General features: G+C 38.9%; 1 protein-coding gene and 1 long non-coding RNA gene across 2 annotated transcripts; one reads left to right on the top strand and one right to left on the bottom strand.

Moving 5' to 3' along the window:
* Window positions 1-13262: 13262 nt before the first annotated feature.
* On the bottom strand, window positions 13263-28134 carry LOC107819072 (protein RRP6-like 2). Its single transcript, XM_016645147.2, has 14 exons — window positions 27279-28134; window positions 26267-26419; window positions 24419-24577; window positions 24265-24348; window positions 19245-19324; window positions 18995-19045; window positions 16746-16854; window positions 16059-16141; window positions 15822-15867; window positions 15623-15710; window positions 15373-15542; window positions 14777-14983; window positions 14588-14683; window positions 13263-14399 (listed from the first exon to the last, which is right to left on the bottom strand). The coding sequence occupies exons 1-14, from the start codon at window positions 27924-27926 to the stop codon at window positions 13638-13640; spliced, it is 2736 nt and encodes a 911-aa protein (XP_016500633.2). The 5' UTR covers window positions 27927-28134; the 3' UTR covers window positions 13263-13637.
* Window positions 28135-54963: 26829 nt separating this feature from the next.
* Window positions 54964-63357, top strand: LOC142176422 (uncharacterized). The gene is made up of 2 exons (XR_012705014.1): window positions 54964-55469; window positions 62905-63357. It is a non-coding gene; the product is annotated as an uncharacterized LOC142176422 (long non-coding RNA).
* Window positions 63358-72089: the final 8732 nt, after the last annotated feature.

Here is a 72089-nt window from a genome sequence, read left to right as displayed (position 1 = left end):
CACTAAAAGGTCTCAATGACCAAACAGCGTAAGAGCCATTATCGCCAGCTTGAAAATTGAAAACTCTAGGATTAAAATGAAATCGAGTCGTGACCCGATTCGGAGACCGGATCCAAAATAGTTAACTACACATGCCTAAGGGCACGGTGTAAGTGCCATTGTCGCCAGCCAAACAAGCCTCTGGGCCACACACTTAAAAGGTCACTTCGACCGAAAGCATAAGAGCCATCATCATCCATCCATGTAGGCACAAAAAAACTTGAGGGTCAATTGAAGCTCAAGTCACAACACGACTCGAAGACTGAACCCAAAATAGTTGAAACACAAATGCCCACGGGCAAGGAATAAGAACAATCATCATCTGCCCATGCAGGCACGGGAGATTGGAGGTCAGGTAAGCTCGAATCAGGGCCTGACTCGGAGACTAGGCCTAAATAGCTGGACAAAGCACAAAGGCCCTGACACCTACTCACGTCAAAAATCACACTAAAGAGCATCCGGGCCTATCTAGTAAGCTCCGGATCCATAGGGCTCCTGCTAGACACCGAAACCAGCTTTCCTGGTCGAAAGCAATGCAGAAAGAGATACAAAATAGATAAAGCTTCAAGTTTTCTCTTATTTACATACGCAAAAGGCACGCTCTCCATCTACAAACATGCTCTACAAATATCAAATACAAAATGGAAAAAATGGCAAAATCTAAGCTCCACTCTAGAAGGCTACAGTCTACCAGCCCCGGATTCGCTCTCCGTGATGTCAGCAAGAAGTGGCTGAGCATCGCGCTCGTCCGCCCTTGCTCGATCCAACTCCTCCAAGAGAATGAAGCCCCTAGCGTTGATCTCTTCGAGTACCTCCCTTCGGGGTCTGCAACGAACATATTCCTCGATCCTATTCTCACGATCGAGGGCCCTCTTCAACTCGACTTGAGCATTAACAGTGTCCTTCATATGAATCGTCATCTCCTTATCAGCCTTTGTCCGACTTAATGCTGCTTCAACCCGGGCATCGATTATCTTAGCCCTAACCTTCGAGAGATCGGACTCGAGCTTCGCGATCATATTCATTTAAACTGTAGCATTGTCACAAGCCAAGCAGAGTTGGGCCTCGAAGGAGGGAACCTTGGCCAAGGCACCCCTCTCCTCTAAAGCTTGAGCCTGCACCTGAGCCCTCAGTTTACCGTAAGCATTCCTGACTTGGTTGGCTTCGCCCTTAAGGTACTCCAAAGCCTCCGTCTTTTTCTGCACCTAATATAGGCAAAGGGATTAACCTTAAGGTTCAAAAAGAGCGAAACGCATACTACAAAAGGTTACCTGATCCATCAAATAGCTCCCATAATTCGAGGTTTGATACGCCTCATATTGCTAGTGCATAAACTCAACTCCTCGCTAAGGAGCCTAAGGGACTCACCCTCATCCAGAGCTTTCTGAAGCCTAGCCCCATGACGAAGCAGCTCAGACCTGAGCCTATCAAAGGCCTGTAAAAGAAAAACTCGATAAAGAAAGGAAGACGTGAAATACAGAAGAACCGCACCGAAACTCACCATAAAGTGAAGCCAGCGGACTTCCTCGAAGGCGGAGCACACTCCTGTTGGTCCTGCCCCTTCGGCCCCGGAAGAACCAACCTCGGGCAAAGCATATTCACTCGGAGGAACCACCGTTCTAGAATCGAACACTACGGGAATAGTAGGCTCAGGCGATGTCCTTTCTTCGAAGACATGGGGTCGCTGAGCCCCATTAAAAGCTCCACCACACTACGGTTGCAAATCTTATTTATCGCTATCGTCCCTCAGCTTGGAGGCCGACGACTCATTCCCCTTTCCGGAAGAGCACAGCCTCACCCCAAGGAATCGCCTATACCTATAACGGCAAAGCCGGTACAAAAGAAAGAGGAAAATGTCATCTCAAATATATGAAGACCAAGGTAGGAGTAGCGTACATTCATACCCTAGTATTTCGCTTCCCATCTGTCTCGGGACACAGCTCACCACCTACGTTCATCGCAAGTCGAATGGGTCGCCAACTTTCGGACCCAACCGGGCAGATCGAGAACTTCGCCCAGCATCCATGAAGTTGCTGAAAAAAGGAAGGAGACACAATTACTCAACTGGTTTTCACTATAAGTAAAGGAAGCACGAGACACTCCACTCACGCGCGTAATTCCATCCCTCAGGAAATGGCATGAGCTCCATGGGGATAATGTCAGTCATCCGTACCCGGACAAATCGATTGACCCACTCTTGATCCCCATCTTCCTCATCATCAACAACAAAGGGCGTGGACGAATGGCACCGCAAGTTTAACAGGCCTCGGTGATGAAAGGGTCGGTACAGCCTAACAAGGTGGCTTAGCGTGAATTCAAGCCTAGCCTTCTCCGCAAAAAACCTTATCATCAGCACCACTCACTAGAACGATGGATGTATCTATGCCGAAGTAACCTGATACTTCAAGCAAAAATCGAGCACGACCCTATCAAGGGGGCCAAATGTGAAAGGATATAGGTATACGTTCAAGAATCCATCAGCAAAGTTCGTAATACTCTCATCCGGGGAAAGCACCTACAGCGTTATCCCCTCGATCCATTCGCAGTATCTCCTCACCATCTGTTCCTCTCTTATAAAAGACACGGTCTTTAGAGTGAACTCCCGTGGATCCTGAACACTGGGAGAGGAACTCCCCCCTATTGGGTCGGCCCCAAGTAGCTGTCATGGCTATAGTAGAATTGACAGACTAAAGCAAGGACGTGCGCCAATGCTTTTTGCACCTGAAGAAATGAAGGACCCGACGCCAAGGCGGAGGGATATCTATCCAAAATAATGAGGTCTCCCAAAGAGGCGAAATCCACCCCACATATATGTGGGAAACAGCAGCAATTCGCCTATCCAAAGTACGCCCCAGGAGGCCAACAGCCTTGGTATAGATCTGGGGGTGGCGCCTGACCCCAAAGGTATCCATCGACAAGAAGTTAGGCCTTAAGGAGTCAGTTGTATCTTCTCCAGTCTCGAGGTAGTGCCTGACCTCGAGGATCTCCACCAAAAAAGAAGTCAGGCTTCGGAAAGCCTTCAACGCCATCACAGAACTCGAGGTGGTACCCGATCTCATGGTTTTCCTTTCTAAAAAGAAAGGTAAGCACGTGAAGCTCCGATCATGAAGGCTCTTGGAGGGCTCGAGGCATCGCCTGAGTATAGGCAACCCCTTAACGGAAGTCTATCCACTACGCTTTAAAAGTCTATCTACGTCAAGTTCAAAGCAGACCCCCGGGTACCCGAAGCTAACCTTCGCTCAGGATACCACTCTCAAAAGCTCCAAAACTCAGCATACAGTCTCCATACGCCTCTAAGGGCACGACAACCCGAGTCTATCATATCAATTCAGGTTTGGTCCGAAGTACGACGATGGGCTTAGGAAAGAGCCATATCAATCAGCGGAGGATCGGAAAGAAGGCTCACATCCGAGTTAGATATCAGCGGTCAGCAACAAAGGAAATCATTCAAAGGCCTCAAAGCGCACGAGAACATACAATAATAGGGCAAGAATAGAAAACAGAAATCAAGGAAGTATCTTTGTATTCATAAATATCCATGTACAACAGCCCTCGATGGGTCCTTACATACAATTACAAAAGCCTACAGAGGATCTCTAAACAAAAATGGAGGAACGGAAGGATGTACATGTGATGAAACCCGAGAACCCAGTTCATCCTTGAAGGTCCATCTCCGGTATCAGCATCCTCGAGCGCCTCCCCCTCGAGCTCTCATCCTCGAGGGAGATTCCTTCAACTGCCATCTCCTCTAGGTTCCCAGATCAATCCCGCAGAAGGTCCTCGCCGAGGGAAAAGATAAAGAAGAGGAAAAAGAGGGGATGCAGAGGAGGCAGAGAAAAGAGACATGGCCCTCCAAAGCCAAAAGTTGAAGATTCGGCGGGTCCCAGCCTCAACGGCCGGTAGTTCCATTTTATCCCTTGGGAAAGGAAAAACCCAAGGGATGAAGTGCCACACCAGGCCTAGGTAGGAGAGTGAGCAGCGATGAATAGTCCGAATGACTGTCTACAAAAGGGGAGAACTGATTCCCCATCTATCACCATCTTGGGCCAACGACAATAGCAACAGCAGACATGACAACAACCACAGTAGCGACGGGATAGCACGGTCGTGCTCGACAAAGGGAAGCTCCGGCAAAAGGCCACAACACACCCTACGGGAGCTCTACCGAACAGCCTTGAGGCCATGAGCCCCAAACATAATGTTCAAGGATAGAGGAAGATGATAAGAAGAAATGGGCAAATGAGTCAACGAAGGTACTTGGATAGAAAAAACAACATCAAAGCACCCCCATTTATAGGGGGTAATGACACGGTCATCGAGGCTTTGGAAGATTGACCAACGGATGCAATTACTGCATTCTTGAAGAACCAAATCGATGGCGGAGCATTCATTTTGAAGAACGGGAATCGACAGTGCATTGAATAATGTCAAATATACAAGTCCATGGGACACCCTGGTTGCCGCAAAAGCTCGCGCCATAGGTTGCTTCATTGGTATGATGTCACCATGGGAAGCTCGCGGAGTTGGGTGTCAGAATCATTTCCCATTGCTTCATTCTGGGAAACGCGGAGACTATCTGTATGTGGAAAAATCAAAGGACTTAATTTCTCGCTATCAAGCCATTTCGGAAGAATACCTCGAGGCCCCAAGGACATGGAGTTGCGACCGAGTCCCTTCCCTCTGGGCTTGTCGAGGCCCGACTCAAAGAAGACGAAGGCCGAGGATAGAGCATAAGGGGAAGTTCCCAAGGCACACAACTATGTCTGACAAAGTCGGCCTATCCAGAGCCTATGTCGAAGTGTCACGTCTAGCCATCCCATCCCCATACTTTACAATTAATGTACGGTGTACTATAACCGGGTTCCCCTCCTATATAAAGGGAACCCACAGTACTTTGTAAAGGGTTGATGTTGCTCCAACTATTCTCCACCAGATCAATAATCTCTCTTTCTCTCTCTTTTCTCTCTAGCTTGCTCGTCCTTACTAGCTCGAGGCTACTCTTAGTGTTTATTGCTTTCATACTTGTTCTTCATTCATTGCTTGGTATTGGCCATAAAGAGCATTGTTTGATCATATCTCAACTTCTACACCATCCCCGACTACCCCCGATAGCTCGAGATCGAGCAGGATATCGACCCCGAGGCTCCTTCATCGACCAGTCCAAGGCTCAGGCGGCAAGCCCCTGGGTTTGATTACTGCCCCATTTTAGCTTGTATCTCTTTATTAAACTTCATACTCTTAGCATCAACTGCTCTAACAACTAGCATAAAAATAGATCACGTATTTTTAGAATCCCATTTACAAATTTAATTGTTGTTACCATTTTCACAGTAAATAAAAAAATCACAAAAAGACCTTAAAATTCACAATGCCCACTTGGTGTTCTATAATGTGATCAAGTGAGCTAGAATCTCGATTATCTCTCTAATTGCTGGTTCAACTTGTAATTCTCATAAAATAGATCGAAGTGGCTAAGAGTTCCGGAAATTTATGTAAGAATTTAAGAAAAAAGCTCTATTGAGGTATGTATGGCTAACCCTCTTCTCCTTAGTGTTGAATTCTTAGTGTCCAATTAGTTGGCGTGAGTTCAAATAGATCATACTAGATGGATTGCATTAATGTGTTGGGTTGACAGATTTTTTTTGCAAAATTGTTCTATGTGTGTTACTCTAAAATCATGCTAGTTGAAAAATGAGATTATGTTCTTCAAGTGTTATTTTCTTTTCTCATGTGTGCATGTCTTATATGATAGCCCTTATCGACTTGGATGATGAAGCTATGTGAACGAATAAATAAGGGGAAGACTTGAATTATAAAAATGTATCCAAGTGCCAAGAACTAATTAATAAAATAGGTGTGTTGTGCCATGTATTGGAAAAATGGAAAGAAATGTGAATTAAGGAAGAATTGAAAGAGGTCATGTCCCAAGTGAGATGGCTTAGCCGATCGGGCCGAGATCGGACGCTATGCTGTAAACATGGTGGCATTTGCATTGGATTTCTGACTATCATTGTGGATTTGGATATGTCTCACTTGGGATGGCTTAGCCGGTCGGGCCGAGACCGGACTCCGTGTAAAATTAAGGTGGCATTATGGGTTATGGCGCTTGGCCCTAAATAATACTCCCTCCGTTTCAATTTATGTGAACCTATTTCCTTGTTAGTCCGTTCCAAAAAGAATGACCCCTTTCCTTATTTAGAAATAATTTACCTTTACACAATGATTTATAGCCACACAAAATATATGTGCCTCATTTTATACCACAAGATCAAAAGTCTTCTCTCTTTTCTTAAACTTCGTGCCCAGTCAAATGGTTCACATAAATTGAAACGGAGGGAGTATTAACTTAAAGAAATGGAAAGACTTAACCGGAACTATGTGAAGCTTATTTGGTGTTTTCCTTGAAATCCTTTGAAATACTTGTTGATGTTATAACTGCCTTCTATTTGTTCACTGTTCATCCTACTAAGAATTGTGTTTGCCTTACATACTAGTACTATTCGACAGTACTAACGTCCTTTTTTGTCGGGGGTGCTACATATTTGAATGGATGTAGGTGGTTCCGTTGCTGATAGTGCCGATCGCAGATAGAGGTACTCTCTTTCTCTCTTCACAACAGTCTTGGTGAGCCCCCATTTCTCCCAAGGGTTTTGTAGTTCTTATTTTGTATAAATTTCCATACTTTGAGGTATAGTCGGGGCCTTATTGTCAGCATTGTCATTTTAGGTCTTTTGTATCCTTAGAGGCTCCGTAGACGTTTATGTGGGTCATGTATGGGTGCCGGGGTGGTCATAGGATCACAGTGTATTTGAAACTTTTCTCCAATAGATTATCAATCGAGGACGAATGTTTGTTAAGAGGGGGAGAATGAAATGACCCGGCTGGTTATTTTATGTATTTGAGCCTCTTTCCTCTATTTGATATTTTCTGTATGTATGTTTGTTGTTTCGTGACTTGCTAGGTTGGTTGGTTTGGCTTCGGGAAGGTTCCTGAGTAATTTTGGAACACTTAGTATCATTCATGGAAGCTTAAGATGTAAGAGTTGACCGAGGTTTGACTTTTAGGTAAAAGACCTCAGAATGGTGTTTTTATGGTCCAATAGGTTCGTATGATAGTTTTAGACTTAGATGTATGCCCAGATTTGGATTTGGATTTAGAGGTATGTATGTTGATTTGACTCTATTTGGAGAAAGTTAAAAATTCGAACGTTTGGAAGGTTCATAGATTTGACCTGGAGTCGACTTTGGTGTTATCAGGTTTGGTTTATTGTTCTGGGAGTTGGAATAGGTTCATTATATCATTCAAAACTTGTGTGCAAATTTGGATTTAATTCGCATTGATTAGGCTTGAATCGGACGCTTGATTTGAAGTTTGGAAGTTAATGAACTTAAGAGAAGCTTAGTATGTGTTTTGATCATCGATTCTTGATTTTAATATAATCACTTGTGTTTTAATAATTTGGATAAGTTTGGTGATGGTATTAGGACTTGCTGGTGTGATTGGATTGGATTTTGGGGGGCTCAGGTGTGTTTCGGGGTGGTTTCGGACCATTTCCATGAGTTTTGGATATCATGTTTTTGTTGTTGTCTGATGTCTTTCACGTTCGCGTAGGAGCATCACGTTCACAATGAAGGGATTTGGAGCTGGAAGTTTTGCTCTTCGCGTTCACGTAAGGCAGTTGAGTTCGCGAAGAAGGGAGTGGTACTGGTCAGTAGGCCTCCGCGTTCGCGAGGCTGCTGGGCGCATTGGCGAAAGGGGAGGGAGTCTTCGGCCTTCACATTGCGATGCTCCTGTCGCATTTGAGAAGGAGATTTTTATTCTGGCAGTGATTTTGTGCTCCGCAAATACAAGGCATGTGTCGTGTTCTCGAAGGGTTTAACTGGGCAATGTTTTAAGATGTCTTTTTCGGGACTTTTACTCATTTTATCATATTTTGATATTGGGAGCAATTGTTTAGGCAATTTTTACCTTCTTGGATTAGGTATGTATTTTTGACTTATGATTCTACCTTTGATTTTTGCATTTGGTGAATCTAAGAGAGAAAAATTGGAGTTTTTGGCAAAAAAATTCTTAAGTGAAAGATGGAGATCTGAATCTCGATTTGAAGTCGGATTTAGATGAAACTTATATATTTGGACTCGTATTGAAATGGGTATTCGAGAGTCGTATTGGAACTCGGGTTGACTTTGTACAATTGATTAAAGATTTAATCTTTATTATTTGGGTTCGATTTATACGGCCTTGTTTGACATTGTTGAGTTGTATTTGGATAGATTTGGCTCGTTCGGATGTTGATTTGAGAGAAAATGCTATTTTTGTGAATTAGAGGCTACCAGGTGGAGGTAAGTCTCTTGGCTAACCTTGTTAAGAGGGAGAGACCTAGGATTGACTTGTTTGCTATGTGTTTAAGTTATTGATGGTAGTGTATATACATGGTGGCAAGCGTATATGCATTTACCGTGTTTATATCATAACTAGGGGTAGAAATTGGAATATTTCATGCTTTGTTTGATTATGTGCTCATTTGATTCATGATTTATTTGGCTTATGTGACTATATTTGCTCTCTTATTCATGTTAGAAATTATGCATAGGCTTATGATTAATTGTGAAGGCATGGGAACGTATTCTTGATATGTTGAAAATGCATAATTATCCGTAGTCACATGGAGATTTTATTGGCACACATTCGTATGATATCTATTAGGTCCTTGGTCACCTTCTATCTATAATTCTTGAGCATATACATATATATTTTAAATAATGAATACGTGATTTGGACATGAGAATTTTGGCACGAAGGGTAAGTGCGGGGGTCAGAAACAGTTATGGCACATTGGACATGATGATTGGATATTAATTTATGAGAGATGCTATTATACCCCTCTTACGCTTGAATTTGGATTTGTCCCTCCGGAGTCAGGTAATAACTCATGTTACTTTGGGCCCTGTGAGCATGGTTGGTACATGAATTTTTTACCGGATCGATACATGAATTCTGTATCGGGTTATGTGATACATGAATTTTGTATCTGGGTACATGAATCTTGTACCGATTGAGCATGCATTCTTATTATTGATTCATTTTAAAGTATTTATTTTATTTTAAAGTGCTACTTGACATCATTATATGCTAATTGGAAGTCTCGGCTCCTTTACTTGAGCGTGTAATCCTTCATTGTTATATCTGAAAAGCGATAAGGTTATTCTATGCTAGAAAAGCATGCTTATCCGTTAATATTTGTGACTCTTGTCTTTCATGATAGTACTTATTGTTCAGTTATTAAATTATGTTATTATACTTGTGTGGTAAGTATCCAGAAGCATCTAGCCTCGCTACTACTTCTTCGAGGTTAGACATGATATTTAGTGGGTGCTGAGTGTAGTATACTCATACTACGTTTCTCACATCTTTTTGTGCAAATCCTCAGATGGGTCCTAGCAGAGCTTTACGATTAGGCTAGGAGATCTTACGGAGACTTAGGGTGAGCTACACTTGATTGATCTACTTTGCAGTTCCTGACTCCCGGTTCTTTATTATATTTTTGTCTTATTCTACTTCAAACAGCTTCACATGTATACAGACTTGATCTCATTTCCGTAGTTTACTCGTATACTTATGCCACATAGTCTTGGAGGCATATTGTATTGGTCGTGTTTAGGCGTTGCTTGTGGTGTTATCAAATACTATCACTGTTTTTGAGACTATTTCTATCTTTTATTGCTATATATCTCTGTTAAATAATAAAAATAGACTTTATTTATTATTCTCGGGTTGGCTTGCTCAGTAAGTTCGGCTAAGCGCCACTACAATCTTAAGGGGAATTTTGGATCGTGAAAGCCAGGTTATCAAAGACACTTAAGACGAGCACAATAAGTATTAGATAGTTAAAACACTATCAGGTTACTACAAATTAAATACTAGCAGTTCCTTCTCCAATAATCTGATGCAATGTGATATAGGAGGAGTTTTAAGTAATAGGCTTTGCAGGTAAAACTCATGTTTCAACACTAGTACAAGCATAATTGTTAATATTAAGGTTGGGTCTACAAGTTACATTAGATTTAAATTTGATGTCTCTCGAAATAAAGTTGGACACTGATGCAATTAAATACTTAAGAATTGGATATCCAGCTAACACTAATATTATTGATGATTGCAGGTGGTTGTTGTGCCAGGTGCAGCCGATAATCAGGCATAACTTTAGGAAAGAAAATCAAGTGGCCCATGTTTTATCAAATGAAGCTCTCAAGAAGTCAAGCTAGATACTAGGCCAAATATATCAAAGCTTGGCAGCACTTTTTTTTAACACCTAAAGTTAACCTATTTACTGTAAGACACTGGAACGTATTTCAAACAGTGTCAATTAAACACAAAAGTATGAACCAGCCAAAAGGATATATTGTGTGGATTACACACGCATGATATGGCAAATTAGTCCAAATAAAAATACGTGTGGCTTTGACACAAAAAAATTGAGAAAAGAAAAAAAATAACCCCTTCATCCCCAACCTGCCATGGTCCCCGCCAACCCCGGCGTCTCCAATCTCATTGTTGATGTCACTTGTGCCCTCTCTTCTTAGTTTTCTTGCAGGACCTTCCCCACCTCCACTCTCACCCTTTTTCAGTTCTTCACAAATTCCAGATTCCTCTTCCCCCTTCATTCTTCTATATCCCCTTCCCCTATTTTTATACACCAGACTTTGAGAGAATTTCAAGAGAAGAAGAAGAAAGTGGGTAAATATAAAAGATTGAAGAAATTGATTAACTTAAGGCAGAAACTTGAGTCTGATTGCTAATGGTGGCGATGATCAGATCTGAAAAAAAGAAGATCGCCGCAGCGGCAACAATTGGCAGTGATGGCAGTGGCGGGAGGATGGTAGCAACAATGGAGAGAGAAATTTGAAATTTTTAAGGGAATTATTCATTCGCGCGCTTAAGGAGAGAGAGAAACTTTTTTTTTTGCCATGTCGTTATTTTCTGTTTATTTGGTATAATTTGAGATGGGTTCCAGTGTCCAATAGAAAATAGGCTAACTTTAAGTATCAAAATAAAAAGTGCTGCCAAGTTCCATTGTCTACCTATGTATTTGGCCTAGATAATATTATGCACTATGATATGCCCCTACCGGTGTAATAGCATGTTTGGTGAGCTTCTATGAGACCAAAAGCACTTTTTCAACAAAAGAAAATAGTTTTTTTTTTTCAAGTTGAATTGTTTGGCCTAGTTTTTAGAAGAAAAAAAAGGGTATTTTGAATTGAAGCAGAAGCAGTTTTGGAGAAGCAAACAAAAATAGTTTCTTCCTAAAAACACTTTTTTGAAAAACACTCTTTAAGAAAATAATTAGTCAATTATGCTGGTCAAACACTAATCGTTGTTCAAAAGTGTTTTTCAAATTAATTAGTCAAACACAAATTGTTTCTCACCAAACGTACCTTTGAGAAAAACACTTCTCAAAATAAGCTAATTTTAAAAGTTGGGCCAAATAGGCTATAATATCCTTATTAGTAGACAGAATAGCAGGGATACATGTTATCAGAAGGTGATTGTAATAGGCTAGCATCTTTTGGAAACTTTAATGTTCTAAGCAGCACTACTATGGCACGTAATATGTAAACTGTACTAGTATTTAATATGGAAGGCTAAAAATATGGCAGAAATTAGGAGTAATGAAAAAGTATAGTTTTAGTATTATTGTGTGATAGAAGATTAACAAATTAATATGGAACAAAACTGATCCCTTGATTTGTGGGAAAGTCATGAACGTTTAATTTTTCAAAATCTATTCTATTTGTAAATAAATCTGCTAAATTTGGAATAAATGAAAAATGCTTTTCTTTATATAAATAGTCTCACAAAAGTGCTCTACGATGTAACTATAACATAACTAGCCAATATTTAAGAAAAAATTACAAAACCACAGCAGTAATTATTGATTATCATTTTTCGCAATTAAATATTAATATGTTGTAGCAGCTTCCAACAGCGGAACCTTCTTTTTGCCGAGATTCATGCTTATTTCAGTCCTTAATTGCATGTATTTCGATTATTATTAGTTTGATATATTTTCTTTTATAAACTAATATTTTACTTTTTATTGTAGTAACCATAATATCACCAGTACATCACTAATTTATAAGCAGTGGAAGATAAAGATTTAGGGCCCACTTTGTGATAGATAAAAATAGGATTAAGAAAATATATAGTATCAATCTGATAGGTATAATAATGGTTTAATTTATTTGAAGTATTTTTTCCAAATGAACCTATCAATGTATTTCAAGAATTTAAATGTATGCCATATGTATTTGAATATTTAACTCTATAATGATGGTATAATTTAAGTAACAACAAATATTTCAAGTATGATTACATCACTGGTATGCATTTTTAATTATTAACTACACAATATCAATGGGAGGTCTTATATATTGTATAATGCTAGTATATTAATAATTTATTGTGATGATTCTAATGTGTTGTCATGTATTTGCAAATATATATATGGTATAATTTTAATATAATAATGATATGCCGTATTATACTAGTATAATAATGGTATATCTCACTGTGTGGGATAATACTGAGTATGTTGTTATTGTTGTAATAATGGTATTTTAATGTTTTAGACTTTTTAGTCGTGGTTTTTTATGTATATTAGTTTTAATATTATACATGAAATAATAGTTGTATAATTATAGTATCATATGGGTGATTCATATGTGATTCGAGGTGTTATGCGCCATCACGGTCTCCCAAGTGGAAATTTTGCTTTCGTGAAGTAATTGATATTCTAATGCATTTTTACTTGAGAAAGAGATCCATAGAAAGAAAAAGGAAATGATTCCATTTGTGTTGACTTCACAAAGAAAATCAAGTTAGATTTTTTTAGGTTCGGAGAGAATGCGAGAGAATAGTTGGAAGGCTAAAAATATGGCAGAAATTAGGAGCACTGAAAAAGTATAGTTTTAGTATAATAGTGTGATAGAAGATTAACAAATTAATATGGAACAAAACTGATCCCTTGATTTGTGGGAAAGTCATGAACGTTTAATTTTTCAAAATCTATTCTATTTGTAAATAAATCTGCTAAATTTGGAATAAATGACAAATGCTTTCCTTTATATAAATAGTCTCACAAAAGTGCTCTACGATGTAAAAATCCCTTGTGTGAGGAAAATCATTATTTTATATTCAAAATAAAAGGAAAGGGTACTATCATATTTTCAAAGACTGACTTCTTAGTATATTAACTTGCAAGAGCATCTGGTTGATCATTGTAGACATAGCTCATAAAATCCCTTATACCTTCTTAAGGGCGATGTTCTCCATACCTAGAGTTTAGCATGGAGGATGCATAGTATACAATGCACTACGCCTCTATAAAACACTGCACCACACAGTAAATGCAAATTAACAATAATACTGAAACTAAATCCAGTTTTTTACATTCATCCTATAAACATTGAATAATGATTTCTCCTCCTTTTGCTAGAGCCAAAAGTACTGACAAAACTTTGCCAAAAGCAAGCAAGACGAGGTTGCTCTGCTTCATAGACGAAGTACTTCACTTACGAGCTCATAAAGTTTTTCAACTTCTAGCGGAAAGTATAGCTTCGATTTCCAGTAGCTGGAAAAGCTTGACGCCTTCTACCTTGCTGCAACTCTGCTGTCCCTTCAATATTTGGCGGCTGACCTAAGAGTAAATCCGTCTTATCACCTTTACCAGTCCTACTCCTACGATGCTCATCACCTTCTGTTTCCTGCTTTCTTTTACCTGGATCTTCTCCAAATAACACTTGCTTCCTTGCTGCTTCGTAGTCAAAAGGCTGAACTTTCAACTGGCCTTCATGTGCTTGTGCTTTCTCAGCGAGCTGCGCATTACTCTTTTGATTTATTGAATGGAAACACTTCTTGAAGCTAGAGGAAAGATCAGACAGGGACATGTTCTCATCCCCTTCATCCATCTCCTCAGCAGAACCTGCAATTTTGTTTTCCTCACACTCAGGCGGATTGTTAGCAGCTTCTGAGTCATCTTTGACTGATTCCTCAAGATCTGAATCAGTGTCCAGTAAGATAACATCTTCTAACTTTGAAGTAGCTACCGGCATGGCAAAGGAATTTTCCTGTTCTCCAATTGATAGCTCACCTTTTAATGATTTCCCGTCATCTGAATCAGTGTCCAGGGTTATAACGTCTAACTTGGAATTAGTAGCAACAGGTTCCTCTCTATGGTTAATTTGTAATGTTTTAGCAGGTGCTGTTGCAGCTTGCTGCAATTGTTCAGTCCTGCCTGAAAATGCATGGAATGGAAGGCTCACCGAAGACTTGATCTGCTGCACTTGGATCTCTTCCTGCTCCTGCTTGTTTAAACAATTCGGGAGAAGCATCAACATAATTGAACCGAGCTATAGAGGAAAGAAGTACATGAAGTGTGTCCAACTAATTACAGCAATTTGGACTTCCGAAGCTTAGTATATGACAATGCAACAGTGTAGGCTACTTAATAAGAAACAGATAAATCATAATTCAAGGTTGCAGAGGATACTTTTTTATCAGGGTGCAGCTTCCTCTTTGCTGCACTCCCTAGTAACATCCCAAGACCACGGCTGGGTTTCTTAATTGCCTGAATAGTTACTTCAACCTAAAATAAGAAGCATCTATGTAAGTCACCATGCGAAGAAAGAATCTAGCGCTCTAGAAGGATGGAAACCGACTCAGACAAGTGTTCGTCAACCTGTCCTGAAGAAGTAGCTCTTAAACCACCACGTTCACTATGATGTTCAGAGGTGTCACCAGGTCCATTAAAATCAACTTTGGTGACAGCACTTTCAGGTGAACTGCAAACAATTGAAGTTTCTGCCCCTGTTGCTGCTTTCAGTGGCTCAGAAGTTTCAACTAACATTTCAGCGCCCTCAGTAGCCACAATGTCTTCTTCAGCTGGCTGCATAAAATGTAGACCATACTTAGGACGAATAATAATTGGTTGTGTTTTGAAAATACAAGGACAGTTCTAAAATTAAGATGGTTTACTAAATAATAGACACTACCTAGAATATCATATATTCTAATATGCAGAGAAACAAAGTAAATCATCTGCGAGTCACTGGCACAGAATCCACCCTTTTACATGCAAAGTAAGGATTAAGAAAATGAATTTGGCATTATTGCTTTGATAAATCCAGAAAATCACACGAAGCAAGGTTGTGTCATCTGCTTTAGAGAAACTGGTTTCTTTCTTTTTCATTCTTGGCGCCTAACCAAAAAGAGAGGGAAAAGAATTTGGCCACTGAGAGGAATTAGACAAACAAAATGTGTCAACTCATTACTTACTAATTCTAAGCGCCTTTCTTTCAGAAGTTCCACAGCTGCTTCATATGCAGCCGAATTTTGAACAGACTGCCTAATGATGCTGACAACAGCACCAAGATTACGCTCAACATATGGGTGCTTTGATTTCATCGATCGCTTTAATTTGCTTGTGGTAAGAGGCATCTGCTTAGCTTTTGCAACAAAGTACTATGTTTAGAACATCTGCAGCCTATAAGCACCAGTACATAGGAAGAGAACTTCTTAAACATACCAATTTCAAGAAGTTCTTTGTTCGGCAAAACATAGCCAGTACTCTCATCTTCTGCTCGGGCAATAACATCTCTCCACTCATACAGCCCCTGAAATTTCCAGATGTTGGGTCAAAAGACATGCCAAGAACTGACTACAGTGACTAGTACCACCAGCCCACAATCAAAAATAATACGACCAGTGGGTAGGCAAATACTCACAGCAACAATTGCAAGCTGCTGAGCATTGAATCCAGCTCCCTGTAATCTGCAATTGGATTTGAAAGAGTTTGCCGTAAATGTCAAAACAAAAAAAAACAATGAAGGAGATGCAGAATGAGAGATTACCAAATCAATAGCTAAAAAAATCTCTTCAGTCCATGGAAAATGGGAGAATGTTAATGTAGAACATAACTTCATAGTCCGTGAAGTAATGAAAATAACTGGTGAAAACCATACCCATATATGTGTTGATATGAGCTATCAGTCAAAAGTTCTTTTTCATACAGCTGCATGCATATATCATAACTGCGCTTGTACACCTGCATGCAATAGCAGATCTTAGACAAACAGAAGAAAAACAAAATAGATTACCTGGTCATTAAACTCTCTGAGACGTGTGATAAAATTATACTAACTTGTAAGACACATTTAAGATATATAACTTCCATCAATTTGATCGGAAGTTGAAACAACATGAAACAGTAGCTCGTGCTAGTTTCTGCAAGTCTAGCCAACATGTTTCCCAATAATTATTACTTTCCATTTTAAATAATGAAGGTATTCCGAGAGTCAAACCTTCATTCTTGGTCTCAAATTGAGCATCAGTTTTTTAATCTTTTTAAAATAAAATATACATAATTAGCAACTAGTTGAAAAGTACTAATCATTTATAATATTTATGATTACAATTATTTTCAAAATATGTGAGAAGTTAGAGTCGAAGAAAATCTTGTTTGACTCTTCAAATAGTAATAGTGTCGTATAAAGTGGAAAGCAGGGAGTATTAAAAAGAAAAAGAGAAAAGGTTAAGCCTAGCATGACATATAAATGATTTCTAAACACTAGAAGATGCTTATTTTACAAGGAAAGAAGGAAAAATCTGATGCCTGGAGCAACACAGGAAACAAAAATACGGATACTCACCTCTAATAGAGAAGCATCAGGAGATTCATTGTCAGCAGAAGAAGAGAGCAATTCCATCCTCATAACGTCATAAATGTACAAGAGATAGTGTGTATCTTCTCTAGCATATCTACAGTACATGCGCGAAATTGAGTAATAAGGATAAGAATCCATAATTAACCAAAAACGTGTATGCCTATGGGTAATAAACAAAGAACAATAAGCATAGACCGAAAATCACTACAAAATATAGGAAATGTTCCATTTAGTAACACCAACACATAATCATACAGTCCTGATTGATTGAGTAGAAAATGATAGTAACCAAAAAGTGGTTTAAAAACACCAGATTAACACAGACCCAGAATGATTGAACTCTTCTTCATGCATCATTCAATATGGCATTATTTTAAATTACAGCCAAAATATCATTTAGTTGTCCACCAGGGCAACCACCAAGTAAACATTAGACTCAATGTCTCAATCAGCAATAATCAGTTACTGTCCTTGAATTTTTACAATGAAATAAATAAATGGATCAGTAGGCTATGGACATGAGCATATTTCACAACTTCCACATTTGATGTTCTTAAAAGCTTGAGTGATGCTTGCATTCATGTCAAAAACATTCTCAGCTCTCTATTACAGATGACAATTGAATCTCTCATTTCTAGTTATGTTCAATTTGTGTTTGGAAAGTCTTTTATCAAATGTTTAGATGGAAAGCTATTTCAATAAAGGATCATTTGGATGAAAACCTTGAGCAACTAAGAAAGAGAAAAGCTACATGAAGGAATGAAAGGAAAAACACTGAAGAATGATTTAAACAGTCGATAATATCTCATTAAAAGGATCTATAGCACTATATCGGTGACAATACAACAGTACCCCACCCCTCATCCTCCTCCAAAATGAAGACAACTATTGATCCAGGCACTCTAGGAAAAGCCTAGCACTTCACCAAACAGAATATCTTCAAAGAACTTCAAGAATCTCGCATAATTAACAATAAGCTTCCTCATAGTCCAAAGTAATTTAGTGTACAAAAAATCCAACTGCAGTCACTAAAGCTTCTTTTTTTGATGAAGGCAGTCACTAAAGCTTCTTGATGTAAAGCAAACAGTAAGAATTTGAAAATGAGTCTCACTGAGCGGCTTAGATGGAACAGGTGACACTAATCTTATTAGGCTCACACCACTAACTGTTGTTTGTCTTTCTCTTGTATCTACTACAAGAAAAAGACCAAAGAAAGCCTCTAAGCAATTCAAAATGGAAAAAGTATGAGTCTTATGCAAGACGAGGGAAGAAAAGAGAGACAATCCACTGAAAACATGTCATACTCCAGAGTCCAAAATCTAGTATTAGAGGAAGAAGCAATCATGCACAGAGACGGAGCAGTCAAATGAATCAGTAATCTGGAAGATCATCTGAATCACCATCATTAAGTCCCTAAGAATATGCAAATCCTTAAAAGGATTGGCACCTAACTAGAAAACATATCTATGGAAGTTTATTCTCCTTATTTCCCCATCGAAGTGACATGAAGCTACATAGTCGCATTTATATCTAGAATTATCTAAAGTCGCCTCGATCACAAGTAAGCTCGATATTAAAAGGTCTAACCGTCATTTTGTGGTACATTATAAATCTACAATAAGTTTCTTTCTAATAAGTAAAACTACACTAGATATAAATGCGTACCTTTTCTTAAAAATTGTACCTATAACTACAGTGGATTTTAAACAAAGGTGGTTCACACCGGTAACAAGTATCTCACATAGTGATATTAACCCAAAGTTATCTACATTAAAAATAAGAAGAAAGAGCATTATCATATTTACTCTGCACGTACTGGGAAGAAAAGGTCCATTAGATGCCCAAAAAAATTTAACACCTCAAACTAACAAATATGCAACATTCATAACTATTCCCTCAGCTTCAATTTAAGTGACACGCTTTTCTTATTAGACCGTTCCAGAAAGAAAAACGATTTTCTATAGTTGGAAACAATTTATCTTTAAACTTTCTATTTTACCCTTAGAAGGTTTTATAGTTATACAAATATTATGACCCCGCAAAGCTTTTACCCTTTAAACTTTTAACACCACAAGTTTCAAAAGTTCTCTTTTTTAATCTTAAACTCCACGCCGAGTCAAACTACGTCACGTAAATTGAAACGGAGAGAGTGAGTGTGTGTGTGTATAAGATAAACATTCACAACTATAATATGTAGCAGTCTTATGGAAACTAGAGAATGAGACATGTGATACCTCATCATCTCTACAGGAAGTGGGCGTAATCTCCAATCTGCATTCTGATACCTGCAAAAAATATATGAGGAAAACAATAGCATTATTCCTTTTGGCATTTCATCATCCATTATTTGATATCTTAGAAAAAAATCCATTTATTTGTTACAGAAGGCAGGGGTGATGAGATTTCTTTTCATTTTTCATCTGATAATTGGAAGATGATATCCAGGATATGATTAGAAAAGTAGTAATCACAGGAAGACCATACTCTTTGTTTGCCGTAACTCCACAAAAATGTTGTAGCAGATACTCCAGGCTGTTTCTTTCCAGTTTCAAAACCCTTGAGGCCTAAGGATTTAGAAAACATCAATATTACTATACCCAAAAATGAACAAATAAGGATTCATGACAACCCAATCTCATTGTTAAAAAAGAAGCAGGACAAGAGCATAAAGCAGGTCTGCGAACATGCTTTTGCTAGCTACAAGTGCTAAACCAACAAAAGGAGAAAAAATGACAAGGAGGTATGACTTAGGACGGACGTAAACCCTAAAATCATCAAAAATACACTGATTAGCAGAACATTTTCCTATATGTATCGAGTGACAAATCATGGTAATACACCTTTCATTTTGCTGAAAATCGTCAGTGCTTTAGTTTTTTCATATCTTGATTGTGAGTAGAAAACTGCTTCTTTAGTCTTTCTGCATACAAGCTATCGTTCTGTATTTCCAAAGCCAGATATTTTTTTTGATATAGTAATGTATTTTATTAAAGGCATCAAGAAGATGCAAAAGTTACAGAAGAGAGTCTTGGTTAACTCAGTAGGACAAAAAACTATTCTAGATCCTTTAGATAACCAAGAGCAAAAATCAGAGGTTACTAAACCAATGAGAGAGAGCTAATGAAGTCGAGGAGGGGAATAATGTCATTTACAGGGGAGAGGTTACTCCAACTAAAGAGACTCATTAGATATTTAGACGTCAGGTGGCCATTGGAAGTTGAAATGCCATCAAAACATCTACTATTCCTCTCAGTCCATAGAAACCAAAAAATACAGGATGGGATCATTTGCCAGATCTTTTTGATGGATTTATCAACTTCCTTTAGACACCAGCCAAGTACTGCATCCCTCAAGTTCTGTGGCACTGCCCAGCTGACACCAAAAAGTGCTAAGAACATGTTCCATAAATCTGATGCCACTGAGCAATGTAGAAACAAGTGATTAACCGACTCAGAGTTGAGCTTGCACATGTAGCATCTATTAGCCAGCTGAAAATTCCTTCTACTAAGGTTATCCTGGGTCAGAATAGCTTCATAGAGGGCTGTCCATGAGAAACACTTGACTTTAGTGGGCAGTTTTGTTTTCCATATTAACTTCCATGGCCAAAGCTCAATCATGTCATTGGATGCACTTAGTTTGCTGTAGCCAGCCTTCACCGTGTAGTTACCTTTTCCAGAGTTGCCCCACCTTAAGCTGTCTGAAACTTGAGGATTCCTTGTGGCTTCTTCAAGAGATCTGTATAGATCAAATAGCTGGTTAAGTTCCCAATCCTGCAAACTTCTTCTGAAGTGAAGTCCCAGTTGTTCCCTGCTCTATTTTGGGCTATAGAAGAGTTGGTGTCTGAAGCAATCTGATATAGGTCTGGATGAGAGTCTTTTAGAGTTTGATTGTTGAGCCATCTATCCTTCAGAATTTAATGTTGATGCCATTCCCAACCTGATAGGACATCCGGAAAGAATGCTTCTTGTAGGTTGTTGATATGCTTCCACGGGCCAACTCCATGTGGGGATCTGTTTTTCTTGGTACACCACCTGTCTTGCACCCCATATTTTGCATTAACTACCTCTTTCCATATGCTAGTTGATTCTTGGGCATATCTCCACCACCACTTCATGAGCAAGCTCTTGTTATGCTTGGCCAAATCTCTGATTCCCCGACCACCGAGGTTTTTTGGCATGATCACTTTTGGCCACTTTACTAGATGGAATTTATGCCCTTCACTGTTTCCCTCCCATAGGAATGATCTCCTAATTTTGTCTAATTGTTTCTGCCCCTTGCTTGGCATGGGAAAGAGGGACATAATGTAGGTGGGGATACTATCTATAACACAGCTGATTAGGGTCAATCGACCACCCATAGAAAGGTACTGCAGTTTCCATATTGCCAGTTTTTTCTCCACTCTCTCAATTACTCCATTCCATATCTCTGTTGCCTTGTACTTAGCTCCTAGAGGGAGGCCTACGTAGGTTGTGGGAAGGGAACCTATACAGCAGCCCGTCAAGTTTGCCAGCTCCTCCAAATTTTGAACTTCATTCACTGGATAGATCATGCTTTTCAACATATTGATGTGCAGCCCTGAGATAGCTTCAAATAAAAGTAGTGTCAGGTTAAGGAATTGCACCTGAGATCTCTCTGTCCCACAAAAGATTAAGGTGTCATATGCATAGAGTAAGTGAGTAACTGTGACAGAGGTTTCTGTATTATTCCCCACCTTGAACCCTTCAATCCATTGCATTTGTTTTGCCTTCTCTAGCATTTTACTCAGGCCCTCCATGGCTAAGATGAATAAGAAGGGTGACAAAGGGTCACCTTGTCTTATTCCTTTTTTAGGAGAGAAGAAGTCCACTGGAGATCTATTTACTAGAACTGAGTACTTGACTGTGGTGAGACTGAATTTTATCTATCTGATCCATCTGTCCCCAAACCCCATTAGCTTTCTACATTGAAAATAAATATGACCAGTTAACTTTGTCAAATGCCTTCTCAACATCTAGCTTGCAAAGAATTCCGGGGATCCCTCTTTTCAGTCTCTCATCCAACATTTCATTAGCTATTAGAGAGGCATCTGTGATTTGTCTGTTCTTCATGAATGCACTTTGCTCTCTAGAAACCAGCTTCCAAATTACTGTCCTCAGTCTCTCAGCTAGAGTTTTTGGCAACAATTTTGTAATTGTTTCCAATGAGACTGATAGGTCTGAAATCTCTGAGTTCTATTGCACCTTTCTTTTTGGGAATGAGAGCAATGAAAGAGGCATTGCATGATCTGACCATGAAGCAGTGTTGTTAACACTTTATTAATCAATAAAGCCAATCCCAGAACATATAATCTATGGAAAAGGGGCAAATCTGTCCCGTTACTATCGGAAATTAGTTATCAGTAGCCTCCGTTATACTTTCCTTCACTATCCACCCCTACCGTTACCCATTTTAATATTTTTGCCCCTACAACTAACGGACCCTTTTAGTAAGACATGTGGCACGATCTAAAAAAACCTAACCATCTACCCATTTACCCGACCCGACAGCCCCAATTCAGCAACACCGAGAGAGGTCCAACAACGTCAATCGCCTCCCCTCTTCTCTGATTCCGCCGGCGCCTCCAACTGCCCCCAAATTCCACTTTAACAAATTTCAGCACAAGCAAAGAAACGCAATGTATTATATAGAGGAAAGAATTTAGATTGAAGCTTAAACCTCCAACGCATGAGTATTTTTTGTTTCTTTTTTTGGTAGCAAATGTAAAAGCATAACCAGTACCAGGTTTCATTAGACTCGAGAGAGTGAGGTAAAACAAAATTTTCCACCACCACCACGTCCCCACCCTCCTCCCTGAATAGAAGATTCCTTTGTAGTTGTATGGTTTCCCATGACTTCTTTTTTTCCTGTCTTTTTCCCCCAAAATGGAATTTTGGCTCATTTTTTTGTGAATTCTCTATTTTTCATGGAAGGCGGTGGTAAACCATGGCTTATGGAAATTGTGTGATTAAACATTTGTCATGTCTGTACACGAGGGGAGAGTAGGCCACGACGAGGTAGTGGCAATGGGAAAAAAGGATAACGAGGAAAGAGCAATTAGAACTTAAAGGTTATTATAGCTCAGAAAATAAATGACTAGGAGGTCACATTGATTGAAATAGATTTAGGATATCGTTGGTTATTGCTCTATATCTTAGGACCTAAAAATGATTGTGAATGGCTGAACTCTGCTTTCCAGCTTGTGGTAAAATTTGTTAAAATGAAACTTGGGGCCAGTTGGAGGCGCCAGTGAAATCAGAGAAGAGGGAGGCGATTGACATTGTTGGACCTCTCTTGGTGTTGCTGAATTGGGGCTATTGGGTCGGGTTGATTGGATGGGGTAAATGGGTAGATGGTTAGGTTATTTCAGATCGTGTCACATGTCTTACTAAAAAGGTCTGTTAGTTGTAGGGGCAAAAATATTAAAATACGTAATAGTCGGTGTGGATAGTGAAGGAAAGTATAATGGAGGTTACCGATAAGTGATAACTAATTTCTGATAGTAAAGGGATAGATCTGGCCCTTTTCCGTATAATCTAAGTTGCTCCGACACGGCAGTTTAGGTGTCGCGCCTGTGTCAACACAATACCAGTATGGGTGTGGGTATGGGATCCGTACCAGATGTGGTCAAATAATTTTGGATATTTTGCCACGACAAACGGAAAAATTCGAGCGAGATACAATTTGATTCCCAAAACCAGAACCAAAACTAGAGTAAATTTGAAGAAAATAGCATACCTTATCTACAACTTGAGAATAAAAAAATCCACATTTTAATAACGTATAACTTTAATATCCTCATGAATCCAATGAAAATGTTCCGTCATGGGTATGCTAGCATCTATTGATTCAGCCCCCATCAACGAACAATATAAAACAAAAGTAAACACAACAAAATTGATGCCAGCATATTTCATAGAAGATGCACAGACCATCTTACACCACCTCATTCCCCTCAGGACACTCCAAAGAACACTTGAAAATATTAGCCTAGTTCTTTTTACATAAAAGAGATCAAACATTAAATCAGTTACCATTTCATCATATCTCAGTTTTCATTTCCTTAGTAATGTCTTCTGTAAGAGTGTTTGTATGGGGAATCTTGAATTATCACAAGAACAACTATTTCACATACAAAATTGACAAAATGCAAAACCTCCTGCATCTTTTTGGCTGTCATCTATTCTAAGGACTTTGCATTAAGCTGATTATGCCAACAAGGAGGAAAGTGAGTTCTGCGGGTCATAAAAAGAAACAAAAGGCTGCTACCATCAAACAGTTATAGCTGGCTTATGTGCATTTTATCCCTGCACAGCAGTGAAACCCCCTCCCCCCAGAAAACAAACTTTTCCGTAGTCCATAATCACAAGAAACTCAGAAAAGAGAAGAATAGGTAAAATAACAGTCCATACACATAACATATATATACATAATATGCATATAATATAACATATCTAGATCAAGGCTCAAAAACAATTAAGGTAAAAACCTGCCCAGTGTCGAACATATTGCAGACGTATATGCCAAAGTCACGTTGAAGCCACACAATATCTCGATCAGCACCATGCATCACCTAGTTAGTAAAGTGTTGTCACAATAATGCTTCGTTAAATACAGAAATGACATAAGATTCAGAAAATTACCTTTTTCTTCATGTGGTCCTTAAAAACATCTCTTAGATATGGGCCAATATGAACGCGAAGCTTCAGAGTGTCAACAACAAAATCTTCAGTTCTAGTGGATATTTGCATCAAGCAGGTCAATCCTTGAAAAGATCTATATTGATTATGTTCCAAATCAACCTAAACAAAGACAGATCATAAGAATTAACATCAGGCCTTGGAAACATGTAATATTGGTTCAGACACACAGTAATAAATGCTAAACTAATCATTCTTGCTTCAAAGTATTATTATCCTCCTTCCCCATCTGTGTGCTGGAAGTGGGAAGGTAAGAAGTGCATACAGCAAGCACTCGCACAGCTCTTACAAGAATGAAGTACTTAAACCCAGATTACCATAACAGCTTTTCCAAGAACCCGTGACTACAAAGGATGTCATGCAGGAGAAGACAACAGAAATCATATAGAGAGTTTCAGAAGCTTGCTTTCATCTGTATTTGCTGCTGAAATGAGTAGTTAGAGTTGAAAAAAAAAAAAAAAAATTGTATGTGTCTTCATGTTGTATTTCATTGTCTTATGGCAAGAAAAATTGCACAGGAGGGGCACCATGGAGGTCCAATACTTCTACAAAATACAGAACAAACACCCAATAAAACATTAAAATTTTGCATGTCTTTATTTTCTCCATTTCTCATACTTATAGCATGTTTTGTAAATTCCAACTTTAGGGTAGTTTTGTAATATTCATAAAGTCCTGGACTGTGCAAAAAATTCTCAAAGATAATAGATTGTTTCCTTTCTAGAATCAAATTATAAAATTCCTTCTTAAAAAGAATCAATATAAGATGCCCGCCTACAATTAATTTATGAGATTCGCACCTGGTAGATTATCAAGGTGTGCGCAAGTTAGCCCAAACACTACTATCATTAGAAAAAATATTTATATGACTCTCATAGTTGTTTGTTTTGTATCCCCCCCCCCCCCCAAAATTCTAAAAAGGTTTTTCCTCTCCACACACATAATTTCTCCACCAACTTTGTAACAAAAATCGTATTTCAGGCTATCCTGATAATAGAACAGATCTAACAAATATCACATGACCGGCTTCCCAAGTACTTTTTTTTACCTAAAGTTATCAGCCTGATAGAAAATTTATCTACAATGTAATGCAATACCAAATTATGTCTAGCATATTTTTCCAGGCTATTTAAAAAAAAATTCAGCAGTATAGTTTCTACAGACTTTTTTTCTCACCAATCCACAGACTTATTGCACCTCTGAGTAATTTAGACTTTTACTTAATTGGACTTTTCTTAGATACATTACATGCCAACCAAATCTAGCACGATCATCAAAGTCAGCATGCATTTAGTAATAACAGACAAAGCAGCATATTCCCAACTGACCTAAATTTTAAGATTTATATTCTGAAACATTTGTCTTCTTCTATCTAACAACAATCAGAAACTTTAGTTTTCTTCTCCGTGTCAAACGGCGAGTCAAGCTATGCATATAGGTAGATGCATTGCTGCATGGGGGCTTTGCACTAAATTGTAAGAAGAAATTTGCAAGGTAATAAGCTTTGAAATAATAAAGAAATCAACATAACATCTCATCCAGAAATAGCTTTTGAGACTTTAACCTTCAAGATGGAGATTATGCATGCTGAATGTAACTTTTTGCCATCTCTAGAAAATGATTTAGCTTAATAATACAATCAGCTATGCACGAGCATAGCAAATGTCTCGTACTTGCTAGTACAAATAATGCTAAAATTAGGCAAACAACAGACATTTTCTAAGTAGATCAAATCTTCATATAGCATCCTCAAAAACCAACACAAATAAGAAACTATAGTCAGAAGTCTACCGCAAACTCATCCACAGCACGCAACTTGGCTGCTAACTGCTTCAGATCTTTGACCTCTTCCACAAACTTGAATGGGGTAATCTCCAATGGAGGAGGTTTGACAGGCTCAATGATGCCAGCACTCTCAACAAAGTCTGAGGGAGCAAACTTTTCCTGCATTGCATGGCTAGAGAAATTAGCACACAAATCTTTGTTTAGTTATTTATTTGAGATTACATCAACAACTTAAGAAGATGGAGAAAAATTTTGCTTAAACTTCGGAGTAGGAGCACACATTGGTAAATGAACATGTACTATGACACAAACCTTGCAGCACATAACACGAACCCACGTCATGGAATACTTACACTACACCATTAAAAGCATTGGGTGATATTTAGTTTATCCACTTTACTTTATCAAAACTAAACAACAACTTCCTCTAGTTTGACAAACTATATAGAACTATATTCTAGCTTATTATTTCCTCGCACAAACATCCCTTATTGTTATTAGGACGTTAAAAACAATGCTATCATCCAAAAGTTAAAGTTTCGTTCCAATTGTACACTTAATATTATTTTATTTATCAAAATATTGAAGGAAAATTTAAGTAAAAAAAATGTGACACTCCTTATTTATTTTAGCTTCAAACAAAAGCAAATAGCTAATCTACTTCAAGAATAAAGTTTAATAGTTATTACTATTCTGTAAGGATTTTTCTAATTTTAATAGTTATTTGCTTTTTCATTGACATGCAAAAATTGCCCTCAAAAAAACAAAGTTGCTAAAAATCAGCATCACTTAGTCTTGCCTTAGAGGTTCTCAAATTTCTCAAACTAAAAATGAGGTCCATCAAGTTTTACTAAACAAGAGAACTCTACAAACATACAGTGCACTTTCTATGTACAAAATAAACCTCAACAAAGATTTCAAGAGATCTGCAAGGGACCCAATCGGCCAAGAAAACAATGAGGAACTATACCATTAATTAATGTGAAGAAAGATAAATAAATTCAAAAAGAGAACTAACCAGAGGATGCATAAACCTGGAACCATCGTCAGTCCTCTGCAACCAAACATGCTGAAAAGGCTGATTTTTGTTGTTAACAATAATTTTATACTCGTCCTGCGGCCTCGGGATGCTTGGTATATGAAACGGAATCTTTGGCTTCACTTTCGTAGCCACTTTCACCCCCTTCTCCTTCTCCACACTACTTACATTACTATTATGTTCTACTTTCCTAGTCTTCTTCCGACTCACCAATTGAAACCCGTCCTCCATATTCTTCACGCCACTCTCCTCTTCTTTCTCTCTCAACAACCTAAAGTTATCCAAGGATGATGCCAGTTTCTCAAACACGTCGTCGTTTATGTTGACCAGCCAATCTCCAGTTTCCTCTTCATCCGGATCCTCCCCCGGAAACGACATAGGTTTTCCCCATAATTGCGACAATGCCCCGACTCTCTCCAAGATTTCCTTGGATTTCTTGTCGATTTCTGAAATGGGGGTCCTGAATTCGCTGAAATTGTTGTAGAAATGAAAGTCTCTATCGGTGGGTATTCCTCTTGAAGAGCCAGACAGCTTCCCAATGGTAGATGGCAACGGACCACTTGTGACTTTGCGTAACGTATCCTCGGCCTTCTTGGAGATATCTTCGTCAGATGAATCCGTCTCCATTGGTAGATGCCCCTTTAGAGATTAAGAAAAAAATGGGGCTTCCGGGGGTTCTTCCTTCTTCGTTTTCGGGTATAGGATTGGATTTAAGGACTGGGATTCACCATTGATGACATACAGGGTTTTTGGCTTTAGGGTTAGGGCTTTAGAATGTGTTTTCTGAATGTTTCAAAATGGACATGGTGGACACCTATACTGGTGCTAAATGGTTAGGTTCGGCCGTTTTTTTAATAAAATTTATATCATATCAATTTTTCGGTTATCCGTTCAAATTCGCTATTATAAGTACAATGCAATAACATACATATTTTTATAGCACTTAGCAAAATTCTCTAGACATTTTTATAATTTAAAAGGTAATGAATTAAGAAAATATGAAAGATGGCTAAAGTATAGATCTATCAACTATTCTAGAAAAAATATTAATCACACAAGTAGAAAGATATTAACCAAGTTAGGATTGAAGAATAAAGTCTGAAGATTAAACATTCAAAAAGATAAATCTAAATCATACGAAAGGAAGCATATTCAATACATTGTAGTTTGGTACACATAATCATTATAATACCTTGTATCTTGCTAGTTAATATGTTGCAAATAATGTAGTTTCAATAGAAGTAGCATAATAGGTTTGTGAGTTAGGATTTTGAGTTTAATTACTTATTGGCTTGTAATTGTTTCATAATTTCAAGGCCCAAGAAAAAATTTAATACTTAAACTTAATATATAAATATATTTTTCTCATTGTAAATTTATTCGATACGGTTAAGTATTTTTTCGGTTTATTTTCATAAAATAAAAAACCTACCCTAATTATCAGTACGACTATAGATTTATATAAAAACCTACGATTTTATTAAAAGAAACCTAAAAATCGGTTCTCTACCTCTAACCGTAGAAAAATTTTACACTAGCTTTGTAAGGCTTCCTTATGAGCTGGAGTGAACAACATAATTACCCACAAAAACAAAACTATTTAATTTGCTTACCCATTTATTTTTGTACCCGTGAAATTAATTATCTTTACTACCTTTGTGGGTAATTTCCTCTTTTTTCTTCTTTTCATTTTTATTACTCTGCTTCTTCTTTTTTTCATTCTTTTCCCCTTCTCCTTTTTCTCGTTTTCTTCTCTCTCTTTTTCTTTTTTCTCCTTTTCTTTTTATTTTTTTGCCCAAATCAAATTATTATCATAATTATTGTTTCATAATTAAATTTCACACACAATTTTGACTCCTTCTTTATTTTTTTATTTTTTTTTGTTTATTTTTTATTTCTTGTTCCTTTTCTAATTTCATTTAACTCCTTTTTCTTTTATTTTCTTTTTTCTCTTCATAATCTATAAGAAAAGATAACTGATACAATAAATATTTATTCATCTTTTTTTTATATAACTGGTATAATATATATTTTGTTTTTTTCTTGTTTTTTTGTTTAATTCAATTATTAGAACAGCCTATATATTAAACTATTTTCTCTTCTCTTTTTTGATTTTCTTTATTAATTTTATTTATTATTATTTTAAATTATTTTTTATTTTAATTTTTTATGACCTAATTTTGCACACATTTTTGGCTCCTTTATTTTTGGTTTTTTATTTATTTGTATTTTTTATAATAATTATTAAAAAATAACTAACTTTAACTATAATATTCAAAAATAATATATTAGTAGCAGTTGAAATATATAATTGAAGTATACTATGATACTCGCATGTTATATATCATATACTGACGGGGTATATGATACCGAGAACTCTGTTAGAAAATTTAAAAAGGACTCATTGTATTTTTTGTTAGAAAAATTAAAAAAATACAAATTTAACTATATTATTATATTATACCATATATTGTTGCAATAAATTAGACACTATTGAATTAAATATTATATACCAAATGGTATGTAGTATGTTATTTTGGTACATAGCACAAATTAGTCTTCTTCGCTAGATCAACTCAATTTCAACCTGAATTTAAAAATTTACTTTAGAATTTTTACCAAATTGACTCAAACTTTAGCCACAACCTCCAATCAAATATTTCAAACTTAATATTTTGGTTTAAGAAAAAAAAAATAAAAGAACATGGGAACTCCGTTTATAATTATTCAAAATATCATTTAATATCAACACATGGTGATAAATATAGACCAATATTCATTATACAACACTCATCTATTTAGAGATATTATTTGTTGACACCACTTCAATATACAACTGTAACGATCGAACCGGTCGTTTTGAGTATTTGCATTCTGTTTAGTGGTTTGAGGTCTTGGGTAGCTTCATATTGTGTATTATGACTTGTGTGTATGATCGAATATGACTTTCGGATATTTTGGGATGAATTCGGATGAGTGATTCTCACTTTAGAAGATTAAGTTGAAAATATTGACTGAGCTTTAACTTTTGTAAAAACAATCCTGTAGCGGTGTTTTTATGACTCTGATAGGTTCGTACCAAGATTTTGAACTTGGGTGTATGCATGGAATAAAATTCGGAAGTCCATAGATTGATTTATCGCAATTTGTTGAAAATTATAGGTTTAAAGGCTCAAATAATTCATAAATTTGACCTAGTTTGACTTTGTTGCTACGGGATTCGAATTTTGGTTCCAAACCTTAGTATAGGTCTGTTTTAGTATTTATGACTTATCTGCAAAATTTGATGCAAAACAAAATTGATTTGACTTGATTTGGACGCCCGGTTATTAAAATGAAAGTTGTTAAGTTTTTTTGAAAAAAATTCATTCATTTTAGCGTTTGATTCGTTGTTCTAGGTGATATTTTGGTATTTTGATCGTGTGAGCGAGTTAGTATGATATTTTTGAAATTGTGCGCATATTTGGTTGGAGCCTCGAGGGCTCGAGTGAGTTTCGGATAGGCCACGGAGTGATTTCAGACTTGGTAGAGTAGTTGATGCCTCATTGGTTACTGGTATTCTGTTGCAGGTCTCGCATTTGCAAGATCTGGCTCGCATTTGCGAGCCTCGCTTTTGCGAACAAGACTTTGCATTTGCGAGCATGGGCTGACTAGGGGAGTCTCGTATTTGCGAGGTAAAAGTTCGCATTTATGAACTTGCTATTTCCGCTTTTGCAAAGTCATAGTCGCATTTGTGACTTAGGATGTTTCTTGGAAATCTTCGCATTTGAGAAGAGGTGGTCCACATTTGCGAGGTCTTAGGGTTCGCATTTGTGATGACTGGGTTTTTGAGAGGAGTTCGCATTTGCGACCTCTTTCTCGCAATTACGATGTTCGCAATTACGAACAAAATATCGCAATTGCGACATCTGCAGCTGGGTAAAAACTGAGTTAGACGGGATTTTAGCTCATTCTTTTAAATTCTCAATCTTAAACACCTTAGAGGCAATTTTTCCAAGAGTTTTTCTTCCTCAATTCATTAGTAAGTGACCTTAATCTACTTTCATTCATTTACCCATTACATTTCATAAGTTTCCATCATTAAACCTAGGATTTTCATGGTGAGAATTGGAAATTTAGGTAGAATTAGGATTTTTTGTAAAATTAGAATTTAGACCTCGAATTGAGGTCTGATTTCGAAACAAATTACATAACCAGGCTCGGGGTGAATGGGTAATCGGGTTTTGGTCCGAATTTCAGGTTTTGACCAAACGGGTCCGGGATTGACTTTTGTTGACTTTTTCAATAATGATCTAAATTGAACCTCTTTCATTTATGGGTAGTTCCTAAGGCTTATTTTGAATCGTTTAAGTAATAATTTGCTAGATTTGGTTGGTTTGGAGGCTTGTTCGAAAGGCAAGGCCGTGGTTGGACTTTGAGTCGATTACGGAGCGAGGTAATCGTCGTGGTTAACCTTGACTTAAGGGATTCTTACGTGCCTATTTGCTACATGGTTGAATATATGGGTACGACGTATATGTGAGGTGACGAGTACTTATGCATTGCTGTTGGGTTAAAGCATGCGGGTGGGACTTGTTTCCTTGTAATTTATTGCCTTCTTTAATTATGACATCCATGGTTAGATTAGTTTAATACTTACTTGATCGTTCTTTCTGTATTTATGAATTAATTGTGATGGTTGAGTATTTTTGGAAGTTGAGGTTTGGCCTCTGGGAACCATTATTGACGCCAGGTTTATTCGTGCATTATCTATCTCCCCAAGTTATTATGTTCATTACTACATGGTAAGGGAGAGTGTAAAAGCACGAAGGGTGATGTCGTGACGCTTATTGCTTCATTTATTGATTAATACATAGTGAGGAAGAGAATAAAAGCATGAAGGATGATGTCGTGCCATATTTATCGTTTCATGGAGAGGTTAAGAGTAAAAGCACGAAGGGTGATGTCGTGCCATTATTATTGTTTCATGGTGAGGTTGAGAGTAAAAGCACGATGGGTGATGTCGTGCCATCTTTATTCATTATGTTTATCCGTTTTCATTGGTTGATGATTTATGTGACTATTTTATGTTGTAGCTATCGTATCATTTTCCCCTTTCTCATGTCCCCTCTCAATCGTACATATTAAATCTTTATTTGTTATTATGTTACACATATATCTACGATTGTACAGGTTAAATTATGTGAGTGTCCTGTCATAGGACACTATCTCGTCGAGGTTAGGCTCGACACTTACGGAATACATTGGGTCAGTTGTACTCATACTATGCTCTGCACTTCTTGTGTATATTTTGGTACTGGTACTAGCTGTATGTGAGGTGCATCGGCTCAGATTATCATATTTGGAGACTCGAGGTAGATCTGCTGGCGTTTGTAGACCTTGAAATCCCTTCCCTCTTTCCTCATTTACTGTTCATTTCATCCAAAACAGTTTATTTATTTCAAGCTTTATTTGTAAAACTTTTAGTAGTTCGTGCACTTGTGACTCCAGATCCGGGGTTGTACTTAGATATTTTGGTTATTATGTCATTTTGTACTTCATTTTTAGTTTCACTTCAGTTTAATTGGTTATAATTATTTGAATTGTTAAAAAATTGGCTTAAGAATTACTCTAACGTGGGCTTCCAGGCGAGTGAAATGTTAGGTGCCATCACGGTCTTGAAGGTGGAAATTCCGGATCGCGACATCCGTGCTATTGTTATTGTTGGTATTTGCACATGCGACGTGACAAGGCGGGCTATATATATATTTGGGTTTGCGCATGTGGCGAGATAAGGTGGGTATTTACTTTATTAGCGCACGCGGCGAGACAAGCGGGGCTATGTCGGGGATGATTTGTGATGACTTGTGATGGTCTGGGGCCATTGTTATTGATAACATTTGTGTTGTGGTGTGCCTACTTTGTGTGGGTCATGCATTTTTCATTTTGTTGTGTTGTTTCCTATCATGACCCGGATTTCCCACCCTCGGGAGTCGTGATGGCGCCTACTCGTAGAAGCTAGGCAAACCAAGAAAATTTAGAAATCTTTAACTACTTAATTTTAAGCCTTTTAACAACTTGCATTAACATGTGATAAACATTTAAATAATAGAGGAGGATGAAATTAAACGGAAGACTTAGATGAATATAATACCAAAATCGATACGAAAAGCCAACATATGTCTCTACCCAGAAAATCGGTGTCACAACATTCACGGACTGTCTATGAATACTACATACAAATGTCTGAAAGAAAGAAACACAGTCTGCCTCAGATACAAGTGATAACAGAACATAATAATAGATAGAAGAGACGCCGGGCCTGCGGACGCCTGCAGGACTACCTCGGAATCTCTATGGACTGAAGGCTGGCTCCCAAGCTACTATCCCAATGCTGCTTCGGTATCTGCACAAAGTGCAGAGTGTAGCATCAACACAACCGACCCCATCTGGCCTAACCCCGGCGAGGTAGTGACGAGGCTAGGACCAGACTCCAGTTAAACCTGTGCAATTATATAATGTATGGCAGAAAATAAACAGGAATAAGCAGTTTAAATGGGAGGGGGTACATGCTTCGGGGAAACATGTCAAATCCAACAGAAACTTAATAGAAATAGGAAGGGCAATTCAATATCTACAACAATACAATAATAATATTGTTGCGGCGCGCGACCCGATCCCTTATCATTTAACAATGTTGCGGCATGCAACCCGATCCATATATGTATAACTGTTTGCGGCGTGCAACTCGATCCGAATATATAACTATTGCGGCGTGCAACCGATCCAAATATATAACTGTTGCGGCGTGCAACCCATCCAAATATATAACTGTTGCGGCGTGCAACCCGATCCAAATATATAACTATTGCGGCGTGCAACCCAATTCAAATATACAGTCAACAATAATCATAATAACGGTCCTGGCAAGGGATCCACAATAAACTACACTATCCCGGCAAAGGAATTCAACAGTACAAGTATATATGTCCCGGTAAGGGAGAATCAGCTATAACCAATCTTAACTCAACTCTTACTCGTCTCAATTATCACCATTACTCAATCATAAGTAAATTCCATGAAAATAAACTAAGTCCTTGCTCAATATCGAGAATCACCAATTAAAGCATCTGTAGTATCATTTAAGAACACAACAAATATTAATTTAAGACTCACAATCATGCTCGACACCAATTTATAGATACTCGTCACCATGCCTATACGTCGTACTCAACAAGAATCAATTAGCAAATAGGACACAACTCATAATCCCTCAAGCTAAGGTTAGACCGAACAGTTACCTCGACACCACGAACACAATTCACGATTCAATTATAGCTTTACCCCTTGATTCCACCGTCAATTCGCTCGTATCTAGTCACAAATTACTTAATTACATCAATAAACGCTAAATGAATCGACCCCAATGCATGAAAATGAGTTTTCCAAAGTTTTACCCAAAAGTCAAAAATTGCCCCCGGTCCCACATGGTCGAAACCTGAGGTTCGAACCAAAACCCGATTATCCATTCCCCCACGAACCCAAATATATGATTTGTTTTGAAATCGGACCTCAAATCGAGGTGCAAATCCCCAATTTTTGAAAAACATAGGTTTTACCCAAAACACCCAATTTCCTCCATGAAAATCATTAATTTTGAGTTGAAATCATGTGAAAAGATGTTAATGATTGAAAAAAACGAGTTAGAAATCACTTACCAATGTTTTGGAGAAGAAAGGTTATTTGAAAAATCGTCTCTTATGCTTATGGGGTTTTGAAAAATGAAAATAACTGAAAATCCCGTCAATTTATACCCCTCTTAGACCCCCTGTGCGGACCGCACAAAATGGACTGCGTCCGCACAGTCCTTCCTGAGGATACTGCAGTCCAGTGCCCCTGTGCGGACCGCACAAAGTCGACTGCGGCCGCACAGCCCTCCACCGCACACCGCATTGGCGGGTTCAGAGACCTGCAACTTCTCTGAACCTGCAATATCTGGTTTTAAGTCTTAGACATCACAAAATCTACCCGAAACTTACCCGAGTCCTCGGAACTCCAAACCAAGTATACACACAACCTCAAAAATATCCCACGGACTTATTCTTATGATCACATCATCAGACTAACATGAAAAATCATGAATTAAACCTCAAAACTCAATATTTTCATCAAGAACTCTCAAAGTTCATAACTCTTCAATCGGAAGTCCAATTCACGTCAAATAAACTCTGTTTTTCACCAAATTTCACATTTATCTTTAAAATACTATAACAAGTTTGTACCAGGCTCCAGAACCAAAATACGGGCTCGATAACAATGGTTTTCAAATATTAATTCTTTTCTTTATTTCTTAGATAATTCAGTAAAACAATTTCTTTCAAGAATTGATTTTTAAGGCTTGGGACCTCGGAATTCATATTCGGGCATTCGCCCAAGTCCCATATTTTACAGCAGACCTCCCGAGATCGTCAGAACACAGATATGGGTCTGTTTGCTCAAAATGTTGACCAAAGTCAACCATAATCAAATGTTTAACTCTAAAATTTTTATTTCTCTTATTTTCACATAGAAGGCTTTCCGGATATAGGTCCGAACCACACACGCAAATCAAGTTGGTGAAAAAAGAGGGTTTTAGGCCTCGGAACACTGAATACACTTGCAAACATTCTCCACCTCTAAAACAACCATTCGTCTTTGAACGGACATAAGAAGAAAGTACCTGAGTCGGGAAAAAGATAGGGATAACGGCTCCGCATATTGGACTCGGACTCCCAAGTCAACGCCTCAGCGGGCTGACCTCTCCACTAAACACGAACAGAAGGAAAACTCTTCGATCTCAATTGACAAACCTGCCGGTCTAGAATAACTACCGACTCCTCCTTATAAGACAAGTCCTTGTCCAACTGGACAGTGCTGAAATCTAACACGTGGGATGGATCGCCGTGATACTTCTGAAGCATGGACACATGACACACTAGATGTACGGCTGATAAACTCGACGGTAATGCAAGTCTATAAGCCATCTCTACCACTCGATCAAGAATCTCAAACGGGCCAATGAATCTAGGGCTAAGCTTGTCATTCTTCCCAAATCTCATCACGCCCTTCATAAGCGACACTCGAAGCAATACCCGCTCACCGACCATGAATGTCAAATCTCAAACCTTGCGGTTGGCATAACTTTTTTGCCTGAACTGAGCTGTACGGAGCCTGTCCTGAATGATCCTGACCTTGTCCAAGGCATCCTGAACCAGATCCGTACCCAACAACCGAGCCTTTCCTGGCTCAAACTATCCAACCGGAGACCGATACTGCCTACCATATAAAGCCTCATACAGAGCCAGCTGAATACTAGACTGGTAGCTGTTGTTGTAGGCAAACTCTGCTAAGGGAAAAAACTAATCCCACGAGCCTCCAAAGTCAATGACACAAACTCGGAGCATATCCTCCAAAATCTGAATAGTTCGCTCGGACTGCCCGTCCGTCTGAGGATGAAATATTGTGCTCAACTCAACCCGCGTGCCCAACTCTCACTGAACTACTCTCCAGAAACGTGAGGTAAACTGCGTACCTCGATCCGAAATGATAGACTCAGGCACACAATGAAGACGAACAATCTCCCGGATATAGATCTCAGCTAACCTCTCGGAAGAATAGGAGACTGCCACAGGAATGAAATGCGCTGACTTGGTCAACCTATCAACAATAACCCACACTACATCGAACTTCTTTTGAGTCCGTGGGAGTCCAACAAGGAAGTCCATAGTGATCCGCTCCCATTTCCACTCAGGAAGATCAATCCTATGAAATAGATCACCAGGCCTCTGATGCTCATACTTAACCTGCTGCAATTCAAACACCGAGCCACATATATAACGATATCCTTCTTCATTCTCTGCCACCAATAATGTTGCCGCAAATCCTGATACATCTTAGCGGTGCCCGGATGAATAGAGTACCTGGAACTATGTGTCTCCTCTAAAATCAACTCTCGGAGCCCATCCACATTAGGCACACAAACTCGACCTTGCAATCTGCAAACTCCATCATCACCTAAGGTAACCTGCTTGGCACCTCCGTGCTGCACCGTGTCTCTAAGGATACACAAATGGGGATCATCATACTGCCGATCACGGATATGCTCCAATAAAGAAAAACGAGCGACCGTGCAAGCTAACACACGACTGGGCTCAGAAATATCCAACACGAACTGATTGGCCAAAGCCTGAACATCCAAAGCAAGCGGTCTCTCACTGACTGGAATATAAGCGAGACTGCCCATACTGGCTGACTTCCTACTCAAAGCATCGGCCACCACATTGGCCTTTTCCGGATGATATAAGATAGTGATATCATAATCTTTTAACAACTCCAACCACCTCCTCTGCCTCAAATTCAACTCCTTTTGTTTGAACAAATACTGAAGACTTTTGTGATCCGTAAACACCTCACATGCCACGCCATACAGATAATGCCTCCAATTCTTCAAAGCGTGAACAATGACTTCCAACTCTAAATCATGAACCGGATAATTCTTCTCATGAATCTTCAACTGCCGCGAAACATAGGCAATGACCTTGCCACCCTGCATCAACACTATACCAAGCCCAATACAAGATGCATCGCAATATACTGTATAAGGCCCTGAACCTGTAGGCAAAACCAACACCGGTGCCGTAGTCAGAGCTGTCTTGAGCTTTTGAAAGCTCGCCTCACACTCATCCGACCATATGAACGGGGCACCTTTCTAGGTCAACCTGGTCATCGGGGCTGCGATAGATGAAAACCCCTCCACGAACTGATGATAGTAGCCTACCAATCCCAAGAAATTTTGAATCTCTGTAGCTGATGTTGGTCTAGGCCAATTCTTGACTACCTCAATTTTCTTCGGATTAACCTGAATACCCTCCGCTGATACAACATGATCCAGGAATGCAGTTGAACTCAACTAGAACTCACACTTTGAGAACTTAGCATATAACTGACTATCTCTCAAGGTCTGAAGAACCACTCTAAGATGCTTCTCGTGCTCCTCCCGGCTGCGGGAATATCTCAAAATATCATCAATGAAGACTATCACGAATGAATCCAAATAAGGCTTGAACACTCGGTTCATCAAATCCATAAAAGATGTTGGGGCATTTGTCAACCCGAATGACATAACCAAGAACTCATAATGCCCGTATCGAGTGCGGAAAGCTGTCTTAGGGACATCGGATGCCCTAATCCTCGACTGATGGTAACCATATCTCAAGTCAATCTTTGAAAATACCTTGGCACCCTGAAGCTGATCAAACAAATCATCAATCCTCAGCAATGGATACTTGTTCTTGATTGTAACCTTGTTCAACTATCGGTAATCAATACACATTCTCATCGACCCATCCTTCTTCTTAACAAACAACACCGGCTCACCCCAAGGCGAAACACTAGGTCTAATAAAAACCTTCTCAAGCAAGTTTTGCAACTGCTCCTTCAACTCTTTCAACTCTGGTGGAGCCATACGATACGGTGGGATAGAAATGGGCTGAGTGCCCGGAGCCAAATCAATGCAAAAGTCAATATCCCTGTCGGGCGGCATACCCGACAGGTCTGAAGGGAATACCTCAGGAAACTCACGAACAACGGCCACAGAATCAATAGAAGGAACCTCAGCACTAGAATCACGAACATATGCTAAATAGGCCAAACACCCCTTCTCGACCATACGTCGAGCCTTCACATAAGTGATAACACTATGGGTGGAATGACCAGGAGTCCCTCTCCACTCTAAACGAGGCATACCCGACAAAGCTAAGGTCATAGTCTTGGCATGACAATCCAAGATAGTATGGTAAGGTGATAATTAGTCCATCCCTAATATAACATCAAAATTAACCATGTCTAGAAGCAATAAATCTACACGAGTCTCAAGACCTCCAATCACCATAATACAAGAATGATGGACTCGATTTACCATAATAGATTCACCCACTGGTGTAGACACATAAATAGGAACACTCAATGAATCACTAGGCATGATCAGATACGGTGCAAAATAAGAGGACACATACGAGTACGTAGACCCTGGATCAAATAATACTGAAACATCTCTATCACAAACTAGAACCATACCTGTAATAACTGCATTTGAAGCCTCAACCTCGGGCCTGGCTGGAAGGGGATAACATCAGGGCTGGGCCCCACAACCCTAGACTACATCTCTAGGACGACCTGCAGCTGGCTGGCCTCCACCTCTAGCGGTCTGAGCTCCACCTCTAAAATCCTCTACCTCCACCTCTAGCACCTCTAGCTGGCTGGATGGTCTGTGGAATACATGGTGCCTGGACCATAGCACGGGAACCCTGTTGCTGCGACTGAGTACCCACCAACCTCTAACAAGCCCTCCTGATATGACCATACTTACCACACTCAAAACATCTACCTGAGTGCTGTGGCTGAAGAAACTGAGACTGACTGTCTACCCTGAAAACTCTGTAGCGGTGGTGCACTGATAGGAGCTAGTGGTGCACTGTAGGACTACGGATCAGAATACTGCATCTGAGGACCACGACTACCTGAAGTATCATGAGAAACTTGAAGTTCTGACTGAAAGGGCCTAGGAGGATGGCCTCTACCATATGAATCTCTGCCTCCAGACGAGGCACCACTGAATCTACCTAAATGACGGGGCCTTTTATCCGACCCATGACCACCTCCCTACGACAGAACCATCTCCACTCTCTTGGCCACATTGGCCGCCTCATGGAAGGTAATCTCACTCCTAGCCTCTCTAGCCATCTGAAGGCGAATCGGCTGGATAAGACCGTCAATAAACTTCCTCACCCTCTCTCTCTCGGTAGGAAGTATGACAAGAACATGGCGAGCCAAGTTGATGAATCTAGTCTCATACTAGATAACCGTCATGGAACCCTACTGGAGGCGCTCAAACTGCCTCCGATAGGCCTCTCTCTGAGTAATGGGGAGAAACTTCTCCAGAAATAGCTGTGCAAACTACTCCCAAGTCAAGGCTGGCGATTCGGCTGGTCTAGCCAAGCAATGAAAAGTGGCAAAATCGACCCCATTGGTCTCAACTATCCCCATGTTCCTAAGAACCTCATAACAGTTGTCTAGATAATCCTGGGGATCCTCAGTAGATGCACCGCTGAAAGTAGTAGTGAAGAGCTTGGTGAACCTATCCAGCCTCCATAAAGCATTGACAGACATTGCTGCTCCATCACTGGTCTGAGACACCACACCCGGCTGAACTGCTCCAACTGGCTGAACCGCCAGAGTTTGAATCTGGGGAGCTACCTACTCCGAAGTGCGAGTAGCAGGAGTCTGGGCTCCTCCTCTAGCCTGAGAGACGGCTGGTGCTACAGGAAGCAAGCCTTCCCAGGTACACTCTCCATAAGTCCCACTAGTCGGACCAGAGCATCCTGAAGGACTGGACTGGAAATAAACCCCTCTAGGACCTGAGCTGGGCCCACCGGAACTGCTGGGGCCGGAACCTCATTATCAAAATCAACCCGAGGCTCTGCCACTAGTGCTGCTGCTCGGGGTTGAGCTCTACCCCTACCTCGGCCTCTAGCATGGCCTCGGTCCCTCCCTCTGCCCCTCATGGGAGCTATTGTTGGGGGCTCGAGCTGCTGAGCAGTGGATGAGGAAGCGCGTGTTCTCGCCATCTGCGAAAGAACATAGTAGAAATTCACTTAGCATTGAGAAACGACACCGCACGACAAGAAAGAACAAATGTGAAGTTTTCCTAACTCTGTAGCCTCTAAGGGATAAATACAGACGTCTCCGTACTGATCCCTCAGACTCTACTAAGCTTGTCCGTGAATTGTGACACCTATGTAACCTAGAGCTCTGATACCAACTTATCACGACCCAGATTTTCACCCTCGGTAGTCGTGATGGCGCCTACTCATAGAAGCTAGGCAAGCCAGGAAAATTTAGAAATCTTTAACTACTTTATTTTAAGCCTTTTAACAACTTGCATTAACAGGTGATAAACATTTAAATAATAGTGAAAGATGAAATTAAACGGAAGACTTAGATGAATATAATACCAAAATCGATACGAAAAGCCAACATATGTCTCTACCCAGAAAATCGGTGTCACAGCATTCACGGACCGTCTATGACTACTGCATACAAATGTCTGAAAGAAAGAAACACAGTCTATCTCGAATACAAGTGATAACAGAACATAATAATAGATAGAAGAGACGCCGGACCTGCAGACGCCTGCAGGACTACCTCGGAATCTCCGTGAACTGAAGGCTGGCTCCCAAGCTACTATCCCAATGCTGCTTCGGTATCTGCACAGAGTGCAGAGTGTAGCATCAGCACAACCGACCCCATGTGTTGGTAAGTGTCTGGCCCAACCCCGGCGAGGTAGTGATGAGGCTAGGACCAAACTTCAGTTAAACCTGTGCAATTATATAATGTATGGCGGAGAATAAGCAGGAATAAGCAGTTTAAATGGGAGGGGGTACATGCTTCGGGGAAACATGTCAAATCCAATAGAAACTTAATAAAAATAGGAAGGGTAGTTCAATATCTACAACAATACAATAATAATACTGTTGTGGCGCGCAACCCGATCCCTTATCATTTAACAATGTTGCGGCGTGCAACCCGATCCATATATGTATAACTGTTGCGGCGTGCAACCCAATTCGAATATATAACTGTTGCGGCGTGCAACCCGATCCAAATATACAATCAACAATAATCATAATAACAGTCCCGACAAGGGATCCATAATAAACTACACTATCCCGGTAAGAGAATTCAATAGTACAAGTATATACATTCCGGCAAAGGAAATCAGTTATAACCAATCTTAACTCAACTCCTACTCGTCTCAGTTATCACCATTACTCAATCATAAGTAAATTCCACGAAAACAAACTTAGTCCTTGCTCAATATCGAGAATCACCAATTAAAGCATCCGTAGTATCATTTAAGAATACAACAAATATTAATTTAAGACTCACGGTCATGCTCAACACCAACATATAGATACTCGTCACCATGCCTATACGTCGTACTCAACAATAAGCAATTAGAAAATAGGACACAACTCCTAATCTCTCAAGCTAAGGTTAGACCGAACACTTACCTCGACGCCACGAACACAATTCACGATTCAATTATAGTTTTATCCCTTGATTCCACCGCCAATTCGCTCGTATCTAGTCACAAATTACTTAATTATATCAATAAACGCTAAATGAATGGACCCCAATGCATGAAAATAAGTTTTCCAAAATTTTACCCAAAAAATTAAAAATCGCCCCCGGGCCCACATGGTCGAAATCCGAGGTTCGAACCAAAAATCGATTATCCATTCCCCAAAGAACCCAAATATATGATTTATTTTTAAATCGGACCTCAAATCGAGGTCCAAATCCCCAATTTTTGAAAAACCTAGGTTCTACCCAAAGCACTCAATTTCCCCCATGAAAATCATTGATTTTGAGTTAAAATCATGTGAAAAGATGTTAATAATTGAAGAAAATGAGTTAGAAATCACTTACTAATATTTTGGAGAAGAAAGGTTATTTGAAAAATCGCCTCTTATGTTTATGGGGTTTTGAAAAATGAAAATAACTTAAAAACGTCTGTTTATATCCCTCTCAGACCCCCTGTGTGGACCGCACAAAATGGACTGCGGCCGCACAGTCCTTCTTGAGGATACTGCAGTCTAGTGCCCCTGTGCAGACCGCACAAAGTCGACTGCGGCCGCACAATCCTCCACCGCGCACCGCACAAGGTCGACCGCAGACCGCACTGGCGGGTTCAGAGACCTGCAACATCTGGTTTTAAGCCTAAGACATCACGGAACCTACCCGAAACTCACCCAACCCTCGGAACTCCAAACCAAGTATACACACAACCTCAAAAACATCCCTCGAACTTATTCGTACGATCACATCATCAAACTAACATGAAAATTCATGAATTAAACCTCAAAACTCAACATTTTCATCAAGAACTCTCAAAGTTCATAACTCTTCAACCGGAAGTCCAACTCACGTCAAATAAACTCCGTTTTTTTTACCAAATTTCACAGTTATCTTTCAAATACTATAACAAATTTGTACCGGACTCCGAAACCAAAATACGGGCTCGATAACAATGGTTTTCAAACATTAATTCTTTTCTTTATTTCTTAGATAATTTAGTAAAATAATTTCTTTCAAAAATTATTTTCTAAGGCTTGGGACCTCGGAATTCATTTTCGGGCATACGCCCAAGTCTGATATTTTACTGCGAACCTCCCCGGATCGTCAGAACACAAATCCGGGTCTGTTTGCTTAAAATGTTGACCAAAGTCAACCATATTCAAATTTTTAACTCTATAATTTCTATTTCTCTTATTCTCATATAGAAGGCTTTCCGGATATAGGTCCGGACTATGCATGCAAATCAAGGTGGGGAAAAAGGGAGGTTTTTAGGCCTCGGAACACTAAATGCACTTGCAACACAAGTGATGACCCTTTTCCTATGTACCATTCATTGTCTCTAATCTTACTTGTTGACTTGAGTTGTGATCGAACACTTGCACATACATACACCATACTTAGTGACTCATACTAGTTCAAGAAGATGAACTTTGATGTTTATTGATCATTTACATGTAATCTCATATACATGCCTTCTGTGCGTGAGTTGTACTATTGGTGTGTGAGTTGTCCATGCAGATATGAGATATTTCTACTATTGGCACGTGCGTTGTCCGTGCAGATATGAGATATTGTCACACTCTTAGCACATGAGTTGTTCGTCCAGATATGAGGTGTTAATGGTATTGGCACGTGAGTTGTTCATGCAACACGTGAGGATTCCGTGCGGTTGTGATTTGTAACATGGGCACAAGATGCCAAGTGATTAGGGTTCGTATTTTGGGACCCGTGATTTGTGATTATGAGGTATGGTACCTCGGGGAAACTCTTGTATAGATCTTATGTGAAAGCGGTTGTTTTATTGAGTTGTTACCTATTTTCCCTTACTTGATTTCAATGGACTTTAACTGTATTCTGCATGTTTTACAGTGTTATTACCTGCTGCTCCTTGTTGTTAATTATTGTTCTAGTTCTTATTGCTAGTATGTAGAACCATTCTTACCATGTTTAGCTTTATATTATTCCCTATTAGTTTTATATTCATACTTGTACATGTTATTATGTCTAATACGTGTTTTGATTGTTCCTCGTCAATAGTCCACCGAGGTTAGTCTTGATACTTACTAGGTACCGCTGTGGTGTACTCACGCTACGCTTGCTGCATATTTTTGTGCAGATCCAGGTACCTCGAAGCTTGTTGATCATTAGATAGCTGATCGAGTATTGCTGCGGAGACTTCAAGGTTGTCGTCGCGTTTTAAGGCCTCGGAGTCACCTTCTGAAATTCTACTATGTACTGTCTATTTATATTCCGAAACAGTTATATTTAGAGATTTTCTAGTAAACTCAGTAGAGCTTGTGACTTGTACTACCGATTTTGGGATATTGTACATCTATTGATTGTTGTTGGTTTTGTATAGGAAATTTTCGGTTCTGGTTTAATGATTAACTGGTTTAAGTCTGTTATATAACTCACTATATATTATGTTTACATAGCTAGGTGACATCACGACTCCTAAGAAGGAATTTTGGGTCGTGACAGATATTTAGTATATCATTTTGGTATATAGTAAAAATTCTTCTTCGCCAGTTCAACTCAATAAATTATACACTATTGAAATGAATATTTTATACCAAATTAGTATATAGTATGTTATTTTGGTATATAGTATAAATTAGTCTTCTTCACTAGTTCAACTTAATTTCAACCTCAATTTCAAAAATCTACTTAGACATTTCTACCAATTGCTCAAACTTTAGCCACAACCTCCTATCAAATATTTCAAATGAAATATTTTGGTTTACGGAAAAAAAAACCCAAAAACATGAGAACTCTGTTGAAACGAACTAAATGAAAATTTCAAAAAATTCTAAAAGGATCAAATTCTAATAGTATATTATTATATTATATAGTATATCGTGGGAATGAATTGTATATTAAAACGGTATATAGTATATTATTTTGGTATACAATACAAATTCTTCTTCGCTAGTTCAACTCAACTTTAACGCAAATTTAAAAAATTTACTGCAAAAAATGGTCATCAGTCCTTTGCGATACCCACATAGTATCTATTATGTATTAATATAGTATTATAGAGGTGTGGTTCATTCCTTTCAGAAACACATTCATTCCTCTATACCACATGGTCTATATCAAAATAAGATATTACTGTAAATATTTTTGACATATTTATACTATATTAAAAGTACGAAAACCCTTAACGAAATATCGTTTGCCTTTTTTACTCTTTAAAAATAAATTTCATAGTGGGCAAAATAGCCATTTTAATTGGTTCCTTATATTTAGGAACAATCATTAATTATTTCCATAATATTTAGGAATTCAAAATCGATTAAATTTAATTATGAAAAGATATGGAAAGTCTAAAATAAGGGTAAGAGTTTTAGAATAAAAACGGGAAGGTTTTAAAATACGTAAACATATATTTTGAAAAGATTTGAATTTAAAAATAAGGAACAATTTTAGATAAAGAATAGCTAAAAATAATCCATAGTTAAAGGAATAAATATGGTTAAAATAGTCGAGAGTACTACAATAGAACTCTTCTATTTTCTTGTGGGCGATGAGATCAATTGTAAATTTAGCAACTTAAGTCCTTCCCTACAATTTCTAGGAATTATGTTGCCTATTGTATACGGTCAAAATCGTGTTTCTCTAATTTGGCATGGCTAACCAAGATCGGGGTAGCAGACCGAGGCTCGGCCTCGCATTGCATCAGACCATGGCACAAAAATATAATACTAAGCTCATGAGTCGATGATCGATCAAGATCGAGACCAACCATGATCAAAACCGAAACGAGATAAGGATCGAGCATGATTGAAGAAAGCATGCTAAACAGAATAACAGAAAGCTGAGATATCCGTGACCGGGCAAGGGTCGTGGCGAAAATCTCGGCACATATCAAGTACAAACTGAACATTTAGCCAATCATGAGATTTCCTTATGTATTTAGAATTGTACCATAAGTAGAATTCCTCTATTATATAAAGAGGGTTCTAATCATTCTGTAATCATCATATTCCTGCATAACAACAATATATCATATTTTCTCTCTTAAGCTTTGTTGTTCGGTTCATACTCTTTTAGCACACTCTATTGGTTCGAGGGCGATCTAGCTAGATGGTCGTAACTGCTCATTACATTGGTTTGCTTTACTTTACAGTTAATTTCTAACATTAACTCTTATATTTCTCAGTTTGTACCAAGTGAAATCGCAAATAATTAAAACCACCTATAAATTTAATTGTTATCCAATTTTAATGGTAAACACCTATTACAAGTTTAATACAAAGATTGATATCATTATTAGATGTGTGTTGTTCTAACTGTAGTCTTATATAAGAATAAATTGTTGAAAAGATTTACAGATTCATTGACTGAATAATGTCTCACTATGATCTATTAAAACTTTTATCATTTGAACTAAGTAAGAAATCCTAATATTTACAATTTTAAAAATTATATTTATGTAATTTTTTTACCAAAAAATACTTATTGAGATGGAAACACACGCAACGCGCGTACTCTAAAACTAGTAGATGAAAATAGTATATTAGTGTAAAATAATATATTAGCATTTAATATTACTATAAATATTTTACACAGTAGTATACTAGCATGGTATGTAAATATACCAAATAGGTATATTACTATTTTATATCTATTGCTACATCTACTTCTAATACAGTGGATAATTCCTCCATGGAACCCCACTAAACACTTCGTTTAAAAAAACAGTTGAAAAAAGTATGAAAACTTCGCCTAAAGTCTTGGAAAAGGACCTGAAAATTTCTAAAAACTAAAATAGGATCCAATTATAACAATATATTATTATATTATATTATATATTATAACAATATGTTGTTATAGTAAATTAAATACTGTTGAATTATATATAGTATACCAAGATAGCATACAATATAAGAAAATGATATCTTATGTTCTTCTAAAAGTATACAACAACATTATGTTGTATACCGTGTACCGTCAAGAAAAATAATTTTAGAAGAATTTTTAAAACTCAGATAGGCTATTTTCAGAAAATGATTTTTTGAAAATTTTAATGATGAATTAATACAGTTCTTCGGACATGATTTCTATGAAGACATAAGCAAGAAAAGTAAGATTATTTCTTTTGTTCCTTGGTTTATGTCTAAGCATGTCTATAATTATATTTCGATTTTAGAAAGAGACTATATGCTCGCTAGTGGAAAAATAACCAAATTAGTTTTTTCACCCCAACAATCTTTTCAAATAGGAGAAAAGGATAAAATAGTATATTTTACTGCTTTTTCAAAATTATTTGAAAATGATGTAGCTACTATTACATCTAAGAATTTGAATACTATGCTCACACAAAATAATTATACTAATATATATGTTGTTTGGAGGTTTTGTTTGTAAAGGTGTTGGGAAGACTTATCTAACAACTCATCCTATACCTTTTTTTCAAATAATTAAGGTAATAATTCAACAATCATTCTAGATAAGTTCATCGTCAACTTGGAGAAATCCACTTTAAATTCTTATTGGTGTAGAAATAAAGGTTCTTGTAGTGTATTTAAGGAGGATTTGATTGTGTTGAAGGGCTGAAAATATAGTTATAAATATGTGTATGTGTTGTTATCCTTGTTGTTCAAGGTTATATCATACTCTTCTCCATGTATTTGAGGACATTTGGATCATAGTTTGGTTATTGATGAAGTGTCGTAGTTGTTGGACAATTTTGAGTGGTTTCTTAAGGTATCCTATGGTTGAAAATTGTGAAGTATAGGATTTTGTGATGGTGATTGTGTTGAAAGTGGAGTAGAAGAGCTAGTATTATTGAATTGCCATTGTAGGATGATATGAAGTTCATGCACCTTAAATGTTCGATAAAATGTCGTAGTGAATCCAATTCTTGGTTTGTTGATTCGATTGTAATCCAAACCATTTATACAATGTAGATTATCATTTGTAGAGCGTAATGGAGCTCGTGAGCTATCTCTAGCCAAGAAACAAAGGTAAGTTAAGGCTATCCCTTCTTTCCTTTTGGCATGGTCCATATGATACAAACGAAGAGAGCAAACACACAACTTTCATAAATGCCTCTATTCATAGAAGTACTAGGAGTGCCTATGTTATCGATTCCCTATGTGTCCTATTATTATATCGTCTATTCACGGGTCTTAGAAAAATACGTAAGTTGATAAAGTTTATCCGAAGACATATTGATCTTATGACATTTCGAGAGATCTTATTGACTTACTTCATTATGCATTGCATTCAAATATGTACACTGAACCATGACCATATGGAGTTATATACACGTATATTATATGTATATGGGGTATGGAAAAAAGTTACGACATTATACATGCACCACCACCTGATTAGTTGGTATACGTTGATAATTTCGTCCACTAAGGCCGAGATGATATAATGGGATGCCCTCAGAGGCTTGATGATATTATGTACGCATATAACTATGCATGATATGAAATTTATACACATATACATGACATTATAAATGTTTCATGATTCACATAGCTATTCAGACTTACAGGTTGAGTTCTTTACTCCATCTTTCTTTCATGTCTTTTATATACTAATTTTTATCCCTGACATACTCGATACATTATTCGTACCAACGTTCCTATTGCTTGTTTTCATGCCCGCAAGTGCAGGTAGACAGGCTAACGGTCCCCCTTCTTAGGATCCTTGCTCAACGAGAGTTGGTGTGCTCCGTTTGATCTAGAGCTGCTTTTGGGTTTTGGTACGATATATTTGTATACATATATGGGTATGACAGGGCCCGGTCTCATCCTTTATAAATTTCTACACTCTATTAGAGGTTTGTAGACAATCATGTATAGTTGGATAGTGTATGGCCTTGTCGGCTTCTATTTTGGATATATAGTGGTCCATAGCAGCCTTTTCGGCTCGCGCTACCGCTGTTCTGCATATATATATATATATATATATATATATATATATATATATATGGGCCCAGTCACCTGCCTTATGTTATTCACATGATTCAGTAGTTTATTAACAGATGTTGTGCATGACCTACCCTTATTTCATGCTTATATCTTAGACATATGTTTAGGGGTGTTCGACAGGTAGGACTCGGGCACTCATCATGGCCCATAGGTTAAGTTCATGACAGTATAAGCCTCCAAAGTTTGACATTATTGATTGAAAGGGTGATCTACACGCTAAATTGAGGGCCTACTATGACAAGCTGGTCAGAGTGGGAAGAAATGAAAACCAGAGAATGAAGTTGTTTATAAGGCATCTGACGGGAGAAGTGCTTACTTGGTATACCCGGGAATCGGAGAGAGTGGCAGGACATGGAGGAGAATTTTAGAAATCGCTTAAGATTTAATACCGAGATCATTCCAGACATGTTAGCTTTGGTGAATTTGCAAAAGAAACCCTTGGAGTCGTATAAAGAGTACGTTTGCTGTTGGAGATTAAAAGCTGCTAGTACCCAACCTTCACTTGATGATAATGACCTAACCGAGTATTTTATCCCGACCTAAGAAGGAATTTATTCTGAAAGGATGATGGGTATGATGGGTCAAAATCCCGAGCTGGTTAAAATGGGATACTTCATGGAAGAAGGTATCAAATCAGGAAAACTACAGTCAATGGCCACACTGCAAGCTGCCAGCAATGCTATGCAATCTGGTTCCATAGGCAATGGTAAGAAAAAGAAAGAGGAAGTAATGACAATTGTCTCCTAATATCAGTTAAGTCCTCCTCATCGAACCAACCTTTACCCCACATACACATCAACCCACCTATGCCACAGTATATACCACCTAACCATACTATAATGCTCAACCTCACTACAACCCGCCCCGAGCCAATATATATCCAAACCCACCACGACCATATGCCTCAGTTCAAACCACCACCCACCAAAATAGACCTGCCTATGCACCCCAGACACGCACAAACTCAAAAGAAATCCCAGAAACTTCACTCTAATCGCTGAACCCTTAGCCCAGTTGTTAGAAAGGTTAAGGAGAGCCGGACCGATATACCTAGTGGAAGGAAGAATTTTTTACCAAACCTCCAAATATTTTAACGCAACCAAGCGTTGTGCCTACCATTCGGTGTTCCTAGGCATGATACTGAGGATTGTTATAGACTGAAGAATGAGATCGAGATGCTAATCAAGAGTAGTGAAGCTACCCAATGTACCCCAGCCACACCAAATGTAAACCTTAAGCCATTGAAAAATAATAGAAATCAAGGAGCCAAGACGATTGCATTGGACGAGAATTATGACTTGAAGGGGATCATCGTCACTATTGGGAATGCCAAAGCTGCAAGAGTGTCACCTCGAAACTCCATTGATTACTATGCAGTTGAGACCTCTTGTGATGGTTCAAAACATACCAAAAATGGTCCATCACCACCGTTAGAAATGAGGGGAGTCGAGAATACAAAACATTCCCATGCACTTACCAATCAAAGGGCAAAATGACAAAACCACAGCTACTCACGGGATGACTAGACCAGGAAGGTGTTCTCTCTAAAGGAGGTGAATCGAGGGAATTTGAGTAGGGAAAAAAACCAAAGAAGAGATATAATAGACGCTGAGGTGATGGAGTTTTAGTGGAAGATGCCGGTTGAAGAATATTTCGTAGAGGAACAGTTGAGGAAGACACCTGCCCATATATCAATCATGGATTTGTTGATGAGCTCCGATAGTCATAGGGACGCTTTAGTGAAGGTGCTAAGTGGAGTAAGTGTGTTGAGAAATACTACCAACGAGGCATTAACGGCAACCATTGGGAAGATGGTTGAAGCAAACATGATTTCCTTTCGGAAGAATGAACTTTCTATGGAGGGTATGGATCATAACAAAGCTCTGCACATCACAGTCAAGTGTGGGGATAAAGTCGTGTCTCAAGTGCTTGTCAACGAAGGAGCCGTAGCAAACATTTGCATGTTCTCTACTCTGCGAGAATTGGGTATTCATTTGAGGAAAGTGAAAGAAATCCATGTAAGAGTGAGGGCTCTCGATGGGTTGCAGAAGGATGTCATCAAAGAGATTTACTTAGCCTTATAAATTGGACCAGTTGAGTTCCCAATATTGTTTCAAGTGATGGACATTTCATCTTCATACAACCTATTACTAGTAAGGTCCTGGATACATATGGCGGAGCAGATCCTTCCACTCTTAATCAATGTATGAAATTCGAGTCGGATTGCCAATAGATTATGATACACGGAGAGTGGAGCCAGTCATCCTACCTAGAACATGATGTTCCTTTTATATAAGGATTAGACGGGGTTGTTTTTTATGCGGTTGAGATCATGCAAGCAACAGAAATGAAGAAGAGTGAAAAAACCATGGTATGTAGTCATCGTACAAGTCAAAGATGGCAATGCGAGAGATGATGAAGTATGGGTACCAACCAGGGACTGGGTTGGGAGCCCGATCAGATGGGATAACAAAGTCAATTGAATCAAAAGGGCATAAAGCACCGCGGGCTTGGAGTATTAACCTATAACTAGAAGAACTTATAACGGTAACCCTGGGAAAAAGGTTTTTGTATTAGAGCGTGTTCCGGCCTCGGGTTAGAGCTCACCACTAGAGGATGACATCATTGATGGAATGGGAAGATTGTTCGTGACCATGATCGAGGAATGTTGCGGCAAAGCTGATATCAAGACACCGAACATTTAGGATGCTGAACTAGAAGAGAGCTTGCATAATTGGACCGCTAGTCCATCTCTGGTTCGTCGAGAGTCTTGGTAGTGTGGAATTATAGTAATTTTGAACAAACATGGTCAATTGAGGCTTGAGCCATGCTGGTACCTTTTTGTCAAAATTTCCTCTTTGAACGCTGAGATGTTCCTTTTGATGAAATAGAAAGAATTATTTTTTTTGAAATCATTTCCAATTCATTTTTCGCCCTTATTTATACTTACTTTTCTTTTTTAGTTATAAAATTGATAAAAACCCACGTTCCACGATTATGACATGTAACAAAACCCTTGAGAAAAATGATCCAGACTACGAAGAGTACGATGAGAGCATGATGCCTGAGAACCTCCTGCAAGAAATCGAGCAGCTAGAGAGCCAAAAAAAGCCCAACCTCGAAGAAACAGAAGTAATTAACTTGGGAAGTGAAGAAGATATGAAAGAAACCTGAATCAACATCTACCTGAAGACAGAATAGAGGGAAGAATTGGTAGAGCTCCTCCGACAATACATTAATATTCGCTTAGTCATATGAGGACATACGTAGATTGAGTACCGATATCGTCTCACGTTGATTGCCCACCGATCCTGCCAGACTATCTATCAAGCAGAAAGCCAGAAAATTCAAGCCAGATTTGAGTCTAAGGATAAAATAAGAAGTCACCAAGCAGATAGAAACGAATGTGGTGAGAGTCACCCATTATCCTACATAGTTGGCAAACATCGTACAAGTACCGAAGAAGGATGGAAAGATCAGGATATGTGTGGACTATTAAGATCTTAATAGAGCTAGTCCAAAGGATAACTTTCCTCTACCAAATATTCATATCCTTGTCGACAACTACGCGAAACCTGAGTTGCAATCGTTCGTGGATTGTTTCGCTGGATACCATCAGATTCTAGTGCACGGAGAAGATGTAGAGAAGGTAGCGTTCACCACTCCATATGAAGTTTATTGCTATATAGTCATGCCATTTAGTCTCAAGAACACCGATGCTACCAATATGAGGGCCATGACGACCCTCTTTCACAACATTATCCACAAGGAAATTGAGGTATATGTGGATGATGTCATCATCAAGTCTCAAAAGGATGTAGATCATTTAACTGACTTAAGGAAGTTCTTTGAATGATTGTGGAGACACAGTTTGAATTTGAATCCTGCGAAGTGTGTATTTGGAGTTCCCCCAGGAAAAATATTAGGTTTCATCATCAGCAGAAAAGGGATAGAGCTAGACTCCTCAAAGATCAAGGCCATTTAAGGCTTGCCTCCACCCAAAAGCAAGAAGGACGTGATAAGCTTCCTCGATAGATTAAACAATATCAGCAGGTTCATAGCCTAGTCAACACTAATCTGCGAGCCTATTTTCAAATTGTTAAAGAAAGATGTTGCAACAAATTGGACTGAAAAATGTCCGAAAGCTTTCGAGAAGATCAAGGAGTATTTGTCAAATCCGCCGGTGTTAGTTTCTCTTGAACTTGGGAAGCCGCTGCTACTATACTTGTCCATATTGGAAAATGTATTTGGATGCGTGGTGGGACAACACGATGAGACTGGAAAGAGGGAGCGAACTATCTATTGCTTGAGCAAGAAATTCACGTCGTGTGAAGCCAGATATACCTTGTTAGAGCGTACCTATTGCTATCTGACCCGGATCGCTCAAAAGTTAAGGCACTACCTATCAGCATATACCACGCATCTGATATGCTGACTCGACCCACTCAAGTACATCTTCAGGAAGCCAGTGCCTATAGGAAAGTTGACCAAACGGCAGATGCTTCTCAGTGAATTTGATATTATGTACGTGACGCAGAAAGTTATCGAAGGACAAACATTGGCCGATCATCTCGCAGAGAACCCAATGGACAAGGATTATAAGTCACTCACCACATATTTCCTAGATGAAGAAGTGTTGTTCGCAGGGAAGGACATTTCACAGTCATACCAAGGGTGGAAAATATTTTTCGATGGAACGACAAACTTCAGAGGTGTGGGATTGGGGCAGTCCTAATTTCTGAATCAGGACAACATCACTTGGCTTCAACCAAGATAAGGTTTTCTTGCACAAATAATATGGCAAAATATGAAGAATGTATCATTGGAATTAGGATGGCAGTCGACATGAACATCAAGGAACATTTGGTCATAGGAGATTTTGATTTGCTAATACACCAAGTTTAGGGTGTAGACATGTAATTTTTGACCCTCCCCGAAATTTTATACCTTTTAATGCTTAGCTGTTGGTTTTAGGCCTAATATTAGTATTTTGACTATTTTAAACCTTTTTGCTTTATTTACCCTTAAAACTAAAAACTAAAAAAGGTATTTCCTTTATTTTAGCTAGTCGACACTTTGTTTAGTTAGTTTTACTTTTGAAAAAAAAATTATAAAAATTGTCTTGATGTTTTATTTTCAAAAGATAAGAAGAAAATTTCAAACAAAAAAGTAGTAATATACCTATATTAAGTTTAATTTCTAAATTGTAGATTTTAGTAAAGATTGGATAGCAGTTAAATTTATTTAATATAGCTATCTTGTTTTTCCTTTTAATATTTTTTTACCATTTTGGATAATTAGAGTTTTTGTTCATATTTAGAAAGAAAGAAAAAAAAACAAGAAACAAAAGGAAAAAGAACGTGGAAAGCAAAAAAACAAATGAGTTCATTTTCCATTTGGTGGTGGATTCACCTGTGTCCCTGATTTTTTTGGATCTTTATGAGCATATATGCACTTGTGAGAACATTCTCATAATAAATGGTGGGGTCTATACATTTTTAGTGGAGAATTCTTTCTTGTTCAAGCACAAATACATAAGACAAGTAAAAAAGAGGGACAAGAAAATAACAAAAAGAATAGGGGGAACACAGATGCAGTAGAGAAAACCTAGCTGCATCCAACCTTTCCTCCCTCACCTCACAGACGCCGCACATCAGCCACCCCTATCAAACCCATCTCCATCCACACCAAATCGCCGGAAATCCGACAACCATCAACAACCACTACTGCTATTGCCATCTTCTCCATGCTGCAACCTCCACCCCTCTCTTAAAAAGCTTTAGCCACACCCATCTCTCAAAGACCCCTCTTTTCCCAGCAACGCCACAGAGTTCGCCGGAAACCAGCAGCAGCAACGTGAGAGAGTGCAACAAGAGGTCGCAAAAACAAAGTGAGAATTTGATGGAGGAGCGGACGCTCAGATCTGAGTAAAGGGAGGTAGCGAGGCAGTCCGGTCAGAGTTCGACGAGGTTTCCAGCGAGGTTTTCCGGTTTAGATCTTATTCACGGTTCCATTGCTTAGTATCGTCAAACTGTCCAACAGTCAAATTTCAAATCTATTCGAGGTTTATTTCTCCCTTTCTTGTACTATTTTTTGGCTTAATTCATTGCTTCCAATCTCGTTAATCTCTCTTTGATGTGTTTTGTTGATCTTTTGAATTAATGTTTCATTTTGCTCGTGATGCCTTAGTAGAATTTGTTTGCGTTTTTTTCCCTTCTTTTGATTATTGTTCGTGTGTTTCTTCCATATATTTTTATATTCGGATGAATTCTTAAAAGATAAAGTAAACTTGAAGTTTCATTTGCAATGCTTTATTAAAAGGTAAATGTTTCGAGGTTTTAGGATTAATAGTATAGTGATGGAAAATTAAGTTAACAAAGTTGAGTAGATTAGATGATTGCTTGGATGTTTGAAAGGTCTAGGGCTGTGGGTTTGGACTAAAAATTAAAATCATACTGGACTGGGTTTTAAAATGTTTTATCACTTCTTTTATTCTAACTCTTATTAATTAAACTGCTTGGAGCATGTTAGGTCGTCATCACTCGGGTAGGCAACTTTAGGTCTTGTCCTTTATTTTACTCGAGGTAAGAGGTCGTTCCCTTTAGTTTATATCTAGGGGAATGCCCGTAGAGTTTGTACACACACACATACATATATATATATATATATATTTTATATTCTTTTATCAGGGGTATGCCCCGAGGTGAATGTAAACGGAGGCCGAAACTATACCGTGGAGGAAGTATAGTGTAGGTTAGCTTAGGATTTTACTTTTTATTATTTTATTTTTTTTTATTTTTCTTTTATTAGGTGGGGCAATCTCGAGCCTCTTCTATGTTTATTTTTTCTTTTTGTGTGTTTCTACCTCAATTTGAATATTTCTGAAAGCCAATTAGATCGGGTACGCAACCGTGATTTCCACGGGACTCGGGGAATGCCTAACACATTCTCCCCGAGTCAATTGATCTTACCTGAATCTCTGGTGCAGACTTAGTTTTGGAGTCTAAAGTGTTTTAAAAGGAAAAATTATTTCTAAAAACAGTGACCTGATACACCGAAATCAAATGTTAGGTGGCAACTCTAAAAAGTCCTTTTGAACATTGTTTTTTGTTATATTCCAATTGAAAACCCTTTTGAGCTTTCCAAATCTTTTTGTTAATTTTAAGAAGGTTAGTGAGGTAAAAAAGGGGTGTGATAGCTTTGACGAATCTATCGGGGAGTTGCAGGTTCGAGTTGATACTTGATCTTGTTGGCTTTTAGGATATTCGGTTGAGGTGTTTGTTTTCTTTATTTGCTTTGTTTATTTGCTTTGTTTGTCTTGTTTCCTATTTTGTTGGTGATTTGTTTATCGCTTTTCCTGTGTGTTTACCGCTTTATAACTGTCATCATTTGCATAACCATGAGTTTTCTTTCTGCAACAAGTCTTCCAGAGTACGTTATAGCATACACAACCTTTTTGTGAATCACCTATGTCTTTAGGGGGTGGCATGAGAGCGTGGAGTGGGCGGACAGCTAGAGCAGCCATCGACCGCGTGTCGCCCCGAATTGCCTTTGTCTAGTGAAACCCAAACTTAGGTCAGCCTTTAGGTCATGCTTATTTGTATCATGTCATTTACACTTATCAGGGCTCGGTCCCAAGCATCGTGTCCCTTTGTAGGAGGCCTATCCAAATTATGTCAAAACGGGCCAATGGCGCAAAAAGATATTTGATCATCCCTATGTGTTAGATATTGCATTCTTTTAGGGTAAATAGGTCATTTGATGGACCAATGATGGTTGAGGGTATAAAGATGAAGCAAGTAGGGCCCAATTATATTCTTCTTTCACAACTTTTTCAAGAAAAGCCAAAAAAAAATTTGAAAATGAAAATCCAAAAGGATTTTGCACTTCCCATTATTTTCAAAAAATTAGAAGAAAAAAAAGAGAAAAAGAAAAATCAAAAAATATTTTACATGTTTCATCATTTTTCAGAAAAAAATGTTTTCTCCAAATAAGTGTTTTTTAATTTCTCTCCTGTATCCAATCTTCACGAACTACGCATACCTGATTATCGTCCTTCGGGGCGGGATATGTAGGCAGCCCACATAGTGTCCGGTCTTCCTAGTAAGTCTTAGGTTCTTGGTTTCGCGGGGTCTTAGCCAAATCTTGCATATCTAGCCATATTTGTCCACATCAGTCGTTTTTGCGAAATAGGGCTATTTTCTCAAAGTAGTTTGTTATCCCTGTTGATACCTAATTTTTTCCTATGTATTTTTGCACAAAATGCTTTCAAAATAACATGTATATGCATATACAAGCATACCCAAGTGTTTTGGTATTTTTTCCTAATTTTTAAAGATTTTTAAATTCAATTTATTGTCTATTTTAGCGGTATAAAGACCAATAATTACTTCAAAAATCATCAATTTTGGTGAATAATTTATTTTATTCCCATATTTATACTAAAATATAGTTAAGGTAATTTTTGTATATTTTTACAAATTTATTTGGTATTTAAAAGACTAAATTGCATATAATTGCAATTATAGCCTACTTTAAGATTAATATCATTTTATAATTGTAAAATTGAGTCCAGTATTTTTAAATCAATATTTATATACTATTAATTGTTTTAGTACTTTTAATTTGCTTTTTAAAATCATCTTCACTATTTTTTAGAATAAAAAGGGAAATTGGCTATTTAATATTTAGCCCCATTTTTATTTCAATAACAGCACCATTGCATTTCAATTGTAGCCCTTAAGTTGACTCAATTAAACCATCCCAATTCTATTTGGACCCAACCCACGACCCAATTCCAAATGACCTGCCCGGTTCCTACTATTGATCTAGGCCGTTGATCATTTTGATCAACGGCCATAAACCACCCTTACCTTTTTTAACCCCAAACAACTACCCTAATCCCTCATTTCCCATCTCTCAGCCGCCTTTGAAACCTCTCGTCTCACAAACTCTCTCAAACTCTCCGAAACCCTAGCCTCCTTCTATCCCTCTTCAACCACCACTCCACCGGAATCCATGGCTTCTCAGGCCATAGATGGTTGGTACTCACTCCCCTCCATCAGTAAACCATGGTTGTTCGAAGCTTTGAGACCTAACCTCGATGTTTCTCCTTAAAATCCTTCTCAGATCTGTAGATCTATGGCTTCTCCGGCCATTACCCCGGCATGTTCAAGCAATATGAGTCTTTTAGACTCAGGATCTGACTTTACTCAAGACCTTTCTCATTTCTAGGGTTTTCTCTACAACTCTAAGCCGTCTGAGGTTCTGTATTCGCCTATTTTTCTTAGATCTGTGATATGTCTGGGCTTTACTTAATATTTTAAAAGGTTTTTCCCCAAATTTCTTTTTCAAAATCGCTCAATTTCAATTTTAGGGTTTCTGAAAAAGTTTCTTCAAATATCTTTCCGATTCTTTCTGTTCTTTTTTCATGTGTGTTTACCTATGTTATACCCGTATGCTTTCTTTTCTACTATGCTTGAGTTTGCTCTCTTGTTTCCTTTCTATTATGCAAGATTCTTCTACTTTTGTTGTTATTCCTGTACTCATATGTTAATCCGTGTTGTTAATCCTTATTCTTTGCTATATGTGTTTATGGTTGAGTTCTTTGATTTTGTTCACTTTATTTAGCTCTGTTTGTGTTCTTGCTAAGCATATTTCACTTGCTTTTGTTTAAGCTCGTATCATCTCTTTCTTCTGAACTTGTTTAAACTCCGAGTTTTCTCAAACATGTTCTCATGACCTTGAATCAGTTCTTTCTATCATGTATGTTTGTTTCTCATAAAGTCTTTGGAAGAGACTTCTGAGCCTCTTTCAATGACCTGCTCTTTCACCTCTATGTCTGACTCAATTCGAAACCCTAAGATTTGGGGGTTTCCTTTAGGTTCCACTTTGGGACGCTAGGCTTTCAGACTCAATATGAGTCTGTAACTGAACTCGATTCCCTTTTGTTTGTGACTCTAAGGCTTTCACTGTTAGACTCTTTTTCTGAGTAACCTGACGATTCCTTTCGTTTTATTGATATGCTTTATATATGTGAAATTTCTCTTTCAAAAGGTTTTTACCAACTGATTGATTTATTCTAAAACCCTTTTAATAAGGCTGTCAAATTGTCAATGATTTTTTCTTCAATTGAACCTCCTTTACCTTTCTTGACTTGGTTCATTCGAATTGAACCTGTAATTTTGATTTCATGGCTATTTGATTTATTCCCTTGCCATATTTGGCACAAACCGTGTACCATTGATAGTTTTCCTTAAATAACTTCTATGTATTTACCCCCTTTGTGCTACTTTGAAAGGTTTTAATTAAAATTTATTTCCTTAATTGGCTTTTACCCGTTGGAATCAGAATCCCTTAACCAAAGGGAGATTGATTTCAATGATATTTCCTTACCTTTCTTACTTGTTTCTCTGCACTATAAAAGGGACTACCCTTCTGCACTTTTGAGACCACTTCGAGTTCAATACCTCGAACTTTTAGATCATTACTTTCAACTTACTTACACAGTTTATTGCTTTGAGTTCAATACTCTTACAACATTTTGCTCTTTTCTGGGATCTTCTGGAACTTTTGCTTGCAACTTGGCCTTTTCAAGACTACTTTTACTTGTTTGTTTTCCCTGAAACTGGTATGTTCTAATTTAGCTTTCCTGCCTCACCCCTATGTGTTTATTTACAGTTTTCTTCAATCCTGTTTACTTTGTTGTTCATGATTAATGTTAACTATGTGTGTTCTTTCCTTGCATCTGTTTTCTGTTATGAATCCCTACCCCTATTCCCTTCTATATGTTTGAGTTAAGGTTCATGGCCTGGCAGTATCCAAATTACTGCCCAGGTCCAAACCTGATCCTCAATGGATCCTAACTCCCAATTTTGGCTGACAGGCTAGTCAGAGGTGTGCCAGCACTTTTAAATTGCTGGGCATGACCACCAGCCTACCATGGCCTTCCCTAATTCCCCTCTATGCACATACACTTACTCTTAGATTCTAAGTTCTGTCCCCCTCTTATGAGCCATGCTTTAGGACCCTGAGTTCCCTCTGAATTTGGACATTTGAGGGCTGACTCTTCCAATTCTGCAATGTGTTTGGGGTGTAAGCATTGCCCTGAGTCCCCTTGAGACTCTTGGGAACTTTAACACATCCCAAATAAGAGAAAGGCTTTTGGAAAACGGATCCTGAAAGTGCGTTTATCTCATATTGCTAGACCTTGAGTCTGAATTAGGTTGTTTGGTTGTAGCTGGAAGTTCTGATGTATTTCTTTTTGATTCATTCGGGTCTATAATAATTTGTAACAATTATGGGGTTCTAGTGAAAAAGGGGAGGGTCATTTATATATGTATATGGGTAGACATCATGCTCATAGGGATTACTACTTACAAATTCTGCATTTATGCATATCATATAGTACTCATGCCTATAAGTCGTCTCATTATTACATTAGAAACCATGCCTATAAGTTTCTGCATATAGAAATCATGTATAAGTTTCTGCACTTATGCATTTAGCAATCCTGCCTATAAGTTATGCATTACACGTAGATATCTTGCCTATGAGTTGTTTCATTACTGCATTAGAAACCATGCCTATAAGTTTCTGCATATAGAAGTCATGGCTATAGTTTTCTGCACTTCTGCATATTCATCTGTCGTTAGGCAAACAATCATAGGTGTAATAATAATCAACTTCATTCTAGATACCATGCCTATAGGGCTCATGCACTTACATAATCGTTTTAAAATCAATAACGCTTAGAAATCATGCATATAGGAGCAGCCGTCTGAATCTGATTCATCTATTTTATCTATATGTCTAAATCAGTAGTAATGTTTGTTTAATATCTAAAGAATTTAATTGGTTCTAAAATCAGTAACCCTTCTTTAAAATCAGTATACTTCCACCTAGGCAAGCAGTAGGTAATTGTTTAACTGTGTCAGTTTTAATAAACTGCAACCAGACAAGGCCTAATTCGGGCTCCTCATCTGAGAAATATGTGATGAAGCAGCATGTCCTAACGCTTTAAATTTAATTCAGACTATAACCAGTATTTGAAGTCATGCTAAATAATTTGCTCCTTTAAGTGAGGAGGCATGTTTGAGCCCTTAAACTCCTATTTGTTTCCCCTACTTGCTTATGTGTTTTGTTTGTCGCATTAGAATTTTGTCCTTTTAAAACTCTGGAAAAAAACCCCAACCTCCCTCCCTTTAGGACTAGTAGTCCCAAATGCCTTCGGGACTGATAGGATCGGGACAGGTACTAGCATGTAATAAGTAACGACACTATTCCGCGTTTAATACCTTAACGGGGTGGGAAAGGGTAGATATGGACATGATGATCGGTGCGCTAATACCACGTGCGACCCCTCTTCTGAGGAGTGATTGTCGGGTATTGCATTGATGTGATCCACATTGTTTGTAAACCTAGGACCCCTTCCCCTTTACTTGTTATCCCTTTTAAACTGTCCAGACTATTTGCTTAAGATTTCTGTTTTCTTTATCTTTCTTCAAACTTTCAATTCACTTGCAACATTATGTGTAAATCCCCTTATATTTGAGACCTTTATTTGGTTACTTGTTAGTTAAAGTCACAATTGTAACATGGCCGGGAACCACACTAGTGGATTTTGGGGGGTGCCTAACACCTTCCCCTCGAGATAATTTCTAGCCCTTACCCGAACTCTGGTTTTCCAACTCGAACTCTTCTTTAGTGTCCTAATGCACTTTAATCATTAGGTGGAGACTCTTCAACCCAAAAAACCCAATTCCCAAGAGGGAACGAGTTGTCCTCCCAAATGTCATGAACCCGATTTCTCTTTTAGAAAAAAGGGGCGCGACAGCATGACGACTCTACTGGGGACTTCTTTAGGCTTTTACCATCTCATGTTACTTGTGACTTCACTGCTTCTTTATTACCTTTATTTAATGTCTTTACCTCTTTTCTGTTATGAAACTGACTTGGCTCTTTGTTTCTTTTTTTAGTGCTTTCTTTTACCGCTTTCCTTCAATGTCGTTGTAATTATGAGCAATTATTGTAATCATTACTTTATGAACGTGCAAATACGTGACAATTTGTTTCATTCTTGTAATTGCATATTCAATATCATATTCCACTCGTGCCAAACAAAATACCATATCTACGCTTATAATGAGTGGTTGCGCCCTTCCAATATTATCACCCCCTAAATTTGGTAAAGGCATATTTGCGGTAAAACCAGTCGATCAACGGTGTAGTCGACGGTTCCGTGCCTTTCCCTCTTGAGTTGTCGCTCAAGGGTACTGGTCTAATACCCCATAAAAACCTTACTCTGTTCAATTGTGCATGCATCACTGAAATGACTCTTTAAGATAGCCTTGTCCAAAGTCCACTGGGTTCCCTTGAAACCCAAATGAACACTACCATGTCTGTGCATTTATTTGGAGAACTAAATGCTGCTCATGCTAATTGTTGATATTTAATAGGCGAATCTGTCAGAAGTATGGCCTCACCCTTTTGTTTTGCAGAAATGAAAGACAAAGTTCCCGACTTTGGTATGGTCAACATACCCTTACTCTTGCTGACCTGGTGGAGGAACCTCCCATCAAGTAACCAAATCAACGAATGGAAAGAGAGAGTCACCAGGGCTAGTGAAAAGCTGGAATATCTAGAATATAGTCTACTGGAGTTGGAAGGGAAAGTGAGGAAAAGAGTCACCGACTATCAAAACGCTGAGGAAGGAAAATGAGAACGCCTAGCGAAGGCATTTTTACTAGAAAATCTGCGCGAGCTGGAGGATCTGATCAATGAAAACATTCAACCTGAAGAAGGTCCTTCTGGTACCAAGTAGCTAGGAGTCTTTTCTTTTGCTTTAAGAATGTAATAAGGCCAATGACCATTAGTGACATTTTATTTTCTGCTATTTTTAGTGTCGTTTTGGGATTCGTATTATTTTTATCAATAAAATGAGGCATTTAGCATTATAAGTTCTCCAAATCAACTTGTCGTTAGGCCTACCTCGGGCACAATGCGGCTCCCAAAGTAGGACACGAATTATATTCTCACACTATGTGTTTAAATATCGCAACTTCTTTTTCTTACAACCCGCACTAACTTGCTACCTTTGTTTTTTTTGTTTTATTCCCCTTCTCAAAGGTTAGTTCGTACACTCTGGCATCGTAATCATACTCCACAAGATCTAAGGGCCCTCCGCCTCCTCCTCCTCCGAGTCCTATCAGAAACAAAAACAAGGGAAAAATGGAAGATTTGAGCAACATCAGAAAGGAGAACTCAACTGAAAGGTAGAGGTTCCTTAGGGTATTCAGGTTTCCAAGGAAAGTGCCTCCCAACTCGAGCAAAAGTTGTTGAAATTTCAGGAACAACTGGACCAAGTTCGGAACTTAGCAAGCTTGTCGTTTTCCCTCACCACCCTAGATGTCAACTTTCCCAACACTCGAAACCCCACACCTCCATAAAACATCCCGAAACCACAAAACTAATCCGCTTCCCATCACCACTACAACATATGCCACACTTTAAACCACACCCCACTGCTCATCCCTGAACCACTAAACTCCACAAATGATCATCTCCACAACACCCCCATCTATGTGGAAATCATATCACACTATACTCAACCTATTTCAAGCACACCTGAGTCTAATGACAAAGACTCTCTTATCAGGAATCTGGCCGCAGTACTCAAGAAGCTGACTAGCCGAGTTTAGGGTGTTGAAGGAAGCAAGGGAATCGGCGAATTGAATTACGAAGACCTTTGCATTTAGCCAGATGTCGAACTGCCCAAGGGGTACAAACCTCCCAAGTTCAAGATGTTTGATGGCAGAAGGGATCCCAGAGTCCATTTGAGGACCTACTGCGACAAGCTGGTCGGAGTAGGAAAGGATGAAAAGATTCGCATGAAGCTCTATATGAGAAGCCTGAAAAGGGATGCTCTATCTTGGTACATTTGCCAAGACCCGAAGAAGTGGTCGAAGTGGGTAAGTATGGCGTTCGATTTCATGGACAAATTCAGATTCAACACGGAGAATGTGCCAGATGTGTTCTACATCTAGAACTTAAAGAAGAAACCTATGGAGACATTCCGCGAGTATGCTGCTCGTTGGAGATCAGAAGCTGCTAAGGTCAAGCCGGCTTTAGAAGAAGAACAAATGAATAGGTTTTTCGTCCGGGCTCAAGACCCACAATATTTTGAGAGGTTGATGTTGATTGAAGGCCAGAAATTTTCCGACATCATTAAGCTAGCGGAAAGGATCGAGGGAGGTATTAAAAGTGGTATGGTCACAAACTTTGAAGCATTACAGGCCACCAACAAGGCTCTACAGTTTGGTGGCACGTCCAAGAAAAGGGATGTGAGTGCTGTGATGGTTGCACAGAGAACAAAGTCCCCAATCAAATACCAAACCTACCCATTACCTCCACTCATATATCAGCCTACCCCAAATTACCAAGCACCCTTACCCTCTTACCAAGCTCCACCGCCTACTTACCAATCATCTCCACCTCCTACATATCAGCCCACTTTGCCTAAATACTCTCAAGCCGCACCTGTATGCCAAGCCTACAACACCCAATAAGCCCACTATCAATCACCTCCCTCTCGCCAAAATTTCCCTAGACCCCGACCAAATTTCGACCGCAGACCCCCCAAATAGTATACCGCCATTGCTGAACCTATCGACCAACTGCATGAAAGGCTCAAAGCTGCTGGTTACGTCACCTCTATCCCTGCTATAAACCCCGAAAACCCCTCCCAATGGGTCAACCCAAACAAAACCTGTGCATACCATTCCGGCATGAAGGGGCATACCATTGATGAGTGCCGCTCTCTGAAGGATAAGATCCAAGCTTTAATTGAAAACAAGATCATTGTAGCAAAAGAGACTACTTCGAATGTCCGTAACAACCCTCTACCAGACCACAAGGGTGGAGGTGTTCACATGATTGAGATAGAAGACGATTGGGACCCCAAAGGGTCGATTGGATTGATCGCTGAAGGTGACGAGCCAAAGAAACCAACAGTCACCCTTAACCCGATTGTGGTCCAGATGCAACCTTCTGGAGATGCCGAAGTGAACATGTCCATACCACTTGAGTTCGAAGCACCTTCTTCTACAAAGATGCCAGGGCCTATTGAGGTCGAGTTTGGGTCCCCAAAGGCACCTGTACCATTTGAGGTTGCTGTATTACCTCCCAAAGCAAGGGTGCCCATTCCAGTAGCCATGACAGCCGTAACACCGTTCCACCCAAAGGCCATACCGTGGGATCACACCGCCGAGGCGAGAAAGAAAGGGAAAACCAAATCTGGAGAAGCAATTGCAGCACAGGGTATGACAAGAACCGACAAGGTTTATACTCCAGAACATCTAGCTGAGCCCAGTAAACAGGCCTCTGGACGACCAACTGTCATTGAAACTGGGCCTGATGATCTCTGGAGGAAGATACAAGCCAAAGAGTATTCAATCATTGATCAATTGAACAAAATGCCAGCCCAAATCTCTATATTGGCTCTACTACAAAGCTCTGACGCACATAAGAAGGCCTTATTGAAGGTGCTGAGCGAGGCATATGTGCCCAGCAACATAACTGGAGGAGAAATGGCAAACATGGTAGGGCAAGTATTGGAGAGTCACAAAATCACTTTCCACGAAGATGAGCTGCTGCGTGAAGGGCTAAGCCACAATAAGGCATTGCACATCACTGTGCAGTACGAAGATTATTTCATCACCAGAATCCTGATTGACGAAGGGTCCAGCCTCAATATTTGTCCATTGGTGACTCTCAGAACATTGGGAAAGAGCCTGAATGAGATCAAGGATGGAGCCATCATTGTCAAAGCTTTCGATGGATCCTAAAGGTCCACTATTAGGGAAATCAGTTTGTGTTTGCAAATGGGACCGATTTGGTTCGACGTTGATTTTCAAGTGATAGATGTCCCAGCATCTTACAACTTGCTATTGGGACGACCCTAGATCCATGCCGCTGGGGATGTAGCATCAACCCTACATCAAGCAGTGAAATTCGAGTGGAATCACCAAGAGGTAATTATTCACGGCGACGGTAGCAATCCCATATATAGTCGCCAGACCATCCCAGCAATCAGAGGAAGAAGGAAGATAGGCGGAGAAACTACCATCACATTGAGTGAGTCAACGCCGTGGACAAGGATAAATGGTGGGATAACAAAATTGAAAGTATACTGAATTTTGTGTGGATACGAACCTGGCAAGGGACTTGGCAAGAATCTCCAAGGAATCGCTAAGCCTATCAAGTTGAAGAAACACGGTACCACTTTCGGTTTGGGATATGAATACACTTGGGAGGAGTTCAACCACTGGTCGTCACCATGGCGAAGTCCCTACTACCCGCTGGAGCATCCGATACCTCACTTAGAGCAGACCTTCCAGCCAGCCAGTGTCATATATGGGTCGGAAGAAGAGGAAGCACTGGCGGTGATGAGGAATTTGTTTTTGGAAGATGATAATATGGACTATTGTGTCATTTTCGAGGGGGAGGGGGAGGAAGCCCCTTCTATACAAGCTGTGAGCCGAGGATCACGCCTCAATAATTGGTCTATCAGAACCACCAGGGCCCGGAAAGCTTCGGGGTAGCAAGGCTGAACAAAGCACCATGCATTATCTTTCGCTAGTTGACTTTCTTTCCGCATTTTTAATATTGAAATAAGAGCTCCAATGTTCAAAACAATTATGAAATTTATCAAAGCATTTCAGTTTCTTATAAATCTTGCTCTTATTACTTTTTATCGTTTACTTTATTTACATAACATTACTATTACTTATCTTGATCGACCGACGATTGTGACATGCAACGAGACAACACAACAAACGGATATAGACTCAGAAGAAGATGACATACTAGAAGAGGTTGTCAAAGAGGTTGAGGATTTTGAGAACAAACCTAAGTCTAACCTGGACGAAACTGAGGTTGTCAACCTGGGAGATGCAGAAAATGTCAAAGAAACGCGCATCAGTGTTCATCTGTCACCATCAGAAAAGAAAGAGTACACGGAATTTCTAAGGGAATATAAGGACATGTTCTCCTGGTCTTATGATGACATGACTTGTCTCAGTACATCTATTGTAGCTCACAAACTGCCAACCGATCCGACATGTCCACCAGTAAAACAAAAGCTCAGGAAGTTCAAACCCGACATGAGTTTCAAAATCAATGAAGAAGTCACCAAGCAAGTCAAAGCCAAGGTTCTCAGGGTAGTAGAGTATCCAACATGGTTAGCCAATATTGTGCCAGTGCCGAAGAAGGACGAGAAGGTTAGAGTCTGTGTCGACTACCGGGATCTCAACCGGGCCAGTCCGAAAGACGACTTCCCTTTGCCGAACATACACATTCTAATTGACAACTGCGCTAAGCATGAACTGCACTCGTTCATTGATTGTTTTGCTGGGTATCATCAGATATGGATGAATGAGGAAGACGCGGAGAAAACGGCTTTCATTGCGCCATGGGGGACTTATTGTTACAAGATGATGCCGTTTGGGTTAAAGAATGCTGGGGCCACCTACATGAGGGCCATGAATACTATTTTCCATGACATGATACACAAAGAGATCGAGGTGTATGTAGACGATGTCATCATCAAATCCAAGAGAGCCACTGACCACATGGAAGATCTGAGGAAGTTCTTTAACAGACTAAGAAGGTACAACTTGAAGCTGAATCCCGCCAAGTGTGAATTTGAGGTTCCTGCCGGAAAACTACTTGGGTTCATTGTGAGTCACCGAGGAATAGAACTGGATCCGTCAAAGGTCAAAGCCATCCAAGAATTGCCATCACCGAAGAACAAGAAAGAGGTTATGAGTTTCTTGGGAAGACTTAACTACATTAGCCGGTTCATAGCTCAATCCACTGTCATTTGTGAGCCAATCTTTAAGATGTTGAAGAAGGACGCCACTACTAAATAGACTGATGATTGTCAGAAAGCCTTTGACAGAATCAAGGAATACCTGCCAACGCCGCCAGTTTTGGTCCCGCCCGAGCCGGGTAGACCTCTATTACTCTACCTTGCAGTATTAGATAGAGCTTTCGATTGTGTTTTGGGGCAACATGATGAAACGGGAAGAAAGGAGCAGGCCATCTATTATCTCAGCAAGAAGTTCATCCCGTACGAGGTCCGGTATTCTCTATTAGAACGCACCTATTGTGCTCTGACTTGGGTAGCTCAGAAGTTGAGGCACTATTTTTGTGCCTATACTACTTATCTCATATCAAGAATGGATCCTTTGAAGTACATCTTTCAGAAGCCCATGCCCACTGGCAAGCTAGCTAAGTGGCAAATCCTGCTGAGTGGATTCGACATTGTTTACGTGACTCAGAAGGCAATCAAAGGACAAGCACTGGCAGATCATCTTGCTGAAAATCCCGTGGATGGAGAATACGAGCCTCTAAAGACGTATTTTTCTGATGAAGAGGTATCTTTCATAGGGGAAGATATTGCAGAATCCTATGATGGTTGGAGAATGTTTTTTGATGGAGCAGCAAACTTCAAAGGAGTTGGCATAGGAGCGGTCCTAGTATCAAAAACCAGCCAGCATTATCCAGTGTCTGCCAAGCTTAGGTTCCCGTGCACCAAAAACATGGCCGAGTACGAAGCCTGCATCTTAGGGCTCAAGCTGACCATTTACATGAACATTCAGGAATTGCTAGTGATCAGAGATTCAGACCTGCTTATACATCAGGTCTGAGAAGAATGGGCAACCAAGAACTCCAAGATACTCCCTTATCTGCATCATGTAGAGGAGTTGAGGAAGACGTTCACAAAGATAGAGTTCCAACATGTTCCCAAAGTTCAGAATGAGTTTGTCGATGCATTGGCTACCCTATCGTCCATGATACAACACCCAGACAAGAATTTCATTGATTCTATTCCGGTAAAGATCTATGATCAGCCAGCTTACTATGCTTATGTAAAAGAAGAAGCAGACGAAAAACCTTGGTTTCATGATATCAAGGAATATTTGACGAAGGGAGAATATCTAGAACTCGTAAATTCTACTGAGAAGCACACACTTCGAAGATTATCTAACAACTTCTTTCATAGCGGAGGAATCCTATATAGGAGGACTCCTGATTTGGGATTACTAAGGTGTGTCGACGCAAAGGAAACATCCAGACTATTGGAGGAAATTCATGCAGGGACCTGCGGTCCACATATGAATGACTTTGTCTTAGCCAAGAAAATACTCTGAGCTGGTTATTTTCGGATGACTAGGGAAACGACTACATCCAGTATGTCCGAAAATGCCATTGCTGTCAGATACATCAGACATGATAAAGGTGCATCCAAACAAGCTTACTGAAACAAGCTCGCCATGGCCGTTCGCCGCTTAGAGAATGGATGTTATCAGACCTATCGAGCCTGCCGCATCAAACGAGCACTGGTTCATTATAGTGGCAATTGATTATTTCACCAAATGGGTTGAATCAGCATCGTACAAAGCAGTGACTAAGAAAGTGGTAGTAGATTTTGTCCGTGACCGTATTGTTTGTCGGTTCGGAATTCCGGAGTCAATCATCACTGATAATGGTTCCAATCTCAACAGCGACCTGATGAAAGCCATGTGTGAAACCTTCAAGATCAAACACAAGAATTCTACGGCTTACAGACCTCAGATGAACGGAGCTGTAGATGCTGCCAATAAGAATATCAAGAAGATACCAAGGAAGTTGATAGAGAAACATAAGCAGTGGCATGAGAAGTTATCATTTGCTTTATTGGGATACCGCACCACAGTTCGCACATCAACCGGGGCAATTCCCTATATGTTAGTTTATGGTATAGAAGCAGTCATTCCCGCCGAGGTAGAAATTCCCTCTTTGAGAATCATACAGGAAGCAGAACTTGACGATGTAGAATGGGTAAGGAGTCGTTACGAGCAGTTAGCTCTTATAGATAGGAAAAGAATGAATGCAGTTTGCCATGGTCAACTTTATCAGAACAGAATGTCCAGAGCTTTCAACAAAAGATTCAAGCCGAGACAGTTTACACTGGGGCAGCTGGTGTTAAAGAAGATTTTCCCGCATCAAGATAAAGCCAAAGGGAAGTTCTCTCCCAACTGGCAGGGTCCATACATGGTTCACCGGGTTCTAACCGGAGGAGACCTCATACTTGCAGAAATGGACGGTGAAGTTTGGCCAAAGCCGATCAATTCAAATGCAGTGAAGCAATACTATGTGTAACTCTTACGATTTCCTATATAATGTATTTGAACTACGCCTGATCTGATTCCCGTTTAAGAGGGGATACGTAGGCATCCCTATGGGTTCGGTCACAATTCAATAAAATTTTTATTTTCCCCCGCTATTGGAAGCTGGGGCAGAATTTTGAGGAGGACCCTCAAAATTTCGAAGTTGATTTCAGCCATTTATCGCATGTAGCCGTCAGAAGCACCAGCCCAGTAAACTGGTGCAGAATTTTAAGGAGGACCCTCAAAATTCTGGAGCAAGAGAGGTTGCAATGTCTTGAACCGCGTCGCATTTGTCTGCGAATCCTTTATCATACGCTTCATGGCCCAGGATATCATGGTCCGAGGACGTCATCCTAACCGTCCAAAGACAGCATTCATGGTCCAACGGGAACTTGCATCATGTTTAAATTTATGCACGATATATGTTCGCATTGCTCATTTGCAGGTAAACTAGCCAGCAGCGGCCGTCTCAACAGGAGCGATCCCGCTCCAGTTCCCACAACCTATTAGACTCTGACCATCTTTCCCAACCTGAACATCGCGTCCGTTTTTCGAAAATCGCCATTGGCATATTCCACCAATGGATCCTGAACTACATATGGCTTGATTCCTGTAAGACCAGGGATATGTAGGCAGCTTAGGAACCAGAGCTCGGTCAAAATTCTTCAAATCGTTTCGTTCGGTCAAATTGGCCATCATATCTTTACCCGACAACTCTTTCATCCTTCCCAGGTAAAAAGGGGCAGCTGTTGATACCCAATTTTTCTCTATGTATTTATATGCACAAAATGATTTCAAAATAACATGTATATGCATATACAAGCACGCCCAAGTGTTTTGGTATTTTTTCCTAATTTTTAAAGATTTTTAAAATCAATTTATTGTCTATTTTAGCAGTATAAAGACCAATAATTACTTCCAAAATCATCAATTTTGGTGATAATTTATTTTATTCCCATATTTATACTAAAATATAGTTAATGTTATTTTTTTATATTTTTACAAATTTATTTGGTATTTAAAAGACTAAATTGTATATAATTGCAATTATAGCCTACTTTAAGATTAATAGCATTTTATAATTGTAAAATTGGATCCAGTATTTTTAAATCAATATTTATATACTATTAATTATTTTAGTACTTTTAATTTGCCTTTTTAAAATCATCTTCACTATTTTTATAAAATAAAAGGGGAAATCGGCTATTTAATATTTAGCCCCATTTTTATTTCAATAACAACCCATTACATTTCAATTGTAGCCCTTAAGCTGACTTAATTAAACCATCCCAATTCCATTTGGACCCAACCCACGACCCAATTCCAAATGACCTGCCCGGTTCCTACTATTGATCCAGGCCGTTGATCATTTTGATCAACAGCCATAAACCACCCTTACCTTTTTTAACCCCAAACGACTACCCTAATCCCTCATTTCCTATCTCTTAGCCGCCTTTGAAACCTCTCGTCTC

This window comes from Nicotiana tabacum, chromosome 22 (assembly GCF_000715075.1).
Source record: "Nicotiana tabacum cultivar K326 chromosome 22, ASM71507v2, whole genome shotgun sequence".
In the NCBI taxonomy this organism is placed as follows: domain Eukaryota; kingdom Viridiplantae; phylum Streptophyta; class Magnoliopsida; order Solanales; family Solanaceae; genus Nicotiana; species Nicotiana tabacum.
This window is presented reverse-complemented; position numbering and strand designations above follow the sequence as displayed.

What these genes read in the sequence shown, in the direction of transcription:
- LOC107819072 (XM_016645147.2), bottom strand. Translation starts at nt 27,926, where the DNA reads ATGGAGACGGATTCATCTGACGAAGATATCTCCAAGAAGGCCGAGGAT. An exon ending in CCAGGTTTATGCATCCTCTG is followed by an intron (nt 26,420 to 27,278) that starts GTTAGTTCTCTT and finishes CATGCAATGCAG; the next exon opens with GAAAAGTTTGCTCCCTCAGA. An exon ending in AAGAAAGGCGCTTAGAATTA is followed by an intron (nt 14,984 to 15,372) that starts GTAAGTAATGAG and finishes CATTTTATGCAG; the next exon opens with CCAGCTGAAGAAGACATTGT.